At 38.5% G+C, this 72,089-nt stretch overlaps 2 non-coding genes across 2 annotated transcripts; both read left to right on the top strand.

Annotated features, from left to right (window-relative positions):
* The first annotated feature begins 58,521 nt into the window (after positions 1 to 58,521).
* On the top strand, positions 58,522 to 58,629 carry LOC112763954 (small nucleolar RNA R71). The gene has a single exon (XR_003182967.1). It is a non-coding gene; the product is annotated as a small nucleolar RNA R71 (small nucleolar RNA).
* A 7,495-nt stretch (positions 58,630 to 66,124) lies between these two features.
* On the top strand, positions 66,125 to 66,232 carry LOC112763950 (small nucleolar RNA R71). Its single transcript, XR_003182966.1, has one exon. It is a non-coding gene; the product is annotated as a small nucleolar RNA R71 (small nucleolar RNA).
* The last annotated feature ends 5,857 nt before the right edge of the window (positions 66,233 to 72,089 follow it).

The raw sequence follows: 72,089 nt of genomic DNA, 5'->3' as shown, positions 1-72,089 counted from the left end.
TGATAAATTTTTTTTTACAAAACACAAATTTATGATGAGTTATTACAATCAAAATTAATTAAGCCGGCCAAACTTAATACCAAGAATTATGCAACGCAAGACCAACAGCGTTAATCAATAGATCGTCATGTGCATAGAGCTCTAATTCTCGTCATCCGACAAGACCTAATACATGACAAACGCTCAGAGTATGCAATTGAAACATAGTTGGTCCATTCCTCAGGCTCTACAAGAAGGACTGCTCTGATACCATAATGTAACACCCTAACTACCAAAGTTCACGCTTCCGGCTGCGCAACTCTGATAGCTCGGACATTACGATGACACTTATACTATTTAATACTAAAATATAAGCCTGTTTAAAACTTTAAACCGCAATATCGCTCCCAAAAATACTTTTGCTATACAACGTACATCCATACATACCATACAACTTTAAGAAACTCATAAAGAGTACATCCATATATATATATATATATATATATATATATATATATATATATATATATATAATATTACAAACATTATCCAATACAAATCATATCCCTCTTATAGAGTATATCAAGATAAAGGCGAGGGTACAAAAATAATAATCTAAAGCAATACAGAGCATCTCAATAACAAATAAATAAACTCTTCGTGACTTCAGCGCTCATATCCTGAAAGGGGAAAAATGTAGGGGGGTGAGAACATCATCCTCGAAAGGGTTCTCAGTAGGGGATTTTTGGGAATTGCTGTAATAGGATACGTGAAGATAAACCGTACCAGTGATTAATAACAGTCTTATGTCTCTTTTCAAAAACAACGGTTTACAATAAAAGAGAAACCTGAAATCCTCTTTCGAAAAAAGAAACCATTCAATTCTCAAAAACTCAAAAGTCTTTCAAAATGGTTTATCTATACCGAACCAAAATAGTCTTTCATATTTTATTCCAAACCTGAAACACAAAACCGAAATCAACCATCGGTTCATCTTATTCCAACCACGGCCCTAGGCCCAAACAATCCAACCACAACCAATCCACCACAATCCAACAGAGTTCCAGATGCAAACACAAGTAGGAAGATACAAACACAAACAAACAGTTATTGCAAGTAGAACAATTAGCAGATAATCACATAAGCAAACCAAGTACAATATGCATACCCAAACAATGTCATATAGATGCATATGATGCATGCCTGTCCTTAGTGGCTGATGATATCATCTGTCAGTTATAGAGCCAACCCGACAAGTCCTGGTAGCTAACCATTGGACTGTCCCTTTGTCGCGTATCCCCAACTCGAGTTATACTCATCATAAACTTGATCATAATCATGATCCATATCCATCACCCTCACTGGTGAATATTTACGGGGGCGAGCTCATCTGGGACTTTCACAGTGCCCGGCCACACTTACGACATAGGGTCAAAAGAGTTTCGAGTCTCGACCTAGAGCACATGGTGGCTAGCCACTGCTTCCTCCCAGGGAAACTCTTATCTCCAATAGTGGAAGTGCAACATTCACATTTATCAATGATTTAGCATATACATGCATTCAATCTCATCCATGGATCAACATCCATTTCAGCCATCCGACTCATGGTTTAGTCCAGAACCAGCCAATATTCATATCATACACAGCCATTCCGGCTCACGGTTCAATCCAGAACCAATCAATAATTATAATCATACACAGCCATTCCGGCTCACAACAAAACAACACTTCCACATTCAACATCATCAATTCATAAATTCGGCATTTAAGCCATAAATCACTTTTTCTTAAATCGTTTCACTTTGAAATCAAGTTTCAACTCTTTTTAGTCTTGGCTTTGAAGATCTCATTTTCAAATCATCTCAGGCTCATAAGCCAAATGTACTCGAAGTAAGTTCCCATTTTAGAACAAAGCCACTCTCGGCATTCTCTTCCCAAAACTTCCAAAACCATGGCAAGTTAAGGATTTATTTCAATGCATCCAAAATCACCCATCCAACAATGGGATTTTATAACAAAAGTTTCTCGGCAGAGTCCAAAGTCTCTAGGGAAGGTCAACCTATATCAATTCCTTAAAATTCATTGAAACTCTTAAAATCATAGATTCTCGGTTTAAGTAAATAAAACTGAATTTACTATAAAACCGGCCATACAAAATCACAAGTTCCAACCCGGTCCAAAAATCAACTCATTTGAAACGGAACCGGTTCATTTGAATCAAACCACTTTCAGGTTTCTTTTTGGAACCCATTTTTCTAACTCTTCCAAAATGCCTCAAGCTTGATTAATCAATCAAAAGTCTACATTCCTTTGAAATCACTAAAAACTCCTTTTTATATTGAAATCAATATTAGAACATCATTCTTTCCTTCAGTGATTCAAACGGTAAAAATAGTTCAGTTCTAAATAAGCCGAACTCAATGTATAAGGTTCATTAAATAAATTAAGCTTGAAAACATAAATATCCTCTTAATAAGTCAAATAATACAATTTCTCAAATCCAACCCTTTTTAAATTACTTTTCAAACAAGACTAGGATTTTCCAGAAATTTCGACAGCACCTCCCCTAAAACTTGGACTTTTTGCCACCCGGTTCGGGTCCCAACTAAACTATTTCTCATTCCTTTTCAACAGCTCAAACCAGAAATCAATTCAAAAGCAAGTTAAATCCAACAGTCGCCTCAGTGGCATATCTCAAAGAAACCATTTATAAATCGACTCAATATCAACCGATTTAACTCATTTCCAAAGTTTAAAAGAATCGGTTCAGCAATAAATCATTTATCAAAATCAAATTAATTAAAGCAACCCAGGCTGAATTCAACAGTGCGTTCTACTTTTCACATTATCCAAAAAATCAACTCAACTCAAATCAATTCACAACGGATTAAACCCGATTTCAAAGCTTTAAAAGAATCAACTTCAAAAGTATCTCGTTTCATAAAACCACACAACAATTCAGCCAAACAAACATCCATAATCATTCGAGTCAATCAAATAATACATAAGACAGATGCAATCACTAAATACACCATATCTCACATTAGTATCCATATGTAATAATTCAAATATATAAAATATAGTTTTCGGAAAGCGCCCCTACCTCAAAACACAAATTTCATAACCCAATTGCGTCACCGAAACTCTCAAACAACTCGAATTTACCGGCAGCTTACATCACAGCTTTGTTTACTCTCACAGCAGCAAGGACAACCCTTACGCGCAACATGTGGCTCCGATAATTTAATCCTAGAAAACATTATCATTGCGAAAGCCTTAAAACACATAACAGGATATGAACGGGGGAATTTTCAATACAAAGGTACTTACGATAACTAAAGAATACCGTCTGAACCAAAGAACAGAAGCCTCAGCGGTGCTTCCGACAGCCATAGAACCGCCCTTGGCAGCCAAAATCACCGTGACTCAGCTTGTTCCGTTAGTGGTTCCAAAAATAGATGAAGCTGTCCCCAAAACAAACATTAGTTGCAACAGAAATCTCCAAATAGAGCCAGCAACCATCTCCAGTAAAGGCAGCGACAATGCAGCTTACTATAACCATTTTATTCAATACAACTAGTGTCAGCAACAATGCTTCTAGGTAGGAATAAATTGATGGAACAAGAGGGAATCGGAAACAGGGTAAGGCTTACCCAACAGCAGCGGTTCCAAATGGAGCCAGGGCAAGACCAGAGCAACACCAACTCCACAGCGGCAATGACGCCTGGTCAGAATCCAAAACCCATGAACAGAGGTAGAAAGGCATCTCCTTTCCTTGATTCACGCAGCGCTGCTCTTCTCTGTACACAGCGGCGGAAGACCTCGGCGCGTTTGGTGGCGACACGGGCTGGAGGTGCCGGTGACAGCGGCGGCTTCACCTTCTCCGCGCGCGCTCCTCCTTCTCCATCGGTGGCTTTGGCTCGCGCTCTCTTCAGGTCGCGGTTCTGCCTCTGACGTTGTGCAAGGATGATTGGTGACGGCACAGCTCCTCGCGTGACAAATCGCGGCAGCTTCACGGTTGGCGGCGACGCGGTGAGTTCCCCTTCTCCTCTCCTCCTCTCGGTGACAAGGCGCGACTCAGCCCCGTGGACGGGACGACCATGGCGGCGCGGATTGATAGCAGCATCAATGCAGCCTCTTTCCTCTCTTCCTTCTCTGATTCTTTTCTTTTTCCCATTTCTAAGCTTCTTCCTCAGCTCTATGGGTGTTGGGTAACCGTTAGGTTGAGAGGGGAAAACAGCGTAGGGAGATGCGGCTACTGGGTCATGGGGAAACAGGTACTGGGTTAGGGTTTTAGGGTTTCATCATTTTTAAAATTAGGGTTAGGGACATTTTAGTAATTTCAAATAAAATTAGGGATAATATAATAATTAGAAATAAATTCTAATCCAATAATAATGTATAAAATACTATTTGTTCATCAACTTTACAATTATTTTCAATAGAATGCCCAAATCTGAAAATTAGAAATAATATACTTAATTTCTCTATTTTCCAAAATAGCAGTACTAATATTTAAAATATTACTTATCTAGTCTAAATCATGTAAAATCCCTATTATTTCATAACTGCCAACTCTATAATTTGAATATAGAAAATAATCCAATAATTGTAAAATTGGATAATCGGATAATGATCTCAATTTATTTCAAATTCAATAAATCAAAGCTTGCCTTAATTTTCTTTAATAAAATAACTATTTGAAATTAAGACTATAAATAACTATATGATTTGAGACTTGATCATAAAAAATACTTTCAAAGGTTCTGGGTCTTACATTCTACCCACCTTATAAAAATTTTTGCCCTGGAAAATTGATACAAAATGAAATTTCATAACAATTCACCCTTGAACACATTTAAGGAAGAAGCAAAAATATCTCAAAATATAAACATTTATACGGTTTTCAAATACCTTGATTGTCATATGTATAGGATGCAAAGGTAGAAGTGTGAGTGCTGACAAACCCCATTTTGAGGGTTTATCTTGTGCTGATTTCAGGGGTTTTATCAATGATTCCACACACTTTCTGTATGAAAATACAAGGATTTGCATTCCTTTCCTAGTTTTGCACCATGGATGAAAACATACTTATTTTGCACTAAAATAGATACAATTCTAATCCTCTCTCGATGCCATTCGATGCCGTGACCCGTGTGTTAAGTGGTTCCAGAATATAGGGCAGGGATGGACCGGAAGAGAGAAGGAAGATGGGAGCAAAGGAAGGGAGCAAGAGAATTGAGCCTTGGAAATCTCGGCATGGGTGCGTGCGCGCACTTGACGCGTCCGCGTGGATAGAACAACTAGAAGCCGAAGCCAAGAGTCAAGCCACGAGTCGGCTTGCGTAGCGGCTAAGCCATGATCTTCTTGGGCGCGCACGCGTACGTCACGCCTCCGCGTACATTCCAAAATGCATCTGTGGCGCGCGCGCGTACCTTGCGCGTACGCGCCGATGTTCGAATGTGATTTTTTTAGAAGTCACGTGACTTAGGCGTGGAGTTGGTTGGAGATCCCATTTTTGGGGAATGCATTGGCGGGAAAAAGCTTAAGAAGACCAGAGGAGCAGGGGTAAAAGACACTTAGTTGATTTTCTAGTTTTAGATATTTTTGGGGGGATAGTGAGTTACACTCTTGGAGGAGGAGAGAGAGATCTCAAGCTCTTACTAGGGTTCTTCTTCATCAAAATTCTGAATTTTCACCCACTCTTTGGTGAGATCCATTGCAATTCTCACTTTACTTTGTTCATGTAATAGATTTTCTTCTCCAATTTCAAGTTGTAGTTGTAATTGCTAAACTCCCTTAGATCTAGGATTCAACTTTATGATTTTGGATTTCATTAATACTTTGAGATTTTGATCCTCATTGTTGCTCTTTGACATTTGTTGTTAGTTCCTTGTGTTGCAATACCTTTAATTCTACTTTTCTTCTCATTTTACTATGACTTTCTTTCTTGCTCATCACATGTTTGATAAAATGTCAACACTAGTTATGGAGTAGAAAATTCTCACTTGGCATAGGGTTGGATCATTAGAAGAAGTTGAATAGTTGTGTCAATTGTTGATTTGGAATTAGGGATTGCTAATTGACTTGGAGTGCACTAAAGCTAGATTCCCATGAGGTGAAGCTAGGACTTGTGACTCAAGTTGATTACCTTCATTTGACTTTCCTCTATACCTAGGGGATAACTAAATGAGGCATGGCCTAATTGTTATCTTCATTGAAAGAACTATAAGGATATGCATTCAATTGCCAACCCTAAGCCAAGTCCTCTAATGATTGATTGCTTGTTTCCTATTACGTTGCTAAAACTTTCAAAGAACCTTAACAAATCTTTCCACTCAATAAGATGCGCATTTTGGCAATTCCAAGGGAGGACGACTCGGGAGACTAGTACTCTCGGATATAGATTGTAGGATTGTTTGGTACGAAATTTGAATGTCGATTGGACTATGCTCACGATCATGTTCATCCTTGAATTCTAAATCGGCATGCTAAATTTCGTTCATCAAAATGGCGCCGTTGTCGGGGAATTTGCTTAGTGTGCCATGTTATTATTTGGATTGAGTGTATGCATATGTACATAGTTACATTCCATTGTAAATTGTTCAAGTGACTAACCCCTCATCGTTACCATGAATTTCATTTCCCTTCATTGCATGACGCGTTCACAACCGAATCCGAGCTTAGTCCCTTTTGATCCGGAAATAGAACGAACTTTGTTTCATATTAGACAAGCTCGGAGGCGGCTAAAGTTTGGGAAAGGTGAAGAGGTTTTTACCTCCGTAACCACCTTACTAAAAGTGAACATTGAACCGTCACTCAAAGAAGGCATTAGTCATACTCCCACCAATCTCTCTAACAATTCTTCTTTTGTTTTAGGTAATAACACCATGGATGCTCCGAGGAGAGTTACCATCAAGGAAGCGGGTGCACCGGATTATGTCCTTCAACCCCTTCATGTAACTCACCCCAACTTGAATGCTAACTTTGAATTAAAGACCGCTTTGATCAACCTCCTACCTAAGTTTCATGGGCTTCCCGCACAAGACCCTATTCGACATCTCAAGGACTTCCATCGCATATGCTCAACTACTAGACGGGAAGGGTCCGATGAGGTTGCCATATGGTTGTTTGCTTTCCCTTTCTCTCTTGAAGACAAGGCTAAAGAATGGTTCTACACTCTATCTAGTGAAGTTACCTCCGATTGGGACCTACTTAGAAGAGGATTCTTCGATAAATTCTTGCCCCCGGAGAAGATGGATAGGCTAAGGAAGGAAATGTCTTGTATTGTGCAAGGTGAGACGGAACCACTCTACGAGTATTGGGAACGGTTTCGCAAGCTACTAGACGCGTGCCCCAATCACATGCTTGATACTCAAGTATTACTTGGATACATATGTCAAGGGATGCGAGAGCAAGATAGAATTCTCTTGGACACCTCTAGCAATGGTTCTTTGTCCAAATATAAAACAGCGGAGGAGGCATGGCAACTTATCATTGACTTAGCTGAATCCAATCAACATATGAGACGAAGAGTCAACCGTCCAAGAACTGTGAATGAGGTATCAACTAGTAGTGAAACCACCGCTTTAACTCAATCCTTGAGTGAAATGACATCCATCTTGAGGCAACTCCAATTGAACCAACAACAACCACAACAACCTCAATTATACCAACAACAACCCCCACCCCCTCAACAACACAACCAACAATTGGTCCCTCAAAAAGTATGTGGCATTTGTTCTTGCTATTCTCACTACACGGATGAGTGCCCAAGCCTTCAAGAAGACAACACTTTGGCGGCTACCCATAATTTCTATGACCGCCCAAATCAAGGATACTACCAAGGCGGTAATTCTAACCAAGGGCACCCCTATCAAGGAGGAAACTACAATCAAGGGGGAGGGTACCATAATCAAAATTAGAGAGACAATCACCAATAAGGAAATAGGGACAACAACAACAACGGAGGAGGTCAAAGATGGAGCAACAACTCACAAAACTTCTCACAAAACCGACCATACAACCAACAAAATCAACCATACAACCAACAAAACCCACAAAGAAACTACCAAACATACCAACCACCACATCAAAGACCACCACCCAACCAATCACAAGCTCCTCAACTCACATATACAACCACCCCCCCAACCAAGACGAAACACTCCGGACCATTATCCAAGGCCAAAAGGAACTACAAAACACACTTGCTTCCGGTCTCACCGGCCTCACCTCTACACTACAAGCTCTTCTTGCACGCATGGATGCACCATCAAACCCCGCTCCTCAACCGCCAATCCAAAGTGTTATTCCCTCTCAACCCCAACCAAATCCAAAAGGGGGTATTAATGCTATCACCCTTAGATCCGGAACACAATTAAAAGAGAAGGAAGCAGAGGACCCCAATCCCATCACAACCACCCAAGAGGATGAGAGAATAGATATGGAAGAGGTAGAGAAAGAGGAGACACCACAAGTCATAGTTGAGGATGAAGCCCAACCAACAAGGGAGACAACCAAGGCCAAGAGAACTTTGAAAGAAGAAGAAATTGCTCAACCACTTCCATTTCCAACACTTGCAAAGAAAGCTAGAAAGCGCATAGAACTCGACCCAAAAATGGTAGAAATGTTCAAGAAAGTTGAGGTAACCATCCCCCTCTTTGATGCTATCCATCAAGTTCCTAGATATGCAAAATTCCTCAAAGATCTATGCATCAACAAGGATAGAATTCTTGAATTGGAAACCATCCCATTGGGGAGTTCTATTTCCGCTTTAATGGGAGCATTGCCCGAGAAGTGTGATGATCCGGGCCCTTGTATGGTCACTTGCACCGTTAATGGAGTTCAATTTATAGATTGTATGTGTGACCTCGGAGCATGTGTTAGCATCATGCCGCTCTCCGTCTACCGGATATTGAAGTTACCACCACTAAAAAGGTCGACGGCAAGATTTGTCCTAGCAGATAAAAGCATAATAACCGTAACAGGTGTTGCGGAAGACGTATTGGTGAATATCAAAGGGTTGGTGTTCCCAATTGACTTCTATGTCCTTGAAATACCATCAAGCGAAACCGAGAGAGCATCATCTATTCTACTTGGAAGACCATTCTTGAGAACTTCTAGATTTAAGCTAGATGCCTACTCGGGAACTTATTCATTTGAAATAGATGGGAGAGTTGTAAGTTTCAGCCTAGAGGAAGCAATGAAACATCCGCCGGAGAATCACTCTCTATTCCGGTGTGACCCAATTGATAACATGGTTGCCGAAGTGCACCTTGCAAAGTTAGATGAAAAGTCCATGATTGAAGAAGCAAACGAAGATCCAAGCAAATTGAACACCACACACTACACAAACCATCCGAAAACTCAAACTTCAAAGAATGAAAAGAAGATGGAATTGAAGCCACTACCACCCCATTTAAGATACTCATATCTTGATGAAGCCCAAGAACTCCCTGTGATAATTGCAAAAGAGTTAACCCCTCAACAAGAAGACAAATTGCTAAATGTATTGAGGAAAAACAAAAGGGCAATCGGGTGGACTTTGGCGGATCTAGTGGGAATAAGCCCCCAAGTATGCGAGCATCTCATATTCCTTGAAGAAGGAGCAAAACCGGTCCGACAACCTCAAAGGAGACTTAATCCAACCATTCTTGAGGTTGTGAAGAAAGAAGTTGATGTGTGGAAAACGATCCAACACAAAACTCACCGGCAAGTATACCGGGTCACATCAAGTAATAATAACTCACATGAGTGAGGTCGATCCCACAGGGATTGAAGGGTTGAGCAATTTTAGTTTAGTGGTTGATTTAGTCAAGCGAATCAAGTTTTGGTTGAGTGGGTTGTATTTAACAGAAGCTAAATTGCTTGAAATGTAAAGGGAGAGGGGAAATTGCAGTAAATTAAAGAACAGGAAAATAAAATAGACCGAATCTTAAAGAACAAGAAACTAAATGACTGAAACTTAAAGTGCAAGAAATGTAAATTACAGTAACTTAAATGGCAAGAAATGTAAATTGCTTGAATGTAAAAGGGATTTGAGGACTGGGATTGCAGAATCTAAACAAAGAGAAAGTAAATTGCAACAATTAATAAAGGAGAAGATGAATTGGAATAAACTGAAATTCAACAGAAAATGAAATTAAAGTGCAGTAGGTTCACAGAAGAACCAAAGGTAAATTGTGGTCTCAGGTCTCAAGAGACTAGGTAGCAGAGCCTAGATCTCTATTTGCCTTCCCAGATCCAAGTTCACAAAGCAATTGACAAGAAATTGAAGAGGAAGCAGTAAAGAGAATGTAAATTGATTCAATTATGCAGAAAGAAAACTAAAGAGTTCTTGAGTGGAGATTGAGACAGAATTTCCTCAATTCTTAACACCCAAGAATCAAAACAAAGAAATTAAAAAGACCCAAGCAAGAACAAGGAAGAAGAGAGATCAATTCTCCTCCCCAATTCTCTAAAATCTCGGTTCAGTCTCTCAAGGAAAGTCACAAAAATTCAAAGCTCAAAGAAAGTGCCAAATTCAAAAGCTAAGCCTAAGGTAAGTCAAAAAGGTCCTAATTACATCAAACTAGCTCCTATTTATACACTTTCTATTCTTGGATTTTGGGATTTGGATGGGCTTTTGATTTGGTGAAGAAATAAATTAAAATGGGGATTTAATTTGAATTTTCGGCCCATGAGAAGTTGCTCCCAGGAGGCTGCCTTGCCCTTGTGGAGGGCAGGGCAGGATTTGGAGTTTGGTGCATTGTTGGTGCGGCGTGGTGCAGCCTTGGTGCGCAGAATGCTGCCCTGCCCGCGCCAAGGGCAGGGCAGGAAAAGTTGGTGCGCCAGAAATTGCCTTGGTGCGCTGTTGGTGCTGCCAGAATCAAGAATTGGTACGCCAGAAATTGCCTTGGTGCATAGGATGCTGCCCTGCCCTCGCGGAGGGCAGGGCAGAAAAATATGGTGCTGCCAGGATTGAGCTGTGATGCGCGCTGGTGCTGCCAGGAGAGTGATTTGGTGCGCCAGAAATGTCTCTTGGTGCGCCAGATCCATGCACCAACAAAATGCTGCCCTGCCCTCGCGGAGGGCAGGGCAGTGTTTCCACTTTGATGTCCCGTGTTCGAAACATGGCTAGAACACACGCTCAATTAATTTCCTTGGTTTCTTGGCACGGCACTCAACCTTAGTTCCTTGCTTCTTCCTTGTTCCGTGTTCGATTCTTGTGGCATGCATGGGTGACATTTTTCCTTTGATTTTCTTCCTTGGTGAGCCCGATACTGCCCTTGTGGAGGGCAGGGCAAGGTTCTCTTCTTCTTGGTTCCAAGGCACAATTTTGTGCTCTGCCCTTGTAGTGGGCAGGGCAGAGTTGCCTTCCTTGCTTGGTTCCCTTATGTTGCCCTCCTAGAGGGCAGTGTGCCCTTGTGGAGGGCAATGTTTGCCTCCCCCATTGCATGCGGCATACTTCCTCTTGCTTTGACCACACTTTCCTTTCCTTGGGCTACACTTCTTAGGCCACGCTTTTCCTTTTCTTTTCTTTTCTTCACCTATAATAAACCAAAACAACCACTCCAAGTATCACTAAATTCAAGAGGCTTATAAATCAATTAAAATTCAATTAAAATTAGCTTAAACCTCATGATTTAACATTAATTTCATGGTGGTTGCTTGATTTAGAGACGTTATGCATTTTCACTCCAAATCACTTACTTAGGATGCAAGAAAGTGCATAAATGCTAACAAAACAAGTGAAATTAGCTTGAAAAATGGGTATATGATGACTCGTCATCACAACACCAAACCTAAATCTTGCTTCTCTCCAAGCAAGCATCAAAACTAAGAGAAATTGAAATGAATAAGAAAAGAATACATATCCTTATTAGGCAGATAGCAGAACTTAATCTATGGGGTCATTATGTAGACAATGATAACTCAATTATTATTGCTGCTACATGGTGCACGAAATTGCAATCACACTTTTGCAATTCCGCACAACTAACCAGCAAGTGCACTGGGTCGTCCAAGTAATACCTTGCGTGAGCAAGGGTCGATCCCACGGAGATTGTCGGCTTGGAGCAAGCTATGGTTATCTTATAAATCTTAGTCAGGATATCAGAAACTATCAGGATTGATTGTGAAAAGCTAAAGAACATGAAATGATTACTTGTTTTGCAGTAATGGAGAATAGGTTGAGGTTTGGAGATGCTCCATCTTCTGAATCTCTGCTTTCCTACTGTTTTCTTCTTCAAACACGCAAGTCTCCTTCCACGGCAAGCTGTATGTAGGGTTTCACCGTTGTCAATGGCTACCTCCCATCCTCTCAGTGAAAACGATTGCATATGCTCTGTCACAGCACGCGGAATTCATCTGTCGGTTCTCGGTCAGGCCGGAATAGAATCCAGTGATTCTTTTGCGTCTGTCACTAACGCCCCGCCTGCTAGGAGTTTGAAGCACGTCACAGTCATTCAATCATTGAATCCTACTCAGAATACCACAGACAAGGTTTAGACCTTCCGGATTCTCTTGAATGCCGCCATCAATTCTAGCTTATACCACGAAGATTCCGGTTAAAGAACCCAAGAGATAACTACTTAATCTAAGGTAGAACGGAGGTGGTTGTCAAGCACGCGTTCATAGTTGAGAATGATGATGATTGTCACGGATCATCACATTCATCCGGGTTAAGAACAAGTATTATCTTAGAATGGAAGCAAGCATGATTGAATGAGAAACAGTAGTAGTTGCATTAATCCATCAAGACACAGCAGAGCTCCTCACCCCCAACCATGGGGTTTAGAGACTCATGCCGTGGAAAGTACACAAAGAAAACGTGTAAAGTGTCATGAGGTGCAGATACAATCTCAAAAGATCCTATTAATAGTAAACTAGTAGCCTAGGGTGTACAGAAATGAGTAAATGACGTAAAAATCCACTTCTGGGTCCACTTGGTGTGTGCTTGGGCTGAGCATTGAAGCTTTTATGTGTAGAGACGTTTTCTGGAGTTAAACGCCAATTCTCATGCCAGTTTGGGCGTTTAACTCCAAGTTTTATGCCAGTTCCAGCGTTTAACGCTGAAAATTCTGAGGCTGATTTGCCACGCCGGTTTGGGCCATCAAATCTTGAGCAAAGTATGGACTATCATATATTGCTGGAAAGCCCAGGATGTCGACTTTCCAACGCCGTTGAGAGCGCGCCAATTGAGCTTCTGTAGCTCCAGAAAATTCACTTCGAGTGCAGGGAGGTCAGAATCCAACAGCATCTGCAGTCCTTTTTGGTCTCGGAATCAGATTTTTGCTCAGGACCCTCAATTTCAGCCAGAAAATACCTGAAATCACAGAAAAACACACAAACTCGTAGTAAAGTCCAGAAAAGTGAATTTTAGCTAAAAACTAATAAAAATATACTAAAAACTAACTAGATTATACTAAAAACATACTAAAAACAATGCCAAAAAGCATACAAATTATCCGCTCATCACAACACCAAACTTAAATTGTTGCTTGTCCCCAAGCAACTAAAAATCAAAATAGGATAAAAAGAAGAGAATATACTATAGACTCCAAAATATCAAGGAAACATAGCTCCAATTAGATGAGCGGGACTAGTAGCTTTTTGCCTCCGAACAGTTTTGGCATCTCACTCTATCCCTTGAAGTTCAGAATGATTGGTATCTATAAGAACTCAGAACTCAGATAGTGTTATTGATTCTCTTAGATGAGCATAATGATTCTTGAACACAACTAGTGTATGAGTCTCGGCTGTGGCCCAAAGCACTCTGTCTTCCAGTATTACCACCGGATACATACATGCCACAGACACATAATTGGGTGAACCTTTTCAGATTGTGACCCAGCTTTGCTAGAGTCCCCAATTAGAGGTGTCCAGGGTTCTTAAGCACACTCTTTTTGCCTTGGATCACAACTTTATTTCTTTCTTTTTCTTTTTCTTTTCTTTTTCTCTTTTTTTTTCGAAATTTTATTATTATTATTTTTTTTTGTATCCACTGTTTTTTTCTTGCTTCAAGAATCAGTCTAATGATTTTAGATCCTCAATAACAGTTCTCTTTTTCCTCATTCTTTCAAGAGCCAACAATTTTAACATTCTCAAAACAACAAATTCAAGAGACATATGCACTGTTCAAGCATTCATTCAGAAAGCAAAAAGTATTGTCACCACATCAAACTAATTCAACTAGTTTCAATGATAAATTTCGAAATCCTGTACTTCTTGTTCTTTTGTGATTAAAGCATTTTTCATTTAAGAGAGGTGATGGATTCATAGGACATTCATATCTTTAAGGCATAAAATATCAATTTTATTAATTATGAATTAAGAACAAGACTCAAAAATAGATATAAGACTAAAAAATAAAAATAGAAAACAAAACAAAAGAAAAAGAAAACGCAAAAACATAGGCTCCTAATGATAGAGATTTTCACAGAGTTAGGACTCAACAACCTTGATTTGAGAAGTGGATGCTCCCTCAGCTTGAGAGGAGAGCTTTTGGCGTTTCAACTCTTGGAGTTCACGCCCCTGCTTCTCTTGCTCCTTCCATTGACTTCTTGGTGATTGGCCGTTCAATGGGTATGAATTCATCTGCTTCCATCTTCACCCCAGCCTCTTTACAGAGCAAGGAGATCAGGCTTGGGTAAGCCAATTTGGTTACAGTGGAATTCTTATTTGCAATTATGTAGATCTCACAAGCAATCACATGATGAACCTCCACTTCTTTTCCAAGCATAATGCAATGAATCATCACTGCTCTCTTGATGGTGACCTCAGAACGGTTGCTAGTGGGCAATATGGAACGCCCAATAATGTCTAGCCAACCTCTTGCAATTGGTTTGAGGTCTCCCCTCTTGAGTTGGTTTGGGACACCCTTTGAATTGGTTATCCACTTAGTCCCAGGGAGGCATATGTCCTCTAGAACTTGATCCAACCCTTTATCTACTCTCACCATCCTCCTATTGAAGGAATCAGGATCATCTTGCAGTTGAGGTAGTTTGAAGATTTCTCTTATTTTGTCCAGATGGAAGTACATAACTTTCCCTCTGACCATGGTTCTGTAGGTATGGTAAGCAGTTCCAGTCATTCTTTGCTTATCTGTTAGCCACAGATTAGAGTAGAATTCCTGAACCATGTTCCTTCCAACCTTTATTTCAGGATTGGTCAGAACTTCCCATCCTCTGTTTCGAATTTGCTCTTAGATCCCCGGATATTCATCTTCTTTCAGATCAAATTTAACTTCCGGGATCACTGACCTCAGACCCATTATTTTGTGATAATGGTCTTCATGTTCTTTGGTTAAGAACTTCTCTTGATTCCAAAGATTCTTTGGATTATTCTCTTTCTTTCCTCTTAAATTGGTTTGTTTTCCTTTAGGAGCCATGATCTTGATGAATCTTGGCTTAGTGATCACGGAAAAGCACACCAAACTTAGAGGTTTGCTTGTCCTCAAGCAAAAAGAAAAGAAAGAAGAGAAGAGAGAGAGAGAGGAAGAGGAAATTCGAATGGTGTGGGGAATGAGGGGTGGCAAACGTTTATTTATAGAGTGGGGGGAGAGATTTTCGAAAAAAAGAAAAATTTGAAAGGAGATTTGAGGAGATATGGAAAGAAATTGAAAGAAGGGTGAGTTTTTGAACAAAATTTGGGAATGATTTGAAGAATGATTTTAAATTTTTGAAAATTTGAAAGTGAATGATGAGAGATTGAAATGTATTTTTGTGAAAAAATATGGGTAAGAAAATGAACGTTTGAAAAAATCTGATTTGAAAACAAAATTGTGGTCCCCCCACCTTTCTGGCGTTAAACGCCCAGAATGGCACTCATTCTGGCGTTTAACGCCCAATTGGCACCCCTTTTGGGCGTTTAACGCCCAGCCAGGTGCCCTGGCTGGCGTTAAACGCCAGAAATCCTTTAGCACTGGGCGTTTTTCTGAACGCCCAGGATGCTGCACACCTGGCGTTAAACGCCCAGAATGGTGCCCATTCTGGCGTTTAACGCCCAAAATGGCACCATTCCTGGCGTTAAACGCCCAGAATGGTACCCATTCTGGCGTTTAACGCCCAAAATGCTCCTTAATGGCATTTTTTCGCCAGTAAGCTCTTTTTCTCTGCTTTTTGAGCTGAATCCTTCTGTAACTCTGTGAATTCCTTCATTTTTGATACTTGCCTCTGTAAGAACAAATCATACAACCTACTAATGACTGGGTTGCCTCCCAGCAAGCACTTCTTTACTGTCTTTAGCTGGACCTTCATTGAGAATCACTCAAGTCTCAGTTTTGAGCATTCCTGCTCAAAGTTTCCTTCAAGATAATGCTTGATTCTCTGTCCATTAACAATGAACCTTTTGTCGGAATCAGTATCCTGAAGCTCAACATATCCGTATGGTGACACTCCTGTAATCACATACGGACCCCTCCACCGGGATTTGAGTTTTCCTGGAAACAGTCTGAGCCTAGAGTTGAAGAGCAGAACTTTTTGTCCTGGCTCAAAGACTCTGGTTGACAACTTCTTGTCATGCCATTTCTTTGCCTTTTCCTTATAATTTTTTGCATTTTCAAAGGCATTGAGTCTGAACTCCTCTAGCTCATTTAGCTGGAGCAATCTTTTTTCACCAGCTAACTGTGCATCCATGTTTAGGAATCTGGTTGCCCAGTAGGCCTTATGTTCCAGTTCCACAGGCAAATGACAGGCCTTCCCATACACCAGTTGGTATGGAGAGGTTCCTATAAGAGTCTTGAATGCTGTTCTGTATGCCCACAGAGCATCATCCAAGCTCTTTGCCCAATCCTTTCTTCGGGCTATCACAGTTCGTTCCAGGATTCTCTTTAGTTCTCTGTTAGAGACTTCAGCTTGCCCATTTGTCTGTGGATGGTACGGAGTTGCCACTTTGTGGCTAATTCCATATCTAACCATAGCAGAGTATAGCTGTTTGTTGCAGAAATGAGTGCCCCCGTCACTGATTAGCACTCTGGGAACACCAAATCTGCTGAAGATGTGTTTCTGGAGGAATTTCAACACAGTTTTGGTATCATTAGTGGGTGTAGCAATTGCTTCTACCCACTTAGATACATAGTCCACTGCCACCAGAATGTAAGTATTTGAGTATGATGGTGGGAATGACCCCATGAAGTCAATTCCCCATACATCAAACAATTCTATCTCTAATATCCCTTGTTGAGGCATGGCATATCCATGAGGCAGGTTACCAGCTCTTTGGCAACTGTCACAGTTACGCACAAACTCTCGGGAATCTTTATAGAGAGTAGGCCAGTAGAAGCCACATTGGAGGACTTTAGTGGCTGTTCGCTCACCTCCAAAATGTCCTCCATATTGTGATCCATGGCAGTGCCATAGGATCCTTTGTGCTTCTTCTCTGGGTACACATCTGCGGATCACTCCGTCAGCACATCTCTTAAAGAGATATGGTTCATCCCAGAGGTAGTACTTGGCATCTGAAATTAATTTCTTTCTTTGCACGTAGCTGTACTCCTTGGGAATGAACCTCACAGCTTTATAATTTGCAATATCTGCAAACCATGGAGCTTCCTGAATGGCAAAGAGTTGCTCATCTGGGAAAGTCTCAGAAATCTCAGTAGAAGGGAGGGACGCCCCAGCTACTGGTTCTATTCGGGACAGATGATCAGCTACTTGGTTCTCTGTCCCTTTTCTGTCTCTTATTTCTATATCAAACTCTTGCAGAAGCAACACCCATCTTATAAGCCTGGGTTTTGAATCCTGCTTTGTGAGTAAGTATTTAAGAGCAGCATGGTCAGTGTACACAACCACTTTGGACCCCACTAGATAGGATCTAAACTTGTCAATGGCATAGACCACTGCAAGTAACTCTTTTTCTGTGGTTGTGTAGTTCTTCTGTGCGTCATTTAGAACACGGCTGGCATAGTAAATGACGTGCAGAAGCTTGTTATGCCTCTGTCCCAACACTGCACCAATGACATGGTCACTGGCATCACACATTAGTTCAAATGGTAATGTCCAATCTGGTGCAGAGATGACTGGTGCTGTGACCAGCTTAGCTTTCAGGGTCTCAAATGCTTGCAGACACTGTGTGTCAAACACAAATGGTGTGTCAGCAGCTAGCAGGTTACTCAAAGGTTTTGCAATTTTCGAAAAATCCTTTATGAACCTTCTGTAGAATCCTGCATGTCCCAGAAAGCTTCTGATTGCCTTAACATTGGCAGGTGGTGGTAATTTTTCAATTACCTCTACCTTTGCCTTATCCACCTCTATTCCCCTGCTTGAAATTTTGTGCCCAAGGACAATCCCTTCAGTCACCATAAAATGACATTTCTCCCAGTTTAAAACCAGGTTAGTCTCTTGGCACCTTTTCAGGACAAGGGCTAGGTGATTAAGACAGGAGCTGAATGAGTCTCCATATACTGAGAAGTTATCCATGAAGACTTCCAGAAATTTCTCTACCATATCTGAGAAGATAGAGAGCATGCACCTCTGAAAGGTTGCAGGTGCATTGCACAGACCAAAAGGCATCCTCCTGTAGGCAAACACGCCAGAAGGGCAAGTGAATGTTGTTTTCTCTTGGTCCTGAGGATCTACTGCAATTTGGTTGTAGCCTGAATAGCCATCCAAAAAGCAGTAATAATCATGGCCAGCTAGTCTTTCTAGCATTTGGTCTATGAATGGTAAAGGGAAATGATCCTTTCCGGTGGCTGTATTGAGCCTTCTGTAATCAATACACATGCGCCACCCTGTGACTGTCCTAGTAGGAACCAGTTCATTTTTTTCATTATGAACCACTGTCATGCCTCCCTTTTTGGGAACAACTTGGACAGGGCTCACCCAGGGGCTATCAGAAATAGGATAAATAATCCCAGCCTCTAGTAATTTAGTGACTTCTTTCTGCACCACCTCCTTCATGGCAGGATTTAGCCTCCTCTGTGGTTAGACCACTGGTTTGGCATTATCCTCCAATAGGATCTTGTGCATGCATCTAGCTGGGCTAATACCCTTAAGATCACTTATGGACCACCCAAGAGCTGTCTTGTGTGTCCTTAGCACTTGAATCAGTGCTTCCTCTTCCTGTGAATTTAAAGTAGAGCTTATAATCACTGGAAAAGTGTCACCCTCTCCCAGAAATGCATATTTCAGGGATGGTGGTAGTGGTTTGAGTTCAGGCTTGGGAGGCTTATCCTCCTCCTGAGGAATTTTCGAAAATTCCTTTGCCTCCTCTAGTTCTTCTTGATCAGGTTGAGCATCTTTGAAGATGTCCTCAAGCTCTGATTCTAGGCTTTCAGCCATATTGATCTCTTCTACCAGAGAGTCAATAATGTCAGCGCCCATGCAGTCATTTGGTGTGTCTGGATGCTGCATAGCTTTTACAGCATTCAACTTGAACTCATCCTCATTGACTCTCAAGGTTACTTCCCCTTTTTGTACATCAATGAGAGTTTGTCCAGTTGCTAGGAAAGGTCTTCCTAGAATGAGGGTTGCACTCTTGTGCTCCTCCATTTCCAGCACTACAAAGTCAGTGGGAAAGGCGAATGGCCCAACCTTGACAATCATGTCCTCAATTATGCCTGATGGGTATTTAATGGAGCCATCAGCAAGTTGGAGGCATATCCGGGTTGGTTTGACTTCTCCAGTCAACCCAAGCTTTCTGATAGTGGATGCAGGTATTAGATTGATGCTTGCTCCAAGATCACATAGAGCTGTCTTGGTGCAAGCACCTTCTAATGTGCATGGTATCATAAAGCTCCCTGGATCTTGAAGCTTTTCTGGTAAGCTCTTTAATATGACTGCACTGCATTCTTCACTGAGAAACACTTTTTCAGTTTCTCTCCAATCCTTCTTATGACTTAAGATTTCTTTCATGAATTTAGCATAAGAAGGTATTTGCTCAAGTGCCTCTGCAAACGGAATCTTTATTTCAAGAGTCCTTAGATAGTCTGCAAAGCGGGCAAATTGCTTATCCTGTTCCGCTTGGCGGAGTTTTTGAGGATAAGGCATTTTGGCTTTATATTCTTCAACCTTAGATGCTGCAGGTTTATTCCTTACAGAAGTGGTTGAAGAAGCCTTGTTAGAGGGATTATTGTCAGCACTTTCAGGTGTCTGATTCTCCCCAGGCGTCTGAACGCCAGTATTGGGTGGAAATTGGGCGTTTAACGCCAACTTTTCCCCCTTTTCTGGCGTTTGAACGCCAGAACTGGGCAAGGAATGGGCGTTTAACGCCAGCTTTCCTTCCCTTTCTGGCGTCTTAACGCCAATGACATTCCTCTCTGGGCTCTTACTGTCCTCAGAGGGATTTTGAACAGTGGTTTGGTTGTCCTCTGTCAATTGTTCCTTGTTTGGCTTTTTACCCTTTTGAGCAGTGTTATTCAGGGTCTTCCCACTCCTCAATTGAACTGCTTGACATTCCTCTGTTATCTGTTTAGATATTTGCTGTTTTGCTTGATTTAACTGCAGTTCTATGCTCTTGTTAGCAACTTTAGTTTCATGGAGCATCTCTTTAAAGTCTGCTAACTGTTCTGTCATCAGGAGCAATTGTTGATTAAGCTCAATTATTTGTTCTTGAGGACTAGGGTCAGTGACTACTGCCATGGCTTCCTCTTTTGGAGAGAACTCATTGCTAGAGTACAAATATTGGTTTCTAGCAACAGTGTCTATAAGCTCTTGAGCTTCTTCAATTGTCTTCCTCATGTGTATAGATCCACCAGCTGAGTGGTCTAAAGACATCTGAGCTTTTTCTGTAAGCCCATAGTAGAAAATGTCTAACTGTACCCACTCTGAAAACATTTCAGAGGGACATTTCCTTAGCATACCTCTATACCTCTCCCAGGCATTATAAAGGGATTCATTATCCTCTTGTTTAAAGCCTTGGATGTCCAGTCTTAACTGTGTCATCCTTTTTGGAGGGTAAAAATGATTCAGGAATTTGTCTGACAACTGTTTCCATGTCTTTATGCTTGCTGTAGGTTGGTTATTCAACCACCTTTTAGCTTGATCTTTTACAGCAAATGGAAACAGTAATAGTCTGTAGACATCCTGATCTACCTCTTTATCATGTACTGTGTCAGCAATTTGTAAAAACTGTGCCAGAAACTCAGTAGGTTCTTCCTGTGGAAGACCGGAATACTGGCAGTTTTGCTGTACTATGATAATGAGTTGAGGATTTAGTTCAAAGCTGCTTGCTTTGATGGGCGGTGTACAGATGCTACTCCCATATGCAGCTGTAATGGGGTTAGCATATGACCCCAGAGTCCTTTTGGACTGATTAATCCCACTTAGGTCCATAATGGACAAAAGGGAAATGATAATGATTGCAAGGGGATAAATTTTGTTTTTTTTTTTTTTTTTGAATTTACGAAAAAAATAGAATAAAACAAAATAAAATTAAAATAAAAATTCGAAAATCAAAAAGAAAATAAGATCAAAGCAAATTGAAAACTGAATCAATGAGTTAATCAAAAAGATTTTGAAAACAGCAATTAAAGAGATATGATTGAAAAATTTTTATGAAAAAGATTTGATTTTGAAAAGAGGAAAGAGAAAAACACAAAAAGACACCAAACTTAAAATTTTTAGAAAATCAAACACACAGTTTTCGAAAATTTTTAAGGGAAAAACACAAAGAGGACACCAAACTTAGAATTTTTATAAATCAAAAAGGGACTAAGAACATGCAAAAATCGAAAATTAAAAGAAAAAAAACAAAAGCATGCAATTGACACCAAACTTAGAATATGAAACTAGACTCAACTAAAAGACTCTAAACCAACAAAAATAAAACAGTCCTAATCTAAGCAACAAGATAAGCCGTCAGTTGTCCAAACTCAACAATCCCCGGCAACGGCGCCAAAAACATGGTGCACGAAATTGCAATCACACTTTTGCAATCCCGCACAACTAACCAGCAAGTGCACTGGGTCGTCCAAGTAATACCTTGCGTGAGCAAGGGTCGATCCCACGGAGATTGTCGGCTTGGAACAAGCTATGGTTATCTTGTAAATCTTAGTCAGGATATCAGAAACTATCAGGATTGATTGTGAAAAGCTAAAGAACATGAAATGATTACTTGTTTTGCAGTAATGGAGAATAGGTTGAGGTTTGGAGATGCTCCATCTTCTGAATCTCTGCTTTCCTACTGTCTTCTTCTTTAAACACGCAAGTCTCCTTCCATGGCAAGCTGTATGTAGGGTTTCACCGTTGTCAATGGCTACCTCCCATCCTCTCAGTGAAAACGATTGCATATGCTCTGTCACAGCACGCGGAATTCATCTGTCGGTTCTCGGTCAGGCCGGAATAGAATCCAGTGATTCTTTTGCGTCTGTCACTAACGTCCCGCCTGCTAGGAGTTTGAAGCACGTCACAGTCATTCAATCATTGAATCCTACTCAGAATACCACAGACAAGGTTTAGACCTTCCGGATTCTCTTGAATGCCGCCATCAATTCTAGCTTATACCACGAAGATTCCGGTTAAAGAACCCAAGAGATAACTACTTAATCTAAGGTAGAACGGAGGTGGTTGTCAAGCACGCGTTCATAGTTGAGAATGATGATGATTGTCACGGATCATCACATTCATCCGGGTTAAGAACAAGTATTATCTTAGAATGGAAGCAAGCATGATTGAATGAGAAACAGTAGTAGTTGCATTAATCCATCAAGACACAGCAGAGCTCCTCACCCCCAACCATGGGGTTTAGAGACTCATGCCGTGGAAAGTACACAAAGAAAACGTGTAAAGTGTCATGAGGTGCATATACAATCTCAAAAGATCCTATTAATAGTAAACTAGTAGCCTAGGGTGTACAGAAATGAGTAAATGATGTAAAAATCCACTTCTGGGTCCACTTGGTGTGTGCTTGGGCTGAGCATTGAAGCTTTTATGTATAGAGACGTTTTCTGGAGTTAAACGCCAGTTCTCATGCCAGTTTGGGCGTTTAACTCCAAGTTTTATGCCAGTTCCAGCGTTTAACGCTGAAAATTCTGAGGCTGATTTGCCACGCCGGTTTGGGCCATCAAATCTTGGGCAAAGTATGAACTATCATATATTGCTGGAAAGCCCAGGATGTCTACTTTCCAACGCCATTGAGAGCGCGCCAATTGGGCTTCTGTAACTCCAGAAAATCCACTTTGAGTGCAGGGAGGTCAGAATCCAATAGCATCTGCAGTCCTTTTTGGTCTCGGAATCAGATTTTTGCTCAGGACCCTCAATTTCAGCCAGAAAATACCTGAAATCACAGAAAAACACACAAACTCATAGTAAAGTCCAGAAAAGTAAATTTTAGCTAAAAACTAATAAAAATATACTAAAAACTAACTAGATTATACTAAAAACATACTAAAAATAATGCCAAAAAGCATACAAATTATCCGCTCATCACTACATAATACACATCTTTCCTCAAAGGCTTGCTAAACTTGCTGTTATAAGACTCACTTTTTAATTACTCCCTTGCTAACTTTTCTTGGCTTATAATGCTTAATAAGCTTATTATTCTTTTGGAGGTTTGGTGTTAAATGTTGCAGTATTAGCCTTTGGCTTTATTTTCTTTTTCTTGTACTCAACATCTTTCCACCACAGACACATGGCTCACTAATTCTTCCTAGGATCATTGATGCCCAGCATCTCTTTGGATAACTAAATGTTCTGTATCTAAGTTTCTCTTTATTGTGGATTTTCAATTGGCCATCCCAAATCAGTTGATCTAAGTGATCGGGTTTTAAAATACCCCTTAGAATTTACTCATCCAAGCAGATCTTAGTACAAGAACACCACAGGCATATGTCCTAAGGTTCAAGCTATTGGTGTCCAACCTTTATTCTTTGTTTTTCTTGCCCTTTTTTTTCCTGTTTTTGTTACCAAGGGCTTTTTCATTCTTGAGAAGAGTCTTTGTAACAGCAAGCTAACTCACAATTGAATGAGAATGATATTATGCAACAATTATTTCATGAGTTATGCATTTAATCAAACACATATACCACCACCAACTTCCATTCATACTTATGCAACATTGGATATTTCACTTTTCAATTCAAACCAAACTCTTTTATTTAAGCATATGGGGAACAAAACAAATTTCAAGCTAAGTGGTGGATAACAAGCATTATGCAGATTTAGCATTTTTAACAAACAATTTCACTTGCAACTAGATAAACACTTTAGCAAGACATACAATGGTTTCCAGATTCAAAATATTTCACAGCAGCAAGGATTAAGTTTAGATACAACCTTCGAAGTTGCAGCCCTTTGATTCTTCCTTCTGTTGTGTTCTCTTTGAGTTAGGATGCATAATATTTTCAATTGTTGACTCATGTCCTGCATAATTCTCAAAGTTGCTTGCTTCTCAAGCCCTTAATTATATGGTTAGTATGCATAAACTGAGTGTGGTTCCTGGATTTATTTTGGTGTGGGAACACCAAACTTAATTGTTTGCCACTGCCTCTTATGCAACAATTTAACCATATGTGAAACCTTGTGTCCTTGCTAAAGGTTATGGAATTAAAGCTAAAAAATAGTTAAATAGTTGAATAATTTGTCTGACTGCTTGGAGCTAGCATTGTGCAGGAAGTGAGAATGTTCTTTTAAATGAGATTTTGGTGGAACACCAAACTTAGAATCCTTCATTCTCCCTTAAATTGTTTTGGTGTGCAACACCAAACTTAGCTCTTTGCAATACAGACCAATTATTCAACCTTTTTATTGAAATAGCTATGAAAAGAAACTACATCAGGTTGGGTTGCCTCCCAACAAGCGCTCTTTTAATGTCACTAGCTTGACATTCCTCATTCTTGCTCAACTTCCAAAGTGTTTCAGGATCAAAAGGTGTGGATTCATTGCTCTTTCCTCCTGTCACAAAAGCAGAAACACAAACAGAGCCTGAAACTAAAATAGAGCACTTTGTAACCTGAGTGCAGTTAGAGTTAGTAGAGGCAAAATCTCGAACAGTTAGTGTGTTAGTTTAAAAATAAAGAAAAGTGCTTGATCTAGACCTCCACTTCACTTAATCATTGTCAATCTATTTCAATCCCCGGCAACGGCGCCAAAAACTTGATGTGTGGAAAACGATCCAACACAAAACTCACCGGCAAGTGTACCGGGTCGCATCAAGTAATAATAACTCACATGAGTGAGGTCAATCCCACAGGGATTGAAGGGTTGAGCAATTTTAGTTTAGTGGTTGATTTAGTCAAGCGAATCAAGTTTTGGTTGAGTGGGTTGTATTTAATAGAAGCTAAATTGCTTGAAATGTAAATGGAGAGGGGAAATTGCAGTAAATTAAAGAACAGGAAAATAAAATAGACCGAATCTTAAAGAACAAGAAACTAAATGACTGAAACTTAAAGTGCAAGAAATGTAAATTGCAGTAACTTAAATGGCAAGAAATGTAAATTGCTTGAATGTAAAAGGGATTTGAGGACTGGGATTGCAGAGTCTAAACAAAGAGAAAGTAAATTGCAACAATTAATAAAGGAGAAGATGAATTGGAATAAACTGAAATTCAACAGAAAATGAAATTAAAGTGCAGTAGGTTCACAGAAGAACCAAAAGTAAATTGTGGTCTCAGGTCTCAAGAGACTAGGTAGCAGAGCCTAGATCTCTATTTGCCTTCTCAGATCCAAGTTCACAAAGCAATTGACAAGAAATTGAAGAGGAAGCAGTAAAGAGAATGTAAATTGATTCAATTATGCAGAAAGAAAACTAAAGAGTTCTTGAGTGGAGATTGAGACAGAATTTCCTCAATTCTTAACACCCAAGAATCAAAACAAAGAAATTAAAAAGACCCAAGCAAGAACAAGGAAGAAGAGAGATCAATTCTCCTCCCCAATTCTCTAAAATCTCGGTTCAGTCTCTCAAGGAAAGTCACAAAAATTCAAAGCTCAAAGAAAGTGCCAAATTCAAAAGCTAAGCCTAAGGTAAGTCAAAAAGGTCCTAATTACATCAAACTAGCTCCTATTTATACACTTTCTATTCTTGGATTTTGGGATTTGGATGGGCTTTTGATTTGGTGAAGAAATGAATTAAAATGGGGATTTAATTTGAATTTTCGGCCCATGAGAAGTTGCTCCCAGGAGGCTGCCCTGCCCTTGTGGAGGGCAGGGCAGGATTTGGAGTTTGGTGCGTTGTTGGTGCGGCGTGGTGCAGCCTTGGTGCGCAAAATGCTGCCCTGCCCGCGCCAAGGGCAGGGCAGGAAAAGTTGGTGCGCCAGAAATTGCCTTGGTGCGCTGTTGGTGCTGCCAGAATCAAGAATTGGTGCGCCAGAAATTGCCTTGGTGCATAGGATGCTGCCCTGCCCTCGCGGAGGGCAGGACAGAAAAATATGGTGCTGCCAGGATTGAGCTGTGATGCGCGCTGGTGCTGCCAGGAGAGTGATTTGGTGCGCCAGAAATGTCTCTTGGTGCGCCAGATCCATGCACCAACAAAATGTTGCCCTGCCCTCGCGGAGGGCAGGGCAGTGTTTCCACTTTGATGTCCCGTGTTCGAAACACGGCTGGAACACACGCTCAATTAATTTCCTTGGTTTCTTGGCACGGCACTCAACCTTAGTTCCTTGCTTCTTCCTTGTTCCGTGTTCGATTCTTGTGGCATGCATGGGTGACATTTTTCCTTTGATTTTCTTCCTTGGTGAGCCCGATACTGCCCTTGTGGAGGGCAGGGCAAGGTTCTCTTCTTCTTGGTTCCAAGGCACAATTTTGTGCTCTGCCCTTGTAGTGGGCAGGGCAGAGTTGCCTTCCTTGCTTGGTTCCCTTATGTTGCCCTCCTAGAGGGCAGTGTGCCCTTGTGGAGGGCAATGTTTGCCTCCCCCATTGCATGCGGCATACTTCCTCTTGCTTTGACCACACTTTCCTTTCCTTGGGCTACACTTCTTAGGCCACGCTTTTCCTTTTCTTTTCTTTTTTTCACCTATAATAAACCAAAACAACCACTCCAAGTATCACTAAATTCAAGAGGCTTATAAATCAATTAAAATTCAATTAAAATTAGCTTAAACCTCATGATTTAACATTAATTTCATGGTGGTTGCTTGATTTAGAGACGTTATGCATTTTCACTCCAAATCACTTACTTAGGATGCAAGAAAGTGCATAAATGCTAACAAAACAAGTGAAATTAGCTTGAAAAATGGGTATATGATTACTTGTCATCAGAAGTCACTAAGCTACTTGAAGCGGACATCATCTATCCCATCTCGGATAGCGAATGGATAAGCCCGATCCAAGTAGTACCAAAGAAGTCCGGGGTGACCACAATCAAAAATGAAAGCGGTGAACTTATAGCGACAAGAGTGCAAAATTCTTGGAGAGTATGCATAGACTACCGAAGGTTGAATGCGGCCACAAGAAAAGATCACTTCCCACTACCATTTATTGATCAAATGCTTGATCGACTAGCCGGTAAATCATATTATTGTTTTCTTGATGGTTACTCCAGTTACTTCCAAATTCACATTGCTCTAGAGGACCAAGAAAAAACCACATTTACTTGCCCCTTTGGAACGTACGCTTACAAGCGTATGCCATTTGGCCTATACAATGCACCGGCAACGTTCCAAAGATGCATGATGAGCCTATTTGCGGATTTTCTAGAACAATGTATGGAAGTTTTCATGGACGACTTTAGTGTGTACGGTGATTCATTTGAGCATTGCTTAGGCAACCTTGAAAAAGTCTTAGAGAGATGCACCAAAACAAACCTTGTCTTAAATTTTGAAAAATGTCATTTCATGGTCAAACAAGGCATTGTTTTGGGACACATAGTCTCCAAAGAAGCCATCTCTGTAGATCCGGCAAAAATAAATGTCATATCTAGTTTACCTTACCCCTCCTCCGAGAGGGAAGTCCGCTCTTTTCTTGGACATGCAGGATTCTACCGGAGATTCATCAAAGACTTTAGCAAGGTGGCCCTACCTCTTTCTCGATTACTACAAAAGGACATTGAATTTGAGCTAAGCAAAGAATGTATGGAAGCATATGACAAACTTAAAGTAGCATTGACACAAGCCCCTATTGTGCGAGGACCAAATTGGACTCAACCATTTGAAATCATGTGCGATGCCTCAAATTATGCAATAGGAGCCGCGTTAGCACAACACGAAGGTAAGAATCCCTACATCATAGCTTATGCTTCCAAAACATTAGACGGTGCCCAATCCAACTACACTACAACCGAAAAGGAACTCCTAGCCATTGTTTTTGCTTTGGACAAGTTCCGAGCCTATCTTCTTGGTTCCAAGGTTGTAGTATACTCGGATCACGCAGCACTTAAGTATTTGTTGACCAAAAAAGAATCAAAACCGAGATTAATTCGTTGGGTGCTTTTGTTACAAGAATTTGACTTGGAGATCAAAGATAGGAGTGGTTCCCAAAACCTAGTGGCAGACCATTTAAGTCGCCTCGAACACACAAAAGGCAACACCACTCCTATCAATGATTCTTTTCCTCTAGATGGTTTGCACACAATCTCGGAAGTAGTTCCTTGGTATGCCCCAATAGCAAACTACTTGGTTTCACGCATCTTCCCTCCCAATCTTAGCAAACATCAAAGGGATAAGCTGAAAAGCGAATCCAAATACTATGTTTGGGACGATCCTTATTTGTGGAGGTGTGGAGCGGACCAAATAGTGCGAAGGTGCATACCCCAAACCGAATTCCAAGTAATCTTGGACGCTTGCCATGCTTCCAAAGGAGGTGGCCATTATGGCCCCCAAAGAATGGCAAGAAAGGTCCTTGACTGCGGATTTTGGTGGCCAACTCTTCTCAAAGATGCTTCCCGCTATTGCAACTCTTGTCCCCAATGCATTCGATTTGGAAATATTTCCAAGAAGGACGAAATCCCCCAACAAAATATGCTTTTTTGTGAAATCTTTGACGTATGGGGAATCGACTTCATGGGACCATTTCCAAATTCCAATGGCTTTCTCTACATCTTGTTAGCCGTCGATTATGTGTCAAAATGGGTGGAGGCAATCCCCACCCGAACGGATGACGCTCATGTTGTTTATTCTTTTGTGAGGAACAATATCATTTGTCGCTTTGGCTCCCCAAGAGCAATCATTAGCGACCAAGGATCCCACTTTTGCAACAAAAAAATGGAAGGCCTCATGAGAAGATATGGCATCATACACAAAGTCGCCACGGCTTACCACCCTCAGACAAACGGCCAAGCCGAAGTTTCTAACCGGGAAATCAAGCATGTGTTAGAAAGAATTGTGAAGCCGAATAGGAAGGATTGGAGCACTAAACTCTCCGATGCACTATGGGCCTATCGAACAGCTTACAAGACACCTATTGGCATGAGCCCCTTTCGGCTTGTATATGGTAAGGCATGCCACTTACCGGTAGAAATCGAACACAAAGCCTATTGGGCAATAAAGGAATGTAATATGAACTTGGGTGGAGCCGGAGTAGAAAGAAAGCTTCAATTAGCGGAATTGGAATGCTTGAGATTAGAAGCTTATGACAACTCTAGACTCTACAAGGAAAAGTTGAAACCCATCCATGACAAGAACATTAGGAGAAGAGAATTCCGACCCGGTGACCTCGTTCTCCTTTACAACTCAAGATTGAGATTACTACCCGGAAAGCTTAGATCAAGGTGGGATGGACCCTACCAAGTGGAGAAGGTAGAACCTTTTGGGGTCTACCACTTGCGCCATCCAACAAGTCCAGAAATTTTCAAGGTAAATGGGCACCGTCTCAAATTGAACCATGGTGAGCAAAGAAAGAACTCCAAGGAATATGAAGTATTCCTCTTGAGGGATGCACCTCTTGAACAAGAACTTTGAGCCATTGAAAGTCCAAATTAAGGACGGTAAACAAAAGTGCTAGGTGGGAGACACCCCACCATGGTAAGATGTTCCTTTGTATATAGCCATTGCATCATTCTTTGATTAACACTAGCTTAACACTTGACTTCATGTTTGATAGTTAGATTCCAATCCTAACTCTGCTTCATTTGTTGAGTTCATTGGTAGTTTATCAAGTTAACACGCCTTACTATAGTACTGAAGTGGCTGTTTGGGGGGTGGGAATGTCATAAGGGGTGCAAAAATCATGCAAAATTTTGAAAAAGCACCTTCCCGCGCGTGCGCGCCCTTGAGGCATTTGGCGACAACCCACGCAAGTGCGCACCGTGCGCGGACGCGTGGGTTGCAAAAAACACTCCTCCATATATTTACCCGAGAGTTACGCCCACACCAAGCCAGCACCATGCCTGAAGCATAGGCAACTCGCGCGTGCGCACACAGAACGCGAACGCGCACCTGGGCGAAATCTGCAGATCGACGCGCTAGCGCACTGTGCGTGCTCACGTCGATCCCTTTGTCGCACCCCTGGTACATATTCCAGAGAGTTAAGCCACCCTCGGGCCCGCACTAAGCCACCAGCCCAGCACCACTGCCGCGTGCGCGCACCTGGCGCGCACGCGTCCATACACTACCAACACAAGGTGCGCGCGCGCACCTTTGCCGCGCCCGCGTCTCAGGTTCTGCACTTTTCGCTAGGCCATTCCATAGAGAGTTAGGCCCACCCCAGGCCGATATCATGCCTGGGGCATACCCCTGTTGTCGCGTGCACGCACAGTGTGCGTGCGCGCCGTCAACCCTGTCGCCAACTTCTGGTACCTCGTCCAGAGAGTTGTGCCTCCTCTATGCCACCGTTGAGCTACCAGCCCCAGCGCATGGGCGCGTGCGCGCAGCGTACGCGCGCGCACTCCCACTCCACCTCGCCCCCGCGCGCGAGCGCGCACCGTGCGCGCACGCGCGGGTGATCGACGCCAGCTTAAGAAGGGAGCCTACTTGCCCCCTTCATTTTTCTTCTTCTTACCCTCTTCTTCTCATTCTCTCTAGTACCCATCCACTTACCACTATCTCTTCTTCCAGTCAACCACCTTCCACCACCTACCTCCGGTGGCTCCACATCATCCCACTCTACAACTTCTTCCTCCATATTCCCCTTCGTCTTTCAAGGTACTATACTAAGGTACCCTCTCATTCCACCCATCTCTTTCGATTCTTAATCATTTAGTTTCACTTTCTTTTAAGTAGCCTCTCTCCTTACCTCCTCCCTCCCTTTAGTTACCCCTTTAGAATGTCTTTGTTTTCCTTTTCTTTGCTCTTTCTCCATTTAACTTTTCATAAGCATTTGGGTCTCAACCTCTCTTGCATTGGTAGATGAGATGTGTTGCTTGATTTCCTTACACCCATTGTGCACTATAATCATTGATATTGGATTGTGGAATGTTACATTGCTTTCCCCTTCTTCTAATCCCATACTACACAAAGAATGCACGCCAAGTGTTCGACGAAAGGCATACTTGGGTTTTTAGCACATTTTGACTAAATTGCCTCTCAACTAATCAATCTTACGTGCATCCCCCCATTCCCCAATCCATTCCCTCATTTTTCTCAACTTGCTTCCCATTTTAGATAATTAAGGGTACATGCTTCTCATGCTTCTTACTTGCATGCTTCTACTACCCTTGTCCCACATGCAAATGAATTGCCTTGCTCTTCACATGTTATCTTACTACATGTTGCAGCTGTCATGTAATAATGATCCCTACACTATATGGCATAACCTTTCATTGCATCATCACATTTATTTACGCTTCTTTGGGTTTAATGTTATCCCCTTTCTTTGCTATCACAGGATGGTCATTAAAAAGGATAAAGGGAAGGCTCCAAAGAGGCCAGCTTCAACTAAAGCGCACCAAGAACCAACGGCCAAGCCGCTCTTAAAGAAGACTAAGAGCCCCGTTGATGTTCTCGAAAAGGACAACCCTCCAAGAGATTCGAACAAGTTCCCCAACCGCTACTGCGAACTTGTTTACTCAAGAATGATCGAAAGGAACTACCACCCGGAGCCCCTTCTAGTCCTACCGGCTCATCTCCATCCGATTGTGATGCCACACATTGACCAGAGACAATGGAGGTTCCTCTTGAGACAACCGAAGGAGGCTAATCTCTCATGGGTGGTGGAATTCTATTCCAACTACCACTCACCCCTTCTTACATCAGTATTTGTGCGCCGGAAGCAAGTGTCCGTCACAGTGAACACCATCCGAGAGGTCCTTGGGATTGAGCCATTGACAGGTCACTATGACGCTTACCAAGAAGTCTTGACAGCATGTAATGACCGTGCGTTCGATTGGAGCGCCATCCTCCGCATAATTGCTATACCGGACGCATGTTGGATTCGAGGGACCATAAAGCAACGACCAAAAGGTTTGGATGCCCGATACCTCACTCAAAAGGCTATGGCATGGGCCCAAATTTTAGCTCACTACGTGCTCCCAAGCACCCATGGGTCATCCATTACCGCCGAACTTGCCTTATTGATATGGTGCATCTTAACCGAGAAACCGGTCGACATTTCGCATGCCATTCACCAATCCATGGGGCGCATTCATGCCAAAGGAAACCTACCATTTCCCGTCTTGGTGACCGAATTGGTTGCAAGGGCCGGCGTCAACCGAGAGACTAAAGATAGGAGAACCTCGATTCCGGTCGAAGGTGATGTCATTCCGACCAAGAGGTGCCTCAAGCCCCCGGAACTCACCAAGGACCTTGGATTACCCACACCGACAAGCAACACTACCACATCATCTACACCACAAAAGTCAGCCACCCAACGCCTTGAAGACCTTCAAAAGAAATTGGACCGTTATGAGAGGCGTAACCAACGCCGATATGCTCATGTGAAGAAACTTCTAAGCGTAGTCACACCACCTATGGAGGAGCCAGATATTTCCACATCCACCGCAACTTCAAGCGGGGATGACGATGACATTGGAGATGCTGGCCACTTGGGACTCGACCACCCACTGCGCCTTACCTATAGCACGGAGGACCGTGCTAAGTTTTAAGTGTGGGGAGGTCGACCGACCGATCTCCGTAGGTAACACTCAAATAAATTCTTGCTCGTTGAACTCCATCATAATTAGGATAGGTTGCATGATTAGGTTTAGTTGGCACCATTCGCATGATAAGTCTACTTGGTTGGAACAATGAAACTCTTTTCAGGAAACTAATACTTTTGGGCAACCGTGGCATTGCCAATTTCAAAAAATACTTTGATGCCAAAAATTGCATGAAGAATTATATTTTGGAACATGGATTTTGAGATAAGAACACAAGCTAGTGAGTTTTGAGCCTAATTGCATGGTTACATCTTATAACCACTTATCCTCCTTCTTGTGTGTATTATTCTCTCTCTATGATGTAATCTTTGATTTGTTTGATTCCTTATGTCCATTATTTTGTGCATTCATGCATTTACATGATTGAGGCCATCATTTCATTTAACTCACTTACCCAAATAGCCTTACCTTTTATATTCCTTTGTTAACCAATTTGAGCCTACGATTAACCCACTTCGTTCTTATTTTAGCACATTACAAGCCTAAAGCAGAAAACAATAAATGTCCTTAATTTGGATCTTTGAATAGCTTAGGCTAGTGTGTGAGAGTACTATTCAAGTGTGGGAATCTTGGGACATTGGCTGAATAAAAAGGTAGTTTTGTATTTTTATTGAAATTATTGGGAATTGGGTACATACTCATGTATTGATCAAATGTAAAACCTTATGCATTGATGCTCTTGTATATAGAAAGAAAAAAAATGAGAAAAACAAAAGGAAAAGGAAAAGAAAAAAAAACAGAAAAAGAAAGAAAAAAAAAGAAAAAAAAAAGGGGGGACAAAATGCCCCAAAGCAAAGTGTAGCTCAATAAAATCAATGCATGAGTGTTGTGAAACGAAAAGGGATACATGAGTATGTGAAAGAGTGCAAAATGGGTAGTTAGGCTAGCTTTGAAATTGTATAGAATGTCATATGTTAGGTGGGAAGTTTAAGCTTATCAAAGATTCAAATTTCAAGCTCGCTTAACCATATATGCATCATACCTTGACCCCAACCCCATTACAACCGAAGAAAAGACCTCATGATAGTTGCATGCATGCATGAAATATATGTCGATTGTTAGAAGAAAAACAAATCTTGGAAGGCATGATTAGGGGAGAATTGAGTGAATCAACCCCAAACACCGAGCGGTTAGAGTGTAAACACTTCCGGTGAGGGTTCGATGCTCAATTCCTTGATTCCCGGCTCTCACGAGCATTCCTCATGCAAGGGTGCATATACTGCATTTGATGCTTAGAAATTGGCAAATCCCATACCTTGACCACCATTGTGTCCCATATGCTCGCATTTGTCATGAGAAGGTTGATTTGTTCCTAACCAAGTAGGAAATAGCACTAGTCATAGTTGCATTCATATAAGTAGGTTGTACTTCATGAGTCTTATACTTTTGTGATTCCTCGGTCTTCTATGTTTCTTTTGCATTTCTCCAAGCATGAGGACATGCTAGAATCTAAGTGTGGGGAGGTTGACAAACCCCATTCTGAGGATTTATCTTGTGCTGATTTCAGGGGTTTTATCAATGATTCCACACACTTTCTGTATGAAAATACAAGGATTTGCATTCCTTTCCTAGTTTTGCACCATGGATGAAAACATACTTATTTTGCACTAAAATAGATACAATTCTAATCCTCTCTCGATGCCATTCGATGCCGTGACCCGTGTGTTAAGTGGTTCCAGAATATAGGGCAGGGATGGACCGGAAGAGAGAAGGAAGATGGGAGCAAAGGAAGGGAGCAAGAGAATTGAGCCTTGGAAATCTCGGCATGGGTGCGTGCGCGCACTTGACGTGTCCGCCTGGATAGAACAACTAGAAGCCGAAGCCAAGAGTCAAGCCACGAGTCGGCTTGCGTAGCGGCTAAGTGATGAGCGGATAATTTATACGCTTTTTGGCATTGTTTTCATATAATTTTTAGTAAGTTTGAGCTACCTTTAGGGATGTTTTCATTAGTTTTTATGTTAAATTCACATTTCTGGACTTTACTATGAGTTTGTGTGTTTTTCTGTGATTTCAGGTAAATTCTGACTGAAATTGAGGGATTTGAGCAAAACTCTGAAAAAGGATGACAAAAGGACTGCTGATGCTGTTGGATTCTGACCTCCCTGCACTCGAAATGGATTTTCTGGAGCTACAGAACTCCAATTGGCGCGCTCTCAACGGCGTTGGAAAGTAGACATCCAGGGCTTTCCAGAAATATATAATAGTTCATACCTTATTCGAAGAATGACGACGTAACTTGGCGTTGAACGCCAAGTACACGCTGCTGTCTGGAGTTAAACGCCAGAAAAACGTCATGATCTGGAGTTGAACGCCCAAAACACGTCATAACCTGGAGTTTGACGCCAAGAAATGCCTTAGCTCGTGAAATGATCAAGCTCAGCCCAAGCATACACCAAGTGGGCCCCGGAAGTGGATTTATGCATCAATTACTTACTCATGTAAACCCTAGTAGCTAGTCTAGTATATATAGGACATTTATCTATTGTATTAGACATCTTTGATCTCAGTTTTGTTTTATTCTTCATCTTAGGGGATCATTGATCACGTTAGGGAGGCTGGCCATTCGGCCATGCCTGAACTCTTTGCTTATGTATTTTCAACGGTGGAGTTTCTGCACACCATAGATTAAGGGTGTGGAGCTCTGCTGTACCTCAAGTATTAATGAAATTCTACTATCTTTTATTCAAATCTCTCTCTTATTCTTATTCCAAGATATTCATTCGTACCCAAGAACATGATGAATGTGATGAGTTAGATTACCCTCATTATTATTCTCACTTATGAATGTACGTGATTGACAACCACTTCCGTTCTACATGCAACAGAGCTTGAATGTGTATCTCTTAGATTCCCCAACAGAATCTTCGTGGTATAAGCTAGATAGATGGCGGCATTTATGAGGATCCGGAAAGTCTCACCTTGTCTGTGGTATTCCGAGTAGGATTCCGGTAATGAATGACTGTGACGTGCTTCAAACTTTAACCTGCTGGGCGTTAGTGACAGACGCAAAAGAGAGATTCTATTCCAGTAGGAGCGGGAACCAACCGGTGATTAGCAGTACTGTGACAGAGTGCGTGCATTAGTTTTCACTGCGAGGATGGGATGTAGCCATTAGCCATGGGTGATGCCTCCAGACTGGTTAGCTGTGCGAGTGACAGCCGCACAGGGTATTTCCCCGAGAGGAAGAAAGTAGCCACAGTTGATGGTGAACCCCTATACAAAGCTTGCCATGGAAAGGAGTAAGAAGGATTGAGTAGAAGCAGTAGGAGGACAGGCGTCCGAGAGCTCTACAGCATCTCCATCCGCTTATCTGAAATTCCCACCAATGAATCTGCATAAGTGTTCTATCCCTTTTATTGTTTATTTCTTTAACATGCATTTTTCGAAAACCCATAAACAATTTTAATCTGCCTGACTGAGATTTACAAGGTGACCATAGCTTGCTTCATACCAACAATCTCTGTGGATTCGACCCTTACTCACGTAAGGTTTATTACTTGGACGACCCAGTACACTTGCTGGTTAGTTGAACGGAGTTGTGAATTCAACCAGTGCCATAATAATGATTTCATACAAAGACAAACAACTTGAAGAGAATATGGATCACAATTTCGTCCACCAAGTTTTTGGCGCCGTTGCCGGGGATTGTTCGAGTATGGACAACTGACGGTTCATCTTGTTGCTCAGATTAGGTAATTTTCTTTTCAAAAATCTTTTTCAAAATTTTTCTTTTATTTTTCGTTTTTCTAGACTTTATTTTCAAAAAAAAAAATTAAATAAAAATACAAAAAAAAATTAGAAAATCATAAAAATAAAAAATATTTTATGTTTCTTGTTTGAGTCTTGTGTTAATTTTTAAGTTTGGTGTCAATTGCATGCTTTTAAAATTTTTTTTCTTGCATTTTTTTCGAAAACTCCATGCATTCATAGTGTTCTTCATGATCTTCAAGTTGTTCTTGACAAGTCTTCTTGTTTGATCTTGATGATTTCTTGTTTTGTGTCTTTTGTTGTTTTTCATGTGCATTTTTGCATTCATATTTTTCATGCATTAAAAATTTCTAAGTTTGGTGTCTTGCATGTTTTCTCTACATCAAAAATTTTTCAAAATAACGTTCTTGATGTTCATCATGATCTTCATAGTGTTCTTGGTGTTCATCTTGACATTCATAGCATTCTTGCATGCATCTTGTGTCTTGATCCAAAATTTTCATGTTTTGGGTCATTTTTGTGTTTTTCTTTAAAAATTTAAAAATCAAAAATATCTTTTCCTTATTTCCCTCCAAATTTTCGAAATTTTTGGGTTGACTTGGTCAAAAAATTTTCAAAATTAGTTGTTTCCCACAAGTCAAGTCAAAATTTCAATTTTAAAAATCTTATCTTTTCAAAATCTTTTTCAAAAATCATATCTTTTTCATTTTCTTTTATATAATTTTCGAAATTTTTAAAAATTAATTTTCAAAATCTTTTTCTTATCTTTATATCATATTTTCAAAAGTTAGCTAACAATTAATATGATGGGTTCAAAAATTTGAAGTTTGTTACTTTCTTGTTAAGAAAGGTTCAATCTTTAAATTCTAGAATCTTATCTTGTAGTTTCTTGTTAGTTAAGTAATTTTAAAAATTAAATCTTTTTCAAAATATCTTTTTCAAATATATCCTTTTATCTTTTATCTTATCTTTTTCAAAAATTTTATCTTTTTCAAAATTTGATTTCAAAATATCTTTTATCTAAACTTCTTATCTTCTTATCTTTTTCAAAATTTGATTTCAAATCTTTTTCAATCAACTAACTAACTTTTTGTTTGTTTCTTATCTTTTTCAAAACCACCTAACTACTTTTCCCTCTTCTATTTTCGAAAATACCTCATCCCTTTTTCAAAATTTCTTTTTAATTAATTAATTGTTTTAATTTTAATTATATTTTATTTTTAATTTTCGAAATCACTAACTCTTTTTTTTTTTAAATTATTTTCAAAAATTCCTTTCTCTTTTTTTCTTCTATTTAATCATTTAATTACTAACACTTCTCTTCACCTCTCTTCATCCAAATCCGAATCCACCCTTCTTCTTTCTTCTACCCCTTTCTTCTTCTACTAACATAAAGGAATCTCTATACTGTGACATAGAGGATTCCTCTTTCTTTTCTTGTTTTCTTCTCTTTCTTATGAGCAGGAACAAGGATAAAGGCACTCTTGTTGAAGCCGATCCAGAACCTGAAAGGAATCTGAAGAGAAAATTAAGAGAAGCTAAATTACAACAATCCAGAAATAACCTTTCAGAAATTTTCGAACAGGAGAAGGACATGGCAGCCGCAAATAATAATGATAATAATGCAAGGAGAATGCTTGGTGACTTCACAAAGCCAACATCCAAGTTTGATGGAAGAAGCATCTCCATTCCTGCCATTGGAGCCAATAACTTTGAGCTTAAACCTCAACTAGTTGCATTAATGCAACAAAACTGCAAGTTTTATGGGCTTCCATCTGAAGATCCCTATCAGTTTTTAACTGAGTTCTTGCAAGTCTGTGATACTGTAAAGACGAATGGAGTTAATCCTGAAGTCTACAGACTCATGCTTTTCCCTTTTGCTGTAAGAGACAGAGCTAGAATATGGTTGGATTCACAACCTAAGGATAGCCTGGACTCCTGGGATAAGCTGGTCACTGCCTTCTTGGATAAATTCTTTCCTCCTCAAAAGCTGAGCAAGCTGAGAGTGGATGTTCAAACCTTCAAACAAAAAGATGGTGAATCCCTCTATGAAGCTTGGGAAAGATACAAGCAGCTGACCAAGAGATGCCCATCTGACATGTTTTCAGAATGGACCCTATTAGATATATTCTATTATGGTCTCTCTGAATTTTCGAAAATGTCACTGGACCATTCTGCAGGTGGATCTATTCACCTGAAGAAAACGCCTGAAGAGGCACAAGAACTCATTGACATGGTTGCAAACAACCAGTTCATGTATACCTCTGAGAGGAATTCCGTGAATAATGGGGTACCTCAGAAGAAAGGAGTTCTTGAAATTGATGCTCTGAATGCCATACTGGCTCAGAACAAAGTGTTGACTCAACAGGTCAACATGATCTCTCAAAATCTGAATGGATTGCAACATGCATCCAACAGTACTAGAGAGGCAGCTTCTGAAGAAGCTTATGATCCTGAGAACCCTGCCATGGCAGAGGTTAATTATCTGGGTGAACCTTATGGAAACACTTATAACCCATCATGGAGAAATCATCCAAATTTCTCCTGGAAGGATCAACAAAAGCCTCAACAAGGCTTTAACAATGGTGGACGCAATAGGCTAGGCAATAGCAAGCCATATCCATCATCTTCTCAGCAACAGACAGAGAACTCTGAACAAAATAATTCTAATTTAGATAATATAGTCTCTGATCTGTCAAAAGCCACTTTCAGTTTCATGAATGAAACAAGATCCTCCATTAGAAATTTGGAGGCACAAGTAGGCCAGCTGAGTAAGAAAGTTATTGAAACTCCTCCCAGTATTCTCCCAAGTAATACAGAAGAGAATCCAAAAGGAGAGTGCAAAGCCATTGACTTAGTCAACATGGCCGAATGCATCAAGGAGGAGGAGGACGAAAATCCTAGTGAGAAAGACCTCCTGGGACGTTCCTCAAGCAAGAAGGAGTTTCCTATTAAGGATCCTGAGGAATCTGAGGCTCATACAGAGACCATAGAGATTCCATTAAATCTCCTTCTGCCATTCATGAGCTATGACTATTATTCATCCTCTGAAGAGGATGAAGATGTGACTGGAGAGCAAGTTGCTCAATATTTAGGAGCTATCATGAAGCTGAATGCCAAGCTATTTGGTAATGAGACTTGGGAAAGTGAACCTCCCTTGCTCATTAGTGACTTAGATACTTGGATTCAGGAAACTCTACCTCAAAAGAAACAAGATCCTGGCAAGTTCTTAATACCTTGCACCATTGGCAGCATGAGCTTTGAAAAAGCTCTATGTGATCTTGGGTCAGGAATAAACCTTATGCCACTCTCTGTAATGGAGAAGCTGGGAATCATTGAGGTACAACCTGCCTTGTTCTCATTACAATTGGCAGATAAGTCAGTAAGACAAGCTTATGGAATAGTGGAGGACGTTCTAGTAAAAGTTGAAGGCTTTTACATCCCTGCTGATTTCATAATCCTAGATACTAGGAAGGAAGATGATGAATGCATCATCCTAGGAAGACCTTTCCTAGCCACAGCAAAAGCTGTGATAGATGTCAACAGAGGAGAGTTAGTCCTTCAATTGAATGGGGAATACCTTGTGTTTCAAGCACATGGTCATCCCTCTGTGACAAAAGAGAGTAAGCATGAAGAACTTCTCTCAGTTCAGAGTCAAGAAGAACCCACACAGTCAAACTCTAAGTTTGGTGTTGTAAAAAGCCTAAGCTTTTTATTTTTCATTCACCATCAATGGCACCCAAGACCGGAGTTTCCTCAAGAAAAGGAAAAGGGAAGGTAAAAGCTTCCACTTCCGAGTCATGGGAGAAGGAGAGATTCATCTCCAAGAGCCACCAAGACCACTTCTATGATGTTGTGGCAAAGAAGAAGGTGATCCCCGAGGTCCCTTTCAAGCTCAAAAAGAATGAGTATCCGGAAATCCGACATGAAATTCAAAGAAGAGGGTGGGAAGTCATAACCAACCCCATGCAACAAGTCGGAATATTGATGGTTCAAGAGTTCTATGCTAATGCATGGATCACTAGGAACCATGATCAAAGTATGAACCCGAATCCAAAGAACTATCTCACAATGGTTCGGGGAAAATACTTAGATTTCAGTCCGGAAAATGTGAGGTTGGCGTTTCATTTACCCATGATGCAAGGTGATGAACGCCCCTACACAGGGAGGGTCAACTTCAATCAAAGGTTAGACCAAGTCCTAATGGACATTTGTGTGGAAGGCGCCCAATGGAGAGTAGACTCCAAAGGCAAACCAGTCCAACTAAGAAGACTGGACCTCAAGCCTGTAGCTAGAGGATGGTTGGAGTTCATCCAAAGATCCATCATCCCTACAAGCAACCGATCTGAAGTTACTGTGGATCGGGCCATCATGATTCATAGCATCATGATTGGAGAGGAAGTAGAGGTTCATGAAGTCATCTCTAATGAACTCTACAAAATAGCTGACAAGCCTTCATACATGGCACGGCTAGCCTTCCCCCACCGCATATGCCATCTATGTTACTCAGCTGGAGTTATCATAGATGAAGATGTCTCCATTGAAGAAGACAAGCCCATCACAAAGAAGAGGATGGAGCAAACAAGAGAAAGTCCTCACGGCCCCCAAGAAGAACATGAGGAAATTCATCATCAACAAATGCCTCATGGAATGCACTTTCCTCCCAACAACTATTGGGAGCAACTCAGTACCTCTTTAGAGGATTTGAGCCATAACGTGGAACAACTAAGGGTGGAACACCATGAACACGCCCTCACTCTCCAAGAAATAAGAGAAGATCAAAGAGCAATAAGGGAGGAGCAACAAAGGCAAGGAAGGGACATAGAAGAGTTGAAGAACATCATTGGTCCTTCAAGAAGAAGACGCCATTAGAGGTGGATTCATTCCTTGTTCTTTATTTTCTTTCTGTTTTCGGTTTTTAAGTATTATGTTTATCTATGTTTTTGTGTCTCTACTTCATGATCATTAGTGTGTAACCATGCCTTAAAGCTATGAATAATTCCATGAATCCTTCACCTCTCTTAAATGAAAAATGTTTTAATTCAAAAGAACAAGAAGTACATAATTTTCGAAATTATTAGTGAATTTAATTTAATTATATTGATGTGGTGGCAATAATTTTTGTTTTCTGAATGAATGCTTGAACAGTGCATATGTCTTTTGATATTGTTGTTTATGAGTGTTAAAATTGTTGGCTCTTGAAAGAATGATGAACAAAGAGAAATGTTATTGATGATCTGAAAAACATCATGAAATTGATTCTTGAAGCAAGAAAAAGCAGTGAAAAAAAAAAGTGGCGAAAATTTTAAAGCAAGGATCCAAGGCTTTGAGCATTAATGGATAGGAGGGTCCAAGGAAATTAAATCCAGGCCTAAGCGGCTAAATCAAGCTGTCCCTAACCATGTGCTTGTGTCATGAAGGTCCAAGTGAAAAGCTTGAGACTGAATGGTTAAAGTCGTGATCCAAAGCTAAAAGAGTGTGCTTAAGAGCTCTGGACACCAATAACTGGGGACTTTAGCAAAGCTAAGTCACAATCTGAAAAGGTTCACCCAGTTATGTGTCTGTGGCATTTGTGTATCCGGTGGTAATACTGGAAGACAAAGTGCTTAGGGCCACAGCCAAGACTCATAAAGTAGCTGTGTTCAAGAATCAACATGCCTAACTAGGAAAGTCAATAACACTATCTGAAATTCTAAGTTCCTAGAGATACCAATCACTCTAAACTTCAAAGAAAAAAGTGAGATGCCAAAACTGTTCAGAAGCAAAAAGCTACAAGACCCGCTCATCTAATTAAATTAATATTCATTGATATTTTGGACTTTATAGTATATTCTCTTCTTTTTATCCTATTTGATTTTCAGTTGCTTGGGGACAAGCAACAATTTAAGTTTGGTGTTGTGATGAGCGGATAATTTATACGCTTTTTGGCATTGTTTTCATATAATTTTTAGTAAGTTTGAGCTACCTTTAGGGATGTTTTCATTAGTTTTTATGTTAAATTCACATTTCTGGACTTTACTATGAGTTTGTGTGTTTTTCTGTGATTTCAGGTAAATTCTGACTGAAATTGAGGGATTTGAGCAAAACTCTGAAAAAGGCTGACAAAAGGACTGCTGATGCTGTTGGATTCTGACCTCCCTGCATTCGAAATGGATTTTCTGGAGCTACAGAACTCCAATTGGCGCGCTCTCAACGGCGTTGGAAAGTAGACATCCAGGGATTTCCAGAAATATATAATAGTCCATACCTTATTCGAAGAATGACGACGTAACTTGCCGTTGAACGCCAAGTACACGCTGCTGTCTGGAGTTAAACGCCAGAAAAACGTCATGATCTGGAGTTGAACGCCCAAAACACGTCATAACCTGGAGTTTGACGCCAAGAAATGCCTTAGCTCGTGGAATGATCAAGCTCAGCCCAAGCATACACCAAGTGGGCCCCGGAAGTGGATTTATGCATCAATTACTTACTCATGTAAACCCTAGTAGCTAGTCTAGTATATATAGGACATTTATCTATTGTATTAGACATCTTTGATCTCAGTTTTGTTTTATTCTTCATCTTAGGGGATCATTGATCACGTTAGGGAGGCTGGCCATTCGGCCATGCCTGAACTCTTTGCTTATGTATTTTCAACGGTGGAGTTTCTGCACACCATAGATTAAGGGTGTGGAGCTCTGCTGTACCTCAAGTATTAATGAAATTCTACTATCTTTTATTCAAATCTCTCTCTTATTCTTATTCCAAGATATTCATTCGTACCCAAAAACATGATGAATGTGATGAGTTAGATTACCCTCATTATTATTCTCACTTATGAATGTACGTGATTGACAACCACTTCCGTTCTACATGCAACAGAGCTTGAATGTGTATCTCTTAGATTCCCCAACAGAATTTTCGTGGTATAAGCTAGATAGATGGCGGCATTTATGAGGATCCGGAAAGTCTCACCTTGTCTGTGGTATTCCGAGTAGGATCCTGGGAATCCGGAAAGTCTCACCTTGTCTGTGGTATTCCGAGTAGGATTCCGGTAATGAATGACTGTGACGTGCTTCAAACTTTAACCTGCTGGGCGTTAGTGACAGACGCAAAAGAGGGATTCTATTCCAGTAGGAGCGGGAACCAACCGGTGATTAGCAGTACTGTGACAGAGTGCGTGCATTAGTTTTCACTGCGAGGATGGGATGTAGCCATTAGCCATGGGTGATGCCTCCAGACTGGTTAGCTGTGCGAGTGACAGCCGCACAGGGTATTTCCCCGAGAGGAAGAAAGTAGCCACAGTTGATGGTGAACCCCTATACAAAGCTTGCCATGGAAAGGAGTAAGAAGGATTGAGTAGAAGCAGTAGGAGGACAGGCGTCCGAGAGCTCTACAGCATCTCCATCCGCTTATCTGAAATTCCCACCAATGAATCTGCATAAGTGTTCTATCCCTTTTATTGTTTATTTCTTTAACTTGCATTTTTCGAAAACCCATAAACAATTTTAATCTGCCTGACTGAGATTTACAAGGTGACCATAGCTTGCTTCATACCAACAATCTCTGTGGATTCGACCCTTACTCACGTAAGGTTTATTACTTGGACGACCCAGTACACTTGCTGGTTAGTTGAACGGAGTTGTGAATTCAACCAGTGCCATAATAATGATTTCATACAAAGACAAACAACTTGAAGAGAATATGGATCACAATTTCGTCCACCACTAAGCCATGATCTTCTTGGGCGCGCACGCGTACGTCACGCCTCCGCGTACATTCCAAAATGCATCTGTGGCGCGCGCGCGTACCTTGCGCGTACGCGCCGATGTTCGAATGTGATTTTTTTAGAAGTCACGTGACTTAGGCGTGGAGTTGGTTGGAGATCCCATTTTTGGGGAATGCATTGGCGGGAAAAAGCTTAAGAAGACCAGAGGAGCAGGGGTAAAAGACACTTAGTTGATTTTCTAGTTTTAGATATTTTTGGGGGGATAGTGAGTTACACTCTTGGAGGAGGAGAGAGAGATCTCAAGCTCTTACTAGGGTTCTTCTTCATCAAAATTCTGAATTTTTACCCACTCTTTGGTGAGATCCATTGCAATTCTCACTTTACTTTGTTCATGTAATAGATTTTCTTCTCCAATTTCAAGTTGTAGTTGTAATTGCTAAACTCCCTTAGATCTAGGATTCAACTTTATGATTTTGGATTTCATTAATACTTTGAGATTTTGATCCTCATTGTTGTTCTTTGACATTTGTTGTTAGTTCCTTGTGTTGCAATACCTTTAATTCTACTTTTCTTCTCATTTTACTATGACTTTCTTTCTTGCTCATCACATGTTTGATAAAATGTCAACACTAGTTATGGAGTAGAAAATTCTCACTTGGCATAGGGTTGGATCATTAGAAGAAGTTGAATAGTTGTGTCAATTGTTGATTTGGAATTAGGGATTGCTAATTGACTTGGAGTGCACTAAAGCTAGATTCCCATGAGGTGAAGCTAGGACTTGTGACTCAAGTTGATTACCTTCATTTGACTTTCCTCTATACCTAAGGGATAACTAAATGAGGCATGGCCCAATTGTTATCTTCATTGAAAGAACTATAAGGATATGCATTCAATTGCCAACCCTAAGCCAAGTCCTCTAATGATTGATTGCTTGTTTCCTATTACGTTGCTAAAACTTTCAAAGAACCTTAACAAATCTTTCCACTCAATAAGATGCGCATTTTGGCAATTCTAAGGGAGGACGACTCGGGAGACTAGTACTCTCGGATATAGATTGTAGGATTGTTTGGTACGAAATTTGAATGTCGATTGGACTATGCTCACGATCATGTTCATCCTTGAATTCTAAATCGGCATGCTAAATTTCGTTCATCAAGTGCAAAGCAAACATTACAAGGTAGGCTCAATGCAAAAGGTGACATGGGTCAAACATGTGATAGTAAGGCAAGGCATTGAAGGTTATAAAACAGGATGAGGTTACAACGACGTGTTTAATATCCGCACACTAATCTCATCTCAACCTCAAAGCTCCAACCTTCCTACTCCATCAGGCACTTTACAATCCCCATATCCGATCATAAGCATGACAACCGCAATCTCGTTCGCAAGGAACAAAACATCCATAACTCATAACGTTGCACACCTACCGATTCAACTTCCATATACACGTATCACGTCTTAAAGAACTAAAGCATCGTGCTACTACGTCTACAAGTCACACTGATATCAACACAATTCTCGAGTCTACTCAGAAGGATACAAGATTTAGAAAGGAGAGTCAAATGTCAAGGATAGCACTCATAGATTTGAGAGAATGTATCCAATTCTAGATAACCAAGGATACTCAAGCAATGAAGTTTGTGAGACACAATTCAATTGACAACTTCAAAGATAACCCTTGTATCAAAGAAATCCAACAGGACCAACAAGAAGAAAATTCAGCGCATTATTTTGAAACAAATTCAAGCTGATTCGAAGAAGCATGAAGTTTGCAGTAGAAAAGATTTCAAACCCAAGACAAAGCTCACCGAACTCAAGAGCATGATTAAAAATACTTCCAAATGCATTGTTCACGAAAGAATTAAAAACTTGCGGAAAAATCATTTCGCGGCCTAAAAGAAAGTCAAGTAATAAACATTCTTCAAGAGAATAATAAAAGCATAAACGTGACTTTGCTGTAATACAACTTCATGTTGAAACAGATCATGTAGAATGTTAAAAACAATCTGTACATAGGTTTGGCCAAGAGCTCAAACATTTCCTCAAATATTTTAGAAAGATAGTTAGATGCACAACCTAACCAAAAGTAATTCATAAAACTCGGAGAAAAATCAATTGCTTGCTCCATCATTAAGTGCAGACATCCGATTTTTATATAATAGAATAGATAATTATTTTTGTATGACTAAAGGCTACATATAGTGTTTTTTTTTGTAGAATAAAAAAGGTTGTGATTCATAACATTTTCGTAAAGTTATATCGTATGAACACAAGATTAATTAGATAACAAATTGAATTTTAATTAATATGTTTTATTTTCTTCTCATATTTTTTATTAATTATCTTACTTTTTATATTTACAGTAAATATTGAATATAAAAAAATAATATTGAATATTATCTATTTTTTATTTAGAGTCATAATTAAATTTGATATAATTATATCAAGTATCTAGAATTAATAATAACATGAAACTATAATTTTAAGTTGTATAATATAATAAAAACAAATGTGGCAATTTATGTATGCTTCCTATATAGCAATGATATTATATATATTTATATATCTCCTCTTTTAGCTATTTCCTAAAAATATTGACATATAATTAATGTAGATAACATATATATTGAGTAAGTATCTCTATTGAATTAATCATAAAGGTTAATAAAATATAATGACATAAATTTTACCTAATTGTAACAAATATCTCTATTGAAAATATTTGCTAATTATTATCGTATACAATTAGTGTGTGTATAAATAAGGAGTAATAGTGAATTGTTACAATTATTTATCATCTAGAAAATTTGTACCTTAGACATAAATTTTCTTTTGTTTATTATTTTTCATACCTAAGGGCTACTAATTGCGATTCTGTCAAAAGTGTTACCTATGGTAAGGTAGATTATGTAATGAAAAAGTTTGAAAAATAAAGGTAAGAATTATAAGGTTATGGAAAGTCCCATCCAAATTTGACAAGAATAAGACGATTTATACAGAAATGGTTCTCATGAATGATAAGATTGATTATTTTCCATGATTCTTTCAAGTGATACTAGGTCCATTTTATAAATATTTTTTGTTTATATTTTAAGTTTATTTGATAAGTAAACCCTTTCACGAATCAAAGAAAGTGCGATTTTATAGATTTATAAGTGCTAATAGTCTTTATATTTAATTTGTTTTATAATGTGATAATAGCCAATATATTTGTTGGTGAATTTAACTATTACTATATTATTTATAATCACATTCAGTATATATGTGTGATTTATTGAAGAAAGTACATTATTAAAATCGATTAATAACTATTTTAGAATTAATCCAATTAGCACTAGATTAAAAAAAATAAACAATACATAACATGTTACTTTTTTATTAATCAAATTATTATAGTTTAAATTAATTTAAAAAAATAATTTAAAATTATAATTTTAATCTTCTCACGTGCATGGCACGGGTAATTACACTTATTCTATTATAAATTTGGAGTTATTACCAATCAATTTTTTCATAAAATTGGAATGACTAATTGAATGCCAAAAATGAGAAAAACCTGCCATAATATAGAATTTGAGTTAGGGGTCGATTGCAAATAAAGAAAGTATTAATACCCTATATTGTCCATTCTTTGAACGGTTACCTTTTATTTATTATTATTTGTGTATTTAATTTTATTGGTCTTGTTAAAAAAATATGTATTCTCTATTTATCTACTACGCCAAATTAACTACATAGCTACACTTATTTTGCGACCACTTATTTTGCGACTTTTATTTTAAGCGTCTCTATTTAATAATATTGTGACACTTATGGAGTAAATTTTTTTACCGTCATTATTCTATTTTAGTTTATATCTCTTATCCTTTTTCCTTTATACATCAATTTTAAACTTCTATTCCTTCCACAGCCATTTGAAGATGAGAAGAGAAGCGAAGAAAAGATAAAGTAACGCCACAGCCTTCACTAGTTCGCATTCACTGGTCGCCCACCGTTCGCCGGTCGCCGTTCGCCGGTCACCGTTCGCTGTCCCCGTGCCGTTCCTTCCTTTCTCTCTTTTACGAGTGCGAACCCTAATCCCCTTCCAATGACTTTTTCTTCTCTTCAAATTCAACACCGATAGTGAGTATTTGAATGTTCTTCTGCTTTTTTCCCCTGCGATTTTTCTGTTTTTGCTTAGCGATTGCTGTGCTGAAGGTTGTTGCAATTATTTATTCTCGGTGCTCTATTTTACTGTAATTTATCATAATGATTATGTGCTCATATTGATATTTGCAGTTTTTACTATGAAATCTCTTATTTCTTTTTAATTTTACTAGCACTCAACATGTTCGATTAAATGCTTTGACTAGATTCTTTGAATGCTCAATTTCTTATTTCTTCTCTTGATTTCTTTGATGTTTTTGTGCAACATCATAATCTAGTTAGTGCACTTCTTGAATTATGCAAATTTCTACTTTAGAGATGGAAAAGCTAATTAAATTAGCCAAACTTTAGTCTGGGATTTCACCTTTCTATCTTGGATTCATGGTGTTAAAAATCTATCAATTCAACCATATCCACTTCATTCTTTAGGTAAATTGATCTGATCCATAATTAAAATTTCAAGACATTTAACTTATACACTCATGGTATCTAATAAAGTGATTAAAGCTTATGTATTGAGTACTGTGATGATAAACAATCTTCAATTTCAGGTCCCCATGATGTTAAAATTAGAATTAAAGCTATTGGTATTTGTGAAAGTGATGTTTCATTACTATATTGAATTTAGTGCTTTATTCCTTGTCTATATTTTCATTTTGAACTGATCTTGTTTTCTTAAGTTATTGTGATCATTTTAGTTATGGATCAACGATAACTTCAATTTGATGGCGTATATGAATTAGCATTCCTTTCTATCATTGAACATTTTTGTTCCTTCAAAGGGAAATCAAATGTTGACTATGTAATAGTTCAGAGGAACTTAGATCTCTGATTTTGACTTCACTCCCGTACTTTATTCAGAGGAACTTAGACTAATTAGAAGCATTATCTAAGAAGCTAAAATCCAAGACACTAAGGACCGAGGCTCCTTCACAATCGATAGCTACAACAAGGTATGCTTTCATTATTGTTGGTTCTTGATGAGCGGATAATTTATACGCTTTTTGGCATCGTTATTAGTATGTTTTTAGTATGATCTAGTTAGTTTTTAGTATATTTTTATTAGTTTTTAGTTAAAATTCACTTTTCTGGACTTTACTATGAGTTTGTGTGTTTTTCTGTGATTTCAGGTATTTTCTGGCTGAAATTGAGGGTTCTGAGCAAAAATCTGATTCAGAGACTGAAAAGGACTGCAGATGCTGTTGGATTCTGACCTCCCTGCACTCGAAGTAGATTTTCTGGAGCTACAGAAGCCCAATTGGCGCGCTCTCAACGGCGTTGGAAAATAGACATCCTGGGCTTTCCAGCAATATATGATAGTCCATACTTTGCCCAAGATTTGATAGCCCAAACCGGCGTGGCAAATTAGCCTCAGAAATTCCAGCGTTTAACGCTGGAACTGGCATAAAACTTGGAGTTAAACGCCCAAACTGGCATAAAAGCTGGCGTTTAACTCCAGAAAAGGTCTCTACACGAAAATGCTTCATTGCTCAGCCCAAGCACACACCAAGTGGACCCAGAAGTGGATTTTTACGTCATTTACTCATTTCTGTATACCCTAGGTTACTAGTTTACTATTAATAGGATCTTTTGACATTGTATCTGTACCTCATGACACTTTACACGTTTCTTTGTGTATCTTCCACAGCATGAGTCTCTAAACCCCATGGTTGGGGGTGAGGAGCTCTGCTGTGTCTTGATGGATTAATGCAATTACTACTGTTTCTCATTCAATCATGCTTGCTTCCATTCTAAGATACTACTTGTTCTTAAATCGGATGAATATGATGATCCGTGACAATCATCATCATTCTCAACTATGAACGTGTGCCTGACAACCACCTCCGTTCTATCTTAGATTAAGTAGATATCTCTTGGATTCTTTGACCGGAATCTTCGTGGTATAAGCTAGAACTGATGGCGGCATTCAAGAGAATCCGGAAGGTCTAAACCTTGTCTGTGGTATTCTGAGTAGGATTCAATGATTGAATGACTGTGACGAGCTTCAAACTCCTGAAGGCGGGGCGTTAGTGACAGACGCAAAAGAATCACTGGATTCTATTCCGGCCTGATTGAGAACCGACAGATGGATAGCCGTGCCGTGACAGGGTGCGTTGAACATTTCCACTGAGAGGATGGGAGGTAGCCACTGACAACGGTGAAACCCTTGCATACAGCTTGCCATGGAAGGAGCCTTGCGTGCTTGAAGAAGAAGACAGTAGGAAAGCAAAGATTCATAAGATGGAGTATCTCCAAAACCCCAACCTATTCTCTATTACTGCAAAACAAGTACTTATTTCATGTTCTTTTTCTTTTCACAATCAATCCTGATAATTTCTGATATCCTGACTAAGATTTACAAGATAACCATAGCTTGCTTCAAGCCGGCAATCTCCGTGGGATCGACCCTTACTCGCGTAAGGTATTACTTGGACGACCCAGTGCACTTGCTGGTTAGTTGTGCGGGATTGCAAAAGTGTGATTGCAATTTCGTGCACCAGTTCTATTTATTATTTATTTATTACTATGTGTTTTTGTTCAACCACCTAGACGCTAAAGTTTAGGCAGCATGTAAATAAATTTGAGTATCTTATGTTTAGTTGGAGTGCAATGAGCTGTTAGGAAACTTTCTCTCCAAATGATAGATATAGTTTATAGTTGTTCTCAAATAATTTGGGTCTGCTGCCTGGGTCCTGGCATGTTAATGCATCTGATTATGCATCTTCTTGTTAATAAAGGTCCAGGTTACTTAAAAAGATACATAAATAAGATACCACTATGTCTATTTTGGTTTCCTTCTGGCCCTTTTTAATGTAGCAATAACTTATTTTTACATCTTGTAAGGGCATGTGCCATGTGGAAATCATCATAAAGTCGATGATGATGCATCGAAACTTTTATGGCTATATTATAATTTCCCATGTGTTGATAGGCTCCTTGCTCGTGAGGGGATAAATGCAGAGCAACTTGCAAGGGACCTGAAGTCATTTGAATTGAAGGTACTTATCTTCAGATGGCTTTATTGCTTAATTCAATCAACTACTACTATTTGCTAACAACGTTCCTCTCTGTTAAAATATAGACAAGATCAGTTCAAAATGATCACAACTTGAATATTATCACAACTTGAATCCTTAGAAGCTTCTGGGATGTCGAAATTCGGGAATGATCAAGCGTGGGAAGTTCCTCTGATACAAATCTGTTAGACCTAAAGGCCATCTTGCCATACTTATTTATCTTTTTGAGAAGAATAGGAAATACCCATCAGTTATTTACAAGGCACTGAGCAAGGGAATTTAAGCGCTGTTGCTTAAATATCTACGTAGCAATATGACTATCAGTTATTATCGCTATCCTGCCTTTTATTGCTTAATAAAATTTCTTAATTTAGTTGATTGGTTTTATCACGAGTCTTAGGAATTGAAACTTGAGAGGACCAGTTCCTGATTTAAGCAGGATACCCCGCCTTCTTTATCTATAAGTTCCATGATCTAATTTTCATGTAACATAAGATTTTGTACCATGTGTAGTGCTGATAAATAGAGACTAGAGTTATGTAGTCTGAAAATGTTTTACTGACTATTATTTATAAAAATTTCAGAGACCTCAGTTTCAATCAGTTGAATGGATCAATTCCTAGCAACAAGCTTTCCAACAACCTCACAACCATGTAAGGATCTATTTTGTATGAATATTTTTCCTTGCATACATAATGTTTTTACTTTTAGTTTCTGATATCCACTAATATATGCAGTGATTTATCGAACAACAAGCTTACTGGAACTATTCCATCCTACTTTTCTAGTCTTCCTGTTCTTCAAAGATTGTAAGTTTCTTTCTATTTAGCATCCTTTTCACACATTTTACCTTGAATTGCTTAGTAAGATAATATTTCTTTGGAACAATCATGGCATCATGATAAAGTAGATGAAGACTTTCAAGTTTCGACTAAATATCATCTTCTCTGGCAGGTCACTTGAAAACAATTTATTGAAAGGCAGTGTTTCTTCCGCCATTTGGTAGAACAAGACTTTGAATGGCAAAAAATTTATCTTGTAAGATCAGAAGTGATGAATTCTACAAATTTTGGCCACTTAGATGTGTAATTGGGAGTGTTTATCTATGCTTTTCATATTTTTTTTAATGTTGTTGACATTTTTCATGTTCCTTTTTATAGATGTTATCGAAATTTCTGAAATGCTAAGCATATGTTTCTCATCATGCAGGGAGTTGCAAAACAATAGCCTTACAAGCATATCAGGCACTACTGATATTCCTCCAAATGTCACACTCTCGTATAGTTCTAATACACCGGCTATAGATCTTTTTTATGCTTGTTAATATTATATATATATATATATATAATGCAAAAATTGATGTATTTCAGGCTCAATGGAAATCTTCTCTGCTCAAATAACAAGTCCTTGGTTCAATTCTGTGGATCTGAGATTGCTGACAATAACACAAATGGCATTGTTTCAACAAATTCCAGCTCATGCCTTGCTCAAGCGTGCCCTCCTCCTTTCGAATATTTCTTGGACTGTTGGTGCACGAAATTGTGATCTCTAACAATGACATTTAACTTGGTGTGCGCATCTACTAACTCAACACTTTCTTCACAACTTCGTACAACTAATCAGCATGTGCACTGGGTCATCCAAGTAATAAACCTTACGTGAGTAAAGGTCGATCTCACGGAGATTGTTTGTATGAAGCAAACTATGGTCATCTTGTAAATCTCAGTTAGGCAGATAATAAATGGTTGTGGAATTTTTGAATAATAATAATAAATAAACAGAAAATAAAGATAGAAATATTTATGTAGATCATTGATGAGAATTTCAGATAAGTATATGGAGATGCTTTGTCCCTGTTGAATCTCTACTTTTCTACTGCCTTCCTTCAATCCTTTTTACTCCTTTCCATGGCAAGCTGTATATAGGGCATCACCGTTGTCAATGGCTACATCTCATCATCTCAGTGAAAAAGGTCCAAATGCTCTTGTCACAGCACGACTAATCATTTGTCGGTTCTCGATCACGTCGGAATAGAATCCATTGATTTTTTTACGTTTGTCATCACGCCCAACAATCGTGAGTTTGAAGCTCGTCACAGTCATTCAATCCTTGAATCCTACTCGGAATACCACAGACAAGGTTTATACTTTCCGGATTCTCATGAATGCCGCCAACAATTCTAGCTTATACTACGAAGATTCTGATCAAGGAATCCAAGAGATATGCGTTCGGTCTAAGGTAGAATGGAAGTAGTTGTCAGTCATGCATTCATAAGTGAGAATGATGATGAGTGTCACGGATCATCACATTCATCATGTTGAAGTGCAACGAATATCTTAGAAAAAGAATAAGCTGAATTGAATAGAAAATTATAGTGATTGCATTAAAACTCGAGGTACAGCAGAGCTCCACACCCTTAATCTATGGCGTGTAGAAATTCCACCGTTGAAAATACATAAGTGATGGTCCAGGCATGGCTGAATGGCCAGCCTCCACAAATGGCATTTAAATTCGAAAATAGGGTAAAGGACATGGTCTAAGGACTAGGCGTCCAAAGATGTCTAATACAATAATAAAATGTTCTATTTATACTAGACTAGCTACTAGGGTCTACAGAAGTAAATAATTGATGCAGAAATCCACTTTCGGGGCCCACTTGGTGTGTGCTTGGGCTGAGCTTGAGCTTTATACGTGCAGAGGCTTCTTTTGGAGTTAAACGCCAAGTTGTAACGTGTTTTTGGCGTTTAACTCTGGTTCGTGACGTGTTTCTGGCATTTGACTCCAGAATGCAGCATGGAACTGGCGTTGAACGCCAGTTTACATCGTCTAATCTCGAATAAAGTGTGGACTATTATATATTGCTGGAAAGCTCTGGATGTCTAATTTTCAACTCCGTTGAGAGCGCGCCATTTGGAGTTCTGTAGCTCCAGAAAATTCATTTCGAGTGCAGGGAGGTCAGAATCTAACAGCATCAGCAGTCCTTTGTCAGCCTTCTATCAGACTTTTGTTCAGGTCCCTCAATTTCAGCCAGAAAATACCTGAAATCACAGAAAAATACACAAACTTATAGTATAGTCCAGAAATATGAATTTTACATAAAAACTAATAAAAATATCTCTAAAAGTATCTAGATCCTACTAAAAACAACCTAAAAATAATGCCAAAAAGCGTATAAATTATCTGCTCATCACAACACCAAACTTAAATTGTTGCTTGTCCCCAAGCAACTGAAAATCAAAATAGGATAAAAATAAGAGAATATACTATAAATCCAAAATATCAATGAATATTAGTTCTAATTAGATGAGCGGGACTTGTAGCTTTTTGCTTCTGAACAGTTTTGGCATCTCACTTTTTCCTTTGAAGTTTAGAATGATTGGCATCTATAAAAACTTAGAATTTTAGATAGTGTTATTGATTCTCCTAGTTAAGTATGTTAATTCTTGAACACAGCTACTTTTATGAGTCTTGGCCGTGGCCCTAAGCACTTTGTTTTCCAGTATTACCACCGGATACATAAATGCCACAGACACATGACTGGGTGAACCTTTTCAAATTGTGACTCAACTTTGCTAAAGTCCCCAGTTAGAGGTGTCCAGGGTTCTTAATCACACTCTTTTGCTTTAGATCACGACTTTAACCACTCAGTCTTAAGCTTTTCACTTGGACCTGCATGCCACAAGCACATGGTTAGGCTATTGGATGCTCAAAGCCTTGGATCCTTTTTACCCTTGCCTTTTGGTTTTAAGGGATATTGGCTTTTTCTGCTTGCTTTTTTCTTTTTCTTTTCTATTATTTTTTTTCGCCAAATTTTTTTTCGCAAGCTTTTGTTATTCACTGCTTTTTCTTTCTTCAAGTATCAAATTTATGATTTTTCAGATTATCAGTAACATTTCTCTTTGTTCATCATTCTTTCAAGAGCCAACAATTTTAACATTCATAAACAATAAGATAAAAAATATGCACTGTTCAGCATTCATTCAGAAAATAAAAAGTATTGTCACCACATCAATATAATTAAACTAAATTCAAGGATAATTTCAAAACTTATGTACTTCTTGTTCTTTTGTATTAAAAATATTTTTCATTTAAGAAAGGTGAAGGATTCATGGAATTATTCATAGCTTTATGATATAGTTATTAAATACTAATGATCATGTAATAAAGACATAAACATAGATAAACATATAGCATAAAAAAATGAAAAACAGAAAAATTAAGAACAAGGAGTGAGTCCACCTTAGTGATGGTGGCGCCTTCTTCTTGAAGGACCAATGATGTCCTTGAGCTCCTCTATGTCTCTTCCTTGCCTTTGTTGCTTCATCCCTAGTGATTTTGGTGCTCCTAACCTTAGTTGCTCCCAATAGTTGTGTGGAGGAAAATGTATCCCTTGAGGTATCTCAGGGATTTCTTGATGAGAAAATTCTTCCTGCTCTTGTTGAGGTCCATGAGTGGGCTCTCTTGATGTGCAGTCAAATGCTCTACCACTGAGCTATGGACCCTTGAGATGAATCTCTCCATCTCCTATGACTCGAAGGTAAAAGCTTTTGTCTTCCCTTTCCTCTTTCTAGAGGTTTCTCCGGCCTTAGGTGCCATAAATAGTTATGAAAAAACAAAAAGCTATGCTTTTACCACACCAAACTTAGAATGTTGCTCGCCCTCAAGAAAAGGAAGAAAGAATAGAAGAAGAAGAAGAGGATATGGAGGAGAGGGAGAGAGGTGTGTATTCGGCCATGTAGGGTGGGATTGGGTGGAAAAGAGATGATGGATGTGAGTGGTGAAGAGGTAATGGGGAAGGGAGTTATTGGATTGTGTGAAGAAGAGAGAAGGTGAGTTGAGGTAGGTATGGATCCTGTGGGGTCCACAGATCCTGAGATGATCCTGTGGGGTCCACAAATCATGAGGTGTCAAGGATTTAACATTCCTACACCAATTGGGCGTGTAAAATTCCATCTCTATGCAATCCTGGCGTTTAATGCCAGATTGATGCTTGTTTATGGCGTTAAACGCCAGCTCTATGCTTGTTTTGGGCGTTCAATGCCCTTCAGCAGCATGTTTCTGGCGTTTAACGCCAACTTTCCTCAAGGTGCAATCCTGGCATTTAAACGCCAGAATGCTGCATGTTTTTGGCATTCAATGCCAGATTCATGCTCTATTCTGGCGTTGAATGCCAGCCAGATGCTCCTTACTAGCGTTTAAACGCCAGTAAGCTCTTCTTTCAGGGTGTGCTGTTTCTTCTGCTATTTTTGATTCTGTTTTTAATTTTTGTATTTATTTTGTGACTCCACATGATCATGATCCTAATAAAACATAAAAGAACAATAAAATAAAAAATAAAATTAGATAAATAAAAATTGGATTGCCTCTCAATAAGCGCTTCTTTAATGTCAATAGCTTGACAGTGGGCTCTCATGGAGCCTCACAGGTGATCAGGTCAATGTTGTGGACTCCCAACACCAAACTTAGAGTTTGGATGTGGGGATTCAACACCAAACTTATAGTTTGATTATGGGGGCTTTGTTTGACTCTGTATTGAGAAAAGCTGTTCATGCTTCCTCTCCATGTATACAGAAGAATACCCTTGGATCTTAAACACAAGGTAGTCCCCATTCAATTGAAGGACTAATTCTCCACTGTTAACATCTATCATAGCTCCTGCTGTGGCTAGAAAAGGTCTTCCAAGGATGATGCATTCATCCTCTTCCCTCCTAGTGTCTAAGATTATGAAATCAGCAGTGATGTAAAGGCCTTTAACCTTCACTAGCACGTACTCTACCAATCCATAAGCTTGTCTTACTGACTTGTCTGCCATTTGTAATGAGAATATGACAGGTTGTACCTCAATGATCCCTAGCTTCTCCATTACAGAGAGTGGCATAAGATTTATTCCTGACCCCATGTCACATAGAGCTTTCTCAAAGGTCATGGTGCCTATGGTACAAGGTATTAAGAATTTACCAGGGTCTTGTTTCTTTTGAGGTAAAGTTTGCTGAACCCATGTATCTAGTTCACTAATGAGCAAGGGAGGTTCACCTTCCCAAGTCTCATTACCAAACAACTTGGCATTTAGTTTCATGATGGCTCCCAAATATTGAGCAACTTGCTCTCCAGTTACATCTTCATCCTCTTCAGAGGAAGAATAATTTTCAGAGCTCATGAATGGCAGAAGGAGGTTTAATGGGATCTCTATGGTCTCTATATGACCTTCAGATTCCTTTGGATCCTCTATAGGGAACTCCTTCTTGCTTGAGAGACGTCCCATGAGGTCTTCCTCATTGGGATTCACGTCCTCTCCTTCCTCTCTAGGTTCGGCCATGTTTATTATATCAATGGCCTTGCACTCTCTTTTTGGATTCTCTTCAGTATTGCTTGGGAGAGTACTAGGAGGAGTTTCAGTGATTTTCTTACTCAGTTGGCCCACTTGTGCCTCCAAATTTCTGATGGAGGATCTTGTTTCACTCATGAAACTTAAAGTGGCCTTAGACAGATCAGAGACTATGTTTGCTAAACTAGAAGTGCTCTGCTCAAAATTCTCTATCTGTTGCTGAGAAGATGATGGAAAAGGCTTGCTATTGCTGAGCCTGTTTCTTCCACCATTATTAAAGCCTTGTTGAGGCTTTTGTTGATCCTTCCATGAGAAATTTGGATGATTTCTCCATGATGAATTATAGGTGTTTCCATAAGGTTCACCCATGTAATTCACCTCTGCTATTGCAGGGTTCTAAGGATCATAAGCTTCTTCTTCAGAAGATGCCTCTTTAGTACTGTTGGATGCATTTTGTCATCCATTCAGACTTTGAGAAATCATGTTGACTTGCTGAGTCAACATTTTGTTCTGAGCCAATATGACATTTAGAGCATCAATATCAAGAACTCCCTTCCTCTGAGGCGTCCCATTACTCACAGAATTCCTCTCAGAAGTGTATATGAACTGGTTATTTGCAACCATGTCAATGAATTCTTGAGCTTCTGCAGGCGTTTTCTTTAGGTGAATAGATCAACCTGTAGAATGGTCCAGTGACATCTTGGAGAACTCAGATAGACCATAATAGAATATATCCAGAATGGCCCACTCTGAAAGCATGTCAGAAGGACACCTTTTAGTCATCTATTTGTATCTTTCCCAAGCTTCATAGAGGGATTCACCATCTTTTTGTTTGAAGGTCTGAACATCCACTCTAAGCTTGCTCAACTTTTGAGGAGGAAAGAACTTAGCCAACAAGGCCGTGACCAGCTTATCCCAAGAGTCTAGGCTATCTTTAGGTTGTGAATCCAACCATATTCTAGCTCTGTCTCTTACAGCAAAGGAGAAAAGCATGAGCCTGTAGACTTCAGAATCTACTCCATTAGTCTTAACAGTCTCACAGATCTGCAAGAACTCAGTTAAAAACTGGTAGGGGTCTTCTGATGGAAGTCCATAGAACTTGCAGTTCTGTTGCATTAGAGCAACTAGTTGAGGTTTCAGCTCAAAATTGTTTACTCCAATGGTAGGGACTGAGATGCTTCTTCCATCAAATTTGGAAGTAGGTGTAGTATAATCAACAAGCATCCTCCATGCATTATTATTTTCAGCTGCCATCTCCTCTTCCTTTTCGAAAATTTCTGTAAGGTTGTCTTTGGATTGTTGTAATTTAGCTTTTCTTAGTTTCCTCTTCAGAGTCCTTTCAGGTTCAGGATCTACTTCAACAAGAATGTTCTTGTCCTTACTCCTGCTCATATGAAAAAGAAGAAAACAGAAAATAATAATAGGGATCCTCTTTACCACAGTAGAGAGATTCCTTTATGTTAGTAGAAGAGGAAAAGAATAGAAGAAGGAAAAGGTAAGAATTCAAACACAAGGGTGAAGATAGGTTCGGATTCTTGAGATGAAAAGAAGTGTTAGTAAATAAATAAATAAATAGAAAAAGATGAGAGGGAGAGAATTTCGAAAATTAATTTTGAAAAGATAAGTTAGTGATTTTCGAAAATTAAAGGAAGAAATAAAATTAAAATTAAAATTTGAAACAATTAATTGATTAAAAAGAATTTTGAAAAGGAGGGAGAAAATTTTCGAAAATTAGAGAGATAAAATTAGTTAGGTGGTTTTGAAAAAGATAAAAATAAACAAAAAGTTAATTAGTTAGTTGAAAAAGATTTGAAAATCAATTTTAAAAAGATAAGAAGTTGGAAAACACATTTTAAAATCAAATTTTTGAAAAAGATATGATAGAAAAGATATTTTAAAAAAGAATTGATTTTTAAAATTAAAATTTGATTACCTGACTAACAAGAAACTAAAAGATATGATTCTAGAATTTAAAGATTGAACCTTTCTTAATAAGAAAGTAACAAACTTCAAAATTTTGAATCAATCACATTAATTGTTAGTGAAGTCTTTGAAAATCATGAATTAAAGATAAGAAAAAGATTTTAAAATTCAAATTAAAAATTTTCAAAAAATAGTAAGAAAAATGAAAACGATTTGATTTTTGAAAAAGTTTTGAAAAGATAAGATTTTTAAAATTGAAAATTTGACTTGACTTATAATAAATAGCTAAGTTTTAAAAATTTTTGACTAAGTCAACTCAAATTTTCGAAATTTTGAGAAAAATAAGGAAAAGATATTTTTTTTTTAATTTTTAATGATGAGAGAGAAAAACATAAAAATGACCCAAAACATGAAAATTTTTGGATCAAAACCAATGATGCATGCAAGAACACTATGACTTATTTTTAAAAATTTTCAAGAAAAGAAAAATATGCAAGACACCAAACAACAAAGAACACAAACAAGAAAATTTAAAGATCAAACAAGAAGACTTATCAAGAACAACTTGAAGATCATGAAGAACACCATCCATGAATTTTTGAAAGATGCAAAAATTTTTGAAATATGCAATTGACACCAAACTTAAAAATTGACCCAAGACTCAAACAAGAAACACAAAATATTGTTGATTTTATGATTTTAAGAATTTTTTTGGATTTTTTCGAAAATTTATAAATTTTTTTTCGGAAATTAATTTTTTTGAAAAACGAAAAAAATTAAAAAAAAAACTTTTTGAAAAGAAAATTACATAATCTGAGCAACAAGATGAACCGTCAGTTGTCCAAACTCAAACAATCCCCGGCAACGGCGCCAAAAACTTGGTGCACGAAATTGTGATCTCTAACAATGGCATTCAACTTGGTGTGCGCATCTACTAACTCATCACTTTCTTCACAACTTTGCACAACTAACCAGCAAGTGCACTGGGTCATCCAAGTAATAAACCTTACGTGAGTAAGGGTCGATCCCACAGAGATTGTTGGTATGAAGCAAGTTATGGTTATCTTGTAAATCTCAGTTAGGCAGATAATAAATGGTTGTGGAATTTTCGAATAATAATAATAATAAATAAATAGAAAATAAAGATAGAAATACTTATGTAGATCATTGGTGAGAATTTCAGATAAGTATATGGAGATGCTTTGTCCCTGTTGAATCTCTACTTTTCTACTGCCTTCCTTCAATCCTTTTTACTCCTTTCCATGGCAAGCTGTATGTAGGGCATCACCGTTGTCAATGGCTACATCTCATCATCTCAGTGAAAAAGGTCCAAATGCTCTTGTCACAGCACGACTAATCATTTGTCGGTTCTCGATCACGTCGGAATAGAATCCATTGATTTTTTTACGTTTGTCATCACGCCCAACAATCGTGAGTTTGAAGCTCGTCACAGTCATTCAATCCTTGAATCCTACTCGGAATACCACAGACAAGGTTTATACTTTCCGGATTCTCATGAATGCCGCCAACAATTCTAGCTTATACTACGAAGATTCTGATCAAGGAATCCAAGAGATATACGTACGGTCTAAGGTAGAATGGAAGTCGTTGTCAGTCACGCGTTCATAAGTGAGACTGATGATGAGTGTCACGGATCATCACATTCATCATGTTGAAGTGCAACGAATATCTTAGAACAAGAATAAGCTGAATTGAATAGAAAATTATAGTGATTGCATTAAAACTCGAGGTACAGCAGAGCTCCACACCCTTAATCTATGGCGTGTAGAAATTCCACCGTTGAAAATACATAAGTGATGGTCCAGGCATGGCTGAATGGCCAGCCTCCACAAATGGCATATAAATTCGAAAATAGGGTAAAGGACATGGTCTAAGGACTAGGCGTCCAAAGATGTCTAATACAATAATAAAATGTTCTATTTATACTAGACTAGCTACTAGGGTTTACAGAAGTAAATAATTGATGCAGAAATCCACTTTTGGGGCCTACTTGGTGTGTGCTTGGGCTGAGCTTGAGCTTTATACGTGCAGAGGCTTCTTTTGGAGTTAAACGCCAAGTTGTAACGTGTTTTTGGCGTTTAACCTTGGTTCGTGACGTGTTTCTGGCATTTGACTCCAGAATGCAGCATGGAACTGGCATTGAACGCCAGTTTACATCGTCTAATCTCGAATAAAGTGTGGACTATTATATATTGCTGGAAAGCTCTGGATGTCTAATTTTCAACGCCGTTGAGAGCGCGCCATTTGGAGTTCTGTAGTTCCAGAAAATTCATTTCGAGTGCAGGGAGGTCAGAATCTAACAGCATCAGCAGTCCTTTGTCAGCCTTCTATCAGACTTTTGTTCAGGTCCCTCAATTTCAGCCAGAAAATATCTGAAATCACAGAAAAATACACAAACTTATAGTATAGTCCAGAAATATGAATTTTACATAAAAACTAATAAAAACATCTCTAAAAGTATCTAGATCCTACTAAAAACAACCTAAAAATAATGCCAAAAAGCGTATAAATTATCTGCTCATCACAACACCAAACTTAAATTGTTGCTTGTCCCCAAGCAACTGAAAATCAAAATAGGATAAAAAGAAGAGAATATACTATAAATCCAAAATATCAATGAATATTAGTTCTAATTAGATGAGCGGGACTTGTAGCTTTTTGCTTCTGAACAGTTTTGGCATCTCACTTTTTCCTTTGAAGTTTAGAATGATTGGCATCTATAAAAACTTAGAATTTCAGATAGTGTTATTGATTCTCCTAGTTAAGTATGTTAATTCTTGAACACAGCTACTTTTATGAGTCTTGGCCGTGGCCCTAAGCACTTTGTTTTCCAGTATTACCACCGGATACATAAATGCCACAGACACATGACTGGGTGAACCTTTTCAGATTGTGACTCAACTTTGCTAAAGTCCCCAGTTAGAGGTGTCCAGGGTTCTTAATCACACTCTTTTGCTTTAGATCACGACTTTAACCACTCAGTCTTAAGCTTTTCACTTGGACCTGCATGCCACAAGCACATGGTTAGGCTATTGGATGCTCAAAGCCTTGGATCCTTTTTACCCTTGCCTTTTGGTTTTAAGGGATATTGGCTTTTTCTGCTTGCTTTTTTCTTTTTCTTTTCTATTATTTTTTTTTTCGCCAAATTTTTTTTCGCAAGCTTTTGTTATTCACTGCTTTTTCTTTCTTCAAGAATCAAATTTATGATTTTTCAGATTATCAGTAACATTTCTCTTTGTTCATCATTCTTTCAAGAGCAACAATTTTAACATTCATAAACAATAAGATAAAAAATATGCACTGTTCAGCATTCATTCAGAAAATAAAAAGTATTGTCACCACATCAATATAATTAAACTAAATTCAAGGATAATTTCGAAACTTATGTACTTCTTGTTCTTTTGTATTAAAAATATTTTTCATTTAAGAAAGGTGAAGGATTCATGGAATTATTCATAGCTTTATGATATAGTTATTAAATACTAATGATCATGTAATAAAGACACAAACATAGATAAACATATAGCATAAGAAAATGAAAACAGAAAAATTAAGAACAAGGAGTGAGTCCACCTTAGTGATGGTGGCGCCTTTTTCTTGAAGGACCAATGATGTCCTTGAGCTCCTCTATGTCTCTTCCTTGCCTTTGTTGCTTCATCCCTAGTGATTTTGGTGCTCCTAACCTTAGTTGCTCCCAATAGTTGTGTGGAGGTAAATGTATCCCTTGAGGTATCTCAGGGATTTCTTGATGAGAAAATTCTTCCTGCTCTTGTTGAGGTCCATGAGTGGGCTCTCTTGATGTGCAGTCAAATGCTCTACCACTGAGCTATGGACCCTTGAGATGAATCTCTCCATCTCCTATGACTCGAAGGTAAAAGCTTTTGTCTTCCCTTTCCTCTTTCTAGAGGTTTCTCCGGCCTTAGGTGCCATAAATGGTTATGAAAAAACAAAAAGCTATGCTTTTACCACACCAAACTTAGAATGTTGCTCACCCTCAAGAAAAGGAAAAAAGAATAGAAGAAGAAGAAGAGGATATGGAGGAGAGGGAGAGAGGTGTGTATTCGGCCATGTAGGGTGGGATTGGGTGGAAAAGAGATGATGGATGTGAGTGGTGAAGAGGTAATGGGGAAGAGAGTTATTGGATTGTGTGAAGAAGAGAGAAGGTGAGTTGAGGTAGGTATGGATCCTGTGGGGTCCACAGATCCTGAGATGATCCTGTGGGGTCCACAAATCTTGAGGTGTCAAGGATTTAACATTCCTACACCAATTGGGCGTGTAAAATTCCATCTCTATGCAATCCTGGCGTTTAATGCCAGATTGATGTTTGTTTATGGCGTTAAACGCCAGCTCTATGCTTGTTTTGGACGTTCAATGCCCTTCAGCAGCATGTTTCTGGCGTTTAATGCCAACTTTCCTCAGGGTGCAATCCTGGCATTTAAACGCCAGACTGCTGCATGTTTTTGGCGTTCAATGCCAGATTCATGCTCTATTCTGGCGTTGAATGCCAGCCAGATGCTCCTTACTAGCGTTTAAACGCCAGTAAGCTCTTCTTTCATGGTGTGCTGTTTTTTCTGCTATTTTTGATTCTGTTTTTAATTTTTGTATTTATTTTGTGACTCCACATGATCATGATCCTAATAAAACATAAAAGAACAATAAAATAAAAAATAAAATTAGATAAATAAAAATTGGATTGCCTCTCAATAAGCGCTTCTTTAATGTCAATAGCTTGACAGTGGGCTCTCATGGAGCCTCACAGGTGATCAGGTCAATGTTGTGGACTCCCAACACCAAACTTAGAGTTTGGATGTGGGGATTCAACACCAAACTTATAGTTTGATTATGGGGGCTTTGTTTGACTCTATATTGAGAAAAGCTGTTCATGCTTCCTCTCCATGTATACAGAAGAATACCCTTGGATCTTAAACACAAGGTAGTCCCTATTCAATTGAAGGACTAATTCTCCACTGTTAACATCTATCATAGCTCCTGCTGTGGCTAGAAAAGGTCTTCCAAGGATGATGCATTCATCCTCTTCCTTCCTAGTGTCTAAGATTATGAAATCAGCAGTGATGTAAAGGCCTTTAACCTTCACTAGCACGTACTCTACCAATCCATAAGCTTGTCTTACTGACTTGTCTGCCATTTGTAATGAGAATATGACAGGTTGTACCTCAATGATCCCTAGCTTCTCCATTACAGAGAGTGGCATAAGATTTATTCCTGACCCCATGTCACATAGAGCTTTCTCAAAGGTCATGGTGCCTATGGTACAAGGTATTAAGAATTTACCAGGGTCTTGTTTCTTTTGAGGTAAAGTTTGCTGAACCCATGTATCTAGTTCACTAATGAGCAAGGGAGGTTCACCTTCCCAAGTCTCATTACCAAACAACTTGGCATTTAGTTTCATGATGGCTCCCAAATATTGAGCAACTTGCTCTCCAGTTACATCTTCATCTTCTTCAGAGGAAGAATAATTTTCAGAGCTCATGAATGGCAGAAGGAGGTTTAATGGGATCTCTATGGTCTCTATATGACCTTCAGATTCCTTTGGATCCTCTATAGGGAACTCCTTCTTGCTTGAGAGACGTCCCATGAGGTCTTCCTCATTGGGATTCACGTCCTCTCCTTCCTCTCTAGGTTCGGCCATGTTTATTATATCAATGGCCTTGCACTCTCATTTTGGATTCTCTTCAGTATTGCTTGGGAGAGTACTAGGAGGAGTTTCAGTGATTTTCTTACTCAGTTGGCCCACTTGTGCCTCCAAATTTCTGATGGAGGATCTTGTTTCACTCATGAAACTTAAAGTGGCCTTAGACAGATCAGAGACTATGTTTGCTAAACTAGAAGTGCTCTGCTCAAAATTCTCTATCTGTTGCTGAGAAGATGATGGAAAAGGCTTGCTATTGCTGAGCCTATTTCTTCCACCATTATTAAAGCCTTGTTAAGGCTTTTGTTGATCCTTCCATGAGAAATTTGGATGATTTCTCCATGATGAATTATAGGTGTTTCCATAAGGTTCACCCATGTAATTCATCTCTGCTATTGCAGGGTTCTAAGGATCATAAGCTTCTTCTTCAGAAGATGCCTCTTTAGTACTGTTGGATGCATTTTGTCATCCATTCAGACTTTGAGAAATCATGTTGACTTGCTGAGTCAACATTTTGTTCTGAGCCAATATGACATTTAGAGCATCAATATCAAGAACTCCCTTCCTCTGAGGCATCCCATTACTCACAGAATTCCTCTCAGAAGTGTATATGAACTGGTTATTTGCAACCATGTCAATGAGTTCTTGAGCTTCTGCAGGCATTTTCTTTAGGTGAATAGATCAACCTGTAGAATGGTCCAGTGACATCTTGGAGAACTCAGATAGACCATAATAGAATATATCCAGAATGGCCCACTCTGAAAGCATGTCAGAAGGACACCTTTTAGTCATCTATTTGTATCTTTCCCAAGCTTCATAGAGGGATTCACCATCTTTTTGTTTGAAGGTCTGAACATCCACTCTAAGCTTGCTCAACTTTTGAGGAGGAAAGAACTTAGCCAAGAAGGCCGTGACCAGCTTATCCCAAGAGTCCAGGCTATCTTTAGGTTGTGAATCCAACCATATTCTAGCTCTGTCTCTTACAGCAAAGGAGAAAAGCATGAGCCTGTAGACTTCAGAATCTACTCCATTAGTCTTAACAGTCTCACAGATCTGCAAGAACTCAGTTAAAAACTGGTAGGGGTCTTTTGATGGAAGTCCATAGAACTTGCAGTTCTGTTGCATTAGAGCAACTAGTTGAGGTTTCAGCTCAAAATTGTTTACTCCAATGGTAGGGACTGAGATGTTTCTTCCATCAAATTTGGAAGTAGGTGTAGTATAATCAACAAGCATCCTCCATGCATTATTATTTTCGGCTGCCATCTCCTCTTCCTTTTCGAAAATTTCTGTAAGGTTGTCTTTGGATTGTTGTAATTTAGCTTTTCTTAGTTTCCTCTTCAGAGTCCTTTCAGGTTCAGGATCTACTTCAACAAGAATGTTCTTGTCCTTACTCCTGCTCATATGAAAAAGAAGGAAACAGAAAATAATAATAGGGATCCTCTTTACCACAGTAGAGAGATTCCTTTATGTTAGTAGAAGAGGAAAAGAATAGAAGAAGGAAAAGGTAAGAATTCAAACACAAGGGTGAAGATAGGTTCGAATTCTTGAGATGAAAAGAAGTGTTAGTAAATAAATAAATAAATAGAAAAAGTTGAGAGGGAGAGAATTTCGAAAATTAATTTTGAAAAGATAAGTTAGTGATTTTCGAAAATTAAAGGAAGAAATAAAATTAAAATTAAAATTTGAAACAATTAATTGATTAAAAAGAATTTTGAAAAGGAGGGAGAAAATTTTCGAAAATTAGAGAGATAAAATTAGTTAGGTGGTTTTGAAAAAGATAAAAATAAACAAAAAGTTAATTAGTTAGTTGAAAAAGATTTGAAAATCAATTTTAAAAAGATAAGAAGTTGGAAAACACATTTTAAAATCAAATTTTTGAAAAAGATATGATAGAAAAGATATTTTAAAAAAGAATTGATTTTTAAAATTAAAATTTGATTACCTGACTAACAAGAAACTAAAAGATATGATTCTAGAATTTAAAGATTGAACCTTTCTTAATAAGAAAGTAACAAACTTCAAAATTTTGAATCAATCACATTAATTGTTAGTGAAGTCTTTGAAAATCATGAATTAAAGATAAGAAAAAGATTTTAAAATTCAAATTAAAAATTTTCAAAAAATAGTAAGAAAAATGAAAACGATTTGATTTTTGAAAAAGTTTTGAAAAGATAAGATTTTTAAAATTGAAAATTTGACTTGACTTATAATAAATAGCTAAGTTTTAAAAATTTTTGACTAAGTCAACTCAAATTTTCGAAATTTTGAGAAAAATAAGGAAAAGATATTTTTTTTAATTTTTAATGATGAGAGAGAAAAACATAAAAATGACCCAAAACATGAAAATTTTTGGATCAAAACCAATGATGCATGCAAGAACACTATGACTTATTTTTAAAAATTTTCAAGAAAAGAAAAATATGCAAGACACCAAACTTAGAAATTTGCAATGCTTAGACACTATGAATACAAAAATGCATATGAAAAACAACAAAGAACACAAAACAAGAAAATTTAAAGATCAAACAAGAAGACTTATCAAGAACAACTTGAAGATCATGAAGAACACCATCCATGAATTTTTGAAAAATGCAAAAATTTTTGAAATATGCAATTGACACCAAACTTAAAAATTGACCCAAGACTCAAACAAGAAACACAAAATATTGTTGATTTTATGATTTTATGAATTTTTTTGGATTTTTTCGAAAATTTATAAATTTTTTTTCGGAAATTAATTTTTTTTGAAAAACGAAAAAAATTAAAAAAAAACTTTTTGAAAAGAAAATTACATAATCTGAGCAACAAGATGAACCGTCAGTTGTCCAAACTCAAACAATCCCCGGCAACGGCGCCAAAAACTTGGTGCACGAAATTGTGATCTCTAACAATGGCATTCAACTTGGTGTGCGCATCTACTAACTCAGCACTTTCTTCACAACTTTGCACAACTAACCAGCAAGTGCACTGGGTCGTCCAAGTAATAAACCTTACGTGAGTAAGGGTCGATCCCACAGAGATTGTTGGTATGAAGCAAGTTATGGTTATCTTGTAAATCTCAGTTAGGCAGATAATAAATGGTTGTGGAATTTTCGAATAATAATAATAATAAATAAATAGAAAATAAAGATAGAAATACTTATGTAGATCATTGGTGAGAATTTCAGATAAGTATATGGAGATGCTTTGTCCCTGTTGAATCTCTACTTTTCTACTGCCTTCCTTCAATCCTTTTTACTCCTTTCCATGGCAAGCTGTATGTAGGGCATCACCGTTGTCAATGGCTACATCTCATCATCTCAGTGAAAAAGGTCCAAATGCTCTTGTCACAGCACGACTAATCATTTGTCGGTTCTCGATCACGTCGGAATAGAATCCATTGATTTTTTTACGTTTGTCATCACGCCCAACAATCGTGAGTTTGAAGCTCGTCACAGTCATTCAATCCTTGAATCCTACTCGGAATACCACAGACAAGGTTTATACTTTCCGGATTCTCATGAATGCCGCCAACAATTCTAGCTTATACTACGAAGATTCTGATCAAGGAATCCAAGAGATATACGTACGGTCTAAGGTAGAATGGAAGTCGTTGTCAGTCACGCGTTTATAAGTGAGACTGATGATGAGTGTCACGGATCATCACATTCATCATGTTGAAGTGCAACGAATATCTTAGAACAAGAATAAGCTTAATTGAATAGAAAATTGTAGTGATTGCATTAAAACTCGAGGTACAGCAGAGCTCCACACCCTTAATCTATGGCGTGTAGAAATTCCACCGTTGAAAATACATAAGTGATGGTCCAGGCATGGCTGAATGGCCAGCCTCCACAAATGGCATATAAATTCGAAAATAGGGTAAAGGACCTGGTCTAAGGACTAGGCATCCAAAGATGTCTAATACAATAATAAAATGTTCTATTTATACTAGACTAGCTACTAGGGTTTACAGAAGTAAATAATTGATGCAAAAATCCACTTTCGGGGCCCACTTGGTGTATGCTTGGGCTGAGCTTGAGCGTTATACGTGCAGAGGCTTCTTTTGGAGTTAAACGCCAAGTTGTAACGTATTTTTGGTGTTTAACTCTGGTTCGTGACGTGTTTCTGGCGTTTGACTCCAGAATGCAGCATGGAACTGGCGTTGAACGCCAGTTTACATCATCTAATCTCGAATAAACTGTAGACTATTATATATTGTTGGAAAGCTCTGGATGTCTACTTTTTAACGCCGTTGAGAGCACGCCATTTGAAGTTTTGTAGATCTAGAAAATCTATTTCGAGTGCAGGGAGGTCAGAATCCAACAGCATCAGCAGTCCTTTGTCAGCCTTCTATCAGACTTTTGCTCAGGTTCCTCAATTTCAGCCAGAAAATACCTGAAATCACAGAAAAACATACAAACTCCTAGTAAAGTCTAGAAATATAAATTTTACATAAAACTAATAAAAACATCCCTAAAAGTCGCTAGATCCTACTAAAACTACCTAAAAATAATTCCAAAAAGCATATAAATTATCCGCTCATCAACTGTTTCTGCGCAGCACCATTGCTTGCCGGTTATCGGCTGAAATGTCCTGGATTTTTGGATTTTCGACCTTATCGCTATTCTACCATTTTTCGAATTCCAATAGGTTGGTGGCAACAGTTGAGAGAATAAAATCCTTTGTTGATTTCAATATAATGCTTTATTGAAAGATCAAATTGCATTCAGACCACTTCACTTTGATTTTGGAAAACCTTTTCCTCATATTTTTTTTTGTCATAATTAACAGATTTTTTTGAGTTTGTTTTTATCTTTTGAGCTCGTTTGAGATGGAATAGATAGAAGTTTAAGGGAATTTGCTGATAAGTGGAGATATTATTAGGCATCAGAAACAACATTGAATGTAGAAAGAAGGTTTTCTATTTTGTAGATTAGAGTATTGGGTTTGAATGTGTGATTTGCATACAGATTGAAAAATTGGAGAGATTGGTAAGGGAGGCAAGAGAAAAATCATTGGATAAGGAGTTTTGCCATAAGCTTATTGCTATGGCCTTCAAGTGAGTTTCACTTGTTTTAGTTATTGTTTAGTTTTATCTTAAGTTAAAGAACCAAATTTTAAGCTTGTATATTTTTGTGTTTCAGTTATTATAATATTAGTTTTTTTCATCTAAAATATTATTCATTGATGCATGATTTGTCTTATTTGGGTCATTAGGGGGATCACAAAAAATTGTTAAAAAGGACAAGAGAGAGTTTCTTGTGTTGAAGAGTTGCTTGTGAAGTAATTGCTGAAGTTGAATACTATTTGAGGTTGAAGGTGAATAGAAGTTGCGGAGAAAAGTTGAGGATTAAGTTACAAGTACAATTGTTAGCTTTACATGTTTGGAGTAATTTAGGATTTTTTAAATTTGCATTTTATGGATTATGACTATGTAAAATTTGTCGAATTCAACTTTTGAAATACATTGTTGCTATTTTTGTAAAATTTGTGGGATTAAGTTTAAATTTGTTGAAATATAATGCCATTTATTATTTTGTTGGTATACACAAATTATTATTTAGAATAGAAATATTTTTTACAATATTTAATAAAAGAAAATTTTGATATTGGAAAGATTATGACAGTTTAAAACAGTCATTAAATACAGGAAAAAACTGTCACAGGAATAAGTAACTTAATAACAGTTTTAAATCGAAAAACTGTCACCAAAAATATTATGACAGTTTAAATAGTCACTAAATATGCTTTAAAACTGTCATAAGAACTAGTAACTTAGTGACGGTTTAAAATAGTCATGAAATATAAGGAAAAACTGTCACAGGATTTAGTAATTTAACGACAGTTTCAAAACGTCGCGAAATATAGCATAAAAAACACCTTTACAAGTGTTACAAATTAGTGACAGTTTTATACTTCAAAAACCGTTACAAACAATTTAGCGGCACTTCTTACCAACGGTGGTCCAAAACCGTCACTATGTCAGCTGGTGACACTCAAATCTGTGACATTTTTTAACCGTCGTAAAACTATTTAGTGACAATTAAAACCGTTGCCAAGCATTAAAAAAACCGTCGCCAAAATGCTATTTTGTTGTAGTGATCTTTATTGATAAATGGATCTCTTGAACGTGCTTAGCAAGAATTAATATATTAACTTTTGACAATTTAACAAAAAGAGTATTTATTTTAAATATTTATATGAAATCAAGTTTAATCATGAAATAAAATGTTAAGAACACTAAAAAAAATAATTTAATCAATACTCTGATCCTCTTCTAATTTTTATCATTAGTAAGTTTGAAAAAAAGATAATAAATTATGATAATAAAAGAACATTGATTAAAAAGTATATAAATGAAATAAAAAATGAGAAAAAAGAATTGAATATTTATTTTTATTTTTTTTGTTTTGCAATGCAACCAAAAATTAATAAGTTATACAGTGGTTTATGTGTAATTTCTTATAATAAGTGGAAATGGGTTAGAATCTCGTTCTTTATATTTTAAATAATTTCTTTTACAAAAAAAATATTTCATTTATTAAAAAAAGTTATATATCACTTATAAATAATAAAGATAAATTAGATATAAAACTAGAGAAAAGGATTAGATATATTTTATGTCTAAAGTTCAATCCCAAATAATCTTAATAAATAATAGAAATATAAATAAATGAGTTTCTATAATTTCTAAATCAATATAAAAAGTGATGTAACATGTTAAAAAAATCTTTTTTTCCTTTGC

Source organism: Arachis hypogaea, chromosome 2, assembly GCF_003086295.3.
Source record: "Arachis hypogaea cultivar Tifrunner chromosome 2, arahy.Tifrunner.gnm2.J5K5, whole genome shotgun sequence".
Taxonomy (NCBI): Eukaryota; Viridiplantae; Streptophyta; class Magnoliopsida; order Fabales; family Fabaceae; genus Arachis; species Arachis hypogaea.
Note: the sequence above shows the minus strand (reverse complement) of the source record. Positions and strands in the feature narration are given on the sequence as shown.